This window comes from Ammospiza nelsoni, chromosome 30 (genome assembly GCF_027579445.1).
Source record: "Ammospiza nelsoni isolate bAmmNel1 chromosome 30, bAmmNel1.pri, whole genome shotgun sequence".
Lineage (NCBI taxonomy): Eukaryota > Metazoa > Chordata > Aves > Passeriformes > Passerellidae > Ammospiza > Ammospiza nelsoni.
In genome coordinates, this window is record NC_080662.1 from 105,984 (window position 1) to 156,979 (window position 50,996).

The 50,996-nt window shown below is 46.8% G+C and overlaps 3 long non-coding RNA genes across 3 annotated transcripts; all 3 read right to left on the reverse strand.

The window, feature by feature from the left end:
- Positions 1-10,647: 10,647 nt before the first annotated feature.
- On the reverse strand, positions 10,648-14,217 carry LOC132085489 (uncharacterized). Its single transcript, XR_009420230.1, has 5 exons — positions 13,971-14,217; positions 13,283-13,346; positions 12,510-12,585; positions 11,625-12,392; positions 10,648-11,030 (listed from the first exon to the last, which is right to left on the reverse strand). It is a non-coding gene; the product is annotated as an uncharacterized LOC132085489 (long non-coding RNA).
- Positions 14,218-16,546: 2,329 nt separating this feature from the next.
- LOC132085436 (uncharacterized) lies at positions 16,547-17,611 on the reverse strand. The gene is made up of 2 exons (XR_009420216.1): positions 17,262-17,611; positions 16,547-17,113 (listed from the first exon to the last, which is right to left on the reverse strand). It is a non-coding gene; the product is annotated as an uncharacterized LOC132085436 (long non-coding RNA).
- Positions 17,612-30,908: 13,297 nt separating this feature from the next.
- Positions 30,909-34,477, reverse strand: LOC132085492 (uncharacterized). Its single transcript, XR_009420232.1, has 4 exons — positions 34,232-34,477; positions 33,544-33,607; positions 31,886-32,846; positions 30,909-31,291 (listed from the first exon to the last, which is right to left on the reverse strand). It is a non-coding gene; the product is annotated as an uncharacterized LOC132085492 (long non-coding RNA).
- Positions 34,478-50,996: the final 16,519 nt, after the last annotated feature.

Below are 50,996 nucleotides of genomic sequence, written 5' to 3' on the forward strand. Positions count from 1 at the left end.
TTACGCCAAGTCCTAATCCACCAAAATGGATCCAGGTGGGGGCATAGCTGTCCATACAGCCCAGACCAAGACCTGACAAGACATCAGATGCGATGCTTCCAAAGACAGAAGAGAGTCTGACGCCTGTCTGAGCTCCCCAGTCAAAAGTTCTGTGGCCTGGGTGCCAGGCCAGGGAATGCAGAGATCACAGATGCTAACAATGATGCCAAGATTAATGACAGGCACCCCTAAGGTAAAAGACATGGGATACACAAACAACACACAATTCACAACAGACAAGTGACACGAGACACACCGGGACTGCTCTGCCCTGCTGCACACCTCAGCACTGTGATCAAAAGTGAGACTTGGCTTCTATGGGGCCTAAGGGGCCACTTCATTAACACCACCCCACCTCCAAACTGGACTCAAAACTCCCTCCCTGTAATCCCCAAACCAGCACCGTGCTTTCAGCCCCTCTGTGGGTCACGGCCCTCTACTTATCTCTCATACAGCTGGGGATGCTGGTCCCTGTCAGGTGCAAAGAAAGGCCACCTCATCAGATGGGAAGGTCCTGCTGGCACCGGGCTGGTGTCTCTCAGACAGCTAGATTAAAGAGAACCAAACATCAGTGCCTGATCTTGGCACCGCATCGGCCAAAACCCCACCGCTCTGCTACTCACCGCGCTCCTAAGAAGGCCCGGCACCTCCTGACCCTGACCCTCTGCCACACGTGGAATGCGTCTGCACCTGAAAGAAAGTTAGAACACATGTCAAACATCACCAGGATAACTCACAAGCTGCAAACACCATATGTCAATCTAGGAACAACATCTAGAGCCCAAGTACAGCCCACATTACAAATTTCAACTCCCCACGGTTTCTCCTACTGCAGCAGGCCATGCGGCAGGGCAGAACAGCTCCGGCAAAAAATGTGTGCACACACCCGTGACACAGAAAGTGACAAACAGGGGGGACATGAAACACGACACATCATGCTTGTGGTGAGGGCCTCGAGGGGAAAAGGCAAAAGGGACCCCAAAGACACACCAGGGAGCACGGCACACCGGACAACAGGACACAGATCGGACCTGTTCTGCACTGCCCGCCTGAAAGCTGCCATCAAAAGTAGAGCCTCTCCCTTTAGCTGTCCTAAGAGGCCTTTGGAGAAGATTGCTTTCCCCTCTGCTCATTTTTGAATCTGTCCCAAGAACTCCCAATCTGCTACTCCGCCATCTCCAGACCGTGGCCCCCGACTTATCTTTTGGATGATCGGTGAATGGAATCCACGCTGCACCTGAAATGAGTCTGCCTCGGAGGTCTCTGTGACGGCCTGTGAGCCTCTCGGTCAGCTGCAATAAAGAAAACCAAAACCAAAGTATGAGTCCAGAGTTATGTGGGCCAAATCCCTGCAAGTCAGCTACTTGCCCTCTCCTGAGTGTGCCTGGCTCCTTCAGGCTCCAGCTTCATCCTGATTCCAAGGCTGTGGCCTTTATTAGCAGTGGCACCTGGGTTACAGAAAGACAAAGTTAAATGGCATTCCTCTGAGTGCAGTGGATCACCTTGTATGCTGTAAGCCATGGGAATGCCTCTGCTAGGCTTCTGAACAGCCTTGTGTGGGGGGGCCCTCAAATAAACACCCTTTCTCACCCTGCTGCTTGCAAACCCGCTCCCAAGAAATCCTAAACTGGATACCTGATCACCCTCCCTCTCCCAGGCACCATCCTCAACTCACCTGAAGCCTCAATCTCAAACATCATCCTTGACACTGGGCAGATCCCTCTTGTGACACGACGAATCTGCTGAAAAATTGTTGTGCTTGAGAGCTGAGCAATAACAGCCAATTCTCTCCACTGCTCACCTTGACTGCTGGCATCCAGATTGACTTCCTGAAAAGAAAGACAAAGAACAGAGCTGTAACACACTCACCATACACACTTCTGCTGCAGAGACAAATGGGGCCTCACCGGCTCGGGGCAATCCCCTCGCCCGGGATGGGGCCCTCTGGCACACATTTAATCCATCTGAATCTGAAAAAAAACTTAGGACAAGAGTCACACTGTTGCAGGATAACTGATGAGCTCCAGATGCCCTGTGCCCATCCACAGATCCCATCTAGTGTCCGACTACACCCCACATTACACATTCCAAGTCTCCAAGACTTCTCCTATCGCACCAGGCTGTGCAGCACGGCAGAGCAGCCCCATCCCAAATGTGTGCAGACACCCGTGACACAGGACAGACAGGACAGACAACAACAGGGGACACAACAGGAAAAGAAATCTCTTGGCAAGGAAAATGGCTGCAAGGACTGAGAGAATGCAAAAGGAGATGAGTGAGCTGAGACCGATGGTGAGCTGATGAGGCTCAGAAAACCCTGGGGGACGAAGATGATAACTGAATGATTAATTCCAAGAACAGCAAAGATGGATGCCTAGGAATCCTACGGTCAGAATGCTGTACCTAACCTCATATTATTACAAGTCCTAATCCACCACAATGGATCCAGGTGGGGCATAGCTGTCCATACAGCTCAGAACTAGACCTGACAAGAAATCTGACTGGATGCTTCCAAAGAGGTAACTTTTGACTGGGGAGCTCAGACAGGTATCAGAAACTCATATATGGCCTGGGTGCCGGGCCAGGGAATGCAGAGATCAGAGATGCTAACAATGATGCCAGGGGTACTGACAGGGCCCTCCAAAGGTAAAAGACATTGGATACACAAACAACACATAATGCACAACAGACAAGTGACACGAGACACACCGGGACTGCTCTGCCCTGCACACCTCAACACTGTGATCAAAAGTGAGACTTGGCTTTTATGAGGCCTAAGCGGCCACCTCATGAACATCCCCCACCTCCAAAGCCGAATCAAAAACTCCACCCAGTATTTCCCGAAACAGCACCATGACTTCATCCCCACTGTGGGTCACAGCCCTCTACTTATCTCTCAGACATCTGGGGATGCTGGTCCCTGTCAGGTGCAAAGAAAGGCCACCTCGTCAGCTGGGAAGGTCCTGCTGGCACCGGGCTGGTGTCTCTGAGACAGCTAGAGTAAAGAGAACCAAACATCAGTACCTGATCTTGGCACCGCATTGGCCAAAACCCCACCGCTCTGCTACTCACCGCGCTCCTAAGAAGGCCCGGCACCTCCTAACCCTGACCCTCTGCCACACGTGGAATGCATCTGCACCTGAAAGAAAGTTAGAACATATGTCAAACACCACCAGGGTTACTCACAAGCTGCAAACACCTTATGTCAATCTAGGAATAGCATCTAGAGCCCAAGTACAGCCCACATAACAAATTCCCCCTACCTATGGTTCGTCTTATTGCAGCAGGCCATGCGGCAGGGCAGAACAGCTCCGGCAAAAAATGTGTGCACACACCCGTGACACAGAAAGTGACAAACAGGGGGGACATGAAACACGACACATCATGCTTGTGGTGAGGGTCTCGAGGGGAGAAGGCAAAAGGGACCCCAAAGACACACTAGGGAACACAGCACACCGGACAACAGGATACAGACCGGAGCTGTTCTGCACTGCCCGCCTGAAAGCTGCCATCAAAAGTAGAGCCTCTCCCTTTAGCTGTCCTAAGAGGCCTTTGGAGAAGATTGCTTTCCCCACTGCCAATTTTTAAATCTGGCCAAAGAACTGCCAACCTGATACTCTCTCATCATCTCATCTCCAGACCGCGGTCCCCGACTTATCTTTTAGATGATCGGTGAGGGGAATCCACGCTGCACCTGAAATGAGTCTGCCTCGGAGGGCTCTGTGATGGCCTGTGAGCCTCTCGGTCAGCTGCAATAAAGAAAACCAAAATCAAAGAGTGAGTCCAGAGTTATGTGGGCCAAATCCCACCAAGGCAGCTACTTGCCCTCTCCTGAGTGTGCCTGGCTCCTTCAGGCTCCAGCTTCATCCTGATTCCAAGGCTGTGGCCTTCATTAGCAGTGGCACCTGGGTTACAGAAAGACAAAGTTAAATGGCATTCCTCTGAGTGCAGTGGATCACCTTGTATGCTGTAAGCCATGGGAATGCCTCTGCTAGGCTTCTGAGACACCTTGGGAGGGGCTCTCAAATAAACAAATAAAGACCCTTTCTCACCCTGCTGCCTGCAAACCCCCTCTCAAGAACTCCTAACTGGATGCCTGCTCACCCTCCCTCTCCCAGTAACCATCCTCAACTCACCTGAAGCCTCAATCTCAAACATCATCCTTGACACTGGGCAGATCCCTCTTGTGACACGGTGAATCTGCTGCGAAATTGTTGTGCTTGAGAGCTGAGCAATAACAACCAATTCTCTCCACTGCTCACCTTGACTGCTGGCATCCAGATTTACTTCCTAAAAGAAAGACAAAGAACAGCAGTGTAACAGAGTCAGTTGAGAGGTGTAACAGAGTCTGCTGCAGAGGCAAATGGGGCCTCACCTACTCAGGAGAATCCCCACACCTGGCATGGGGCCCTCTGGCACACATTTAATCCATCTGAACCTGAAAAAAAAGTTAGGACAAGAGTCACACTGTGGCAGGATAACTGATGAGCTCCAGATATGATGTGCCCATCTACAAATCCCATCTAGAGTCCAACTACACCCCACATTACAACCTCCAAGTCCCTGGGACTTCTCCTATCGCACCAGGCTGTGCAGCACGGCAGAGCAGCTCGGGCACAAATGTGTGCTGAGAGCCATGACACAGGATAGGACAGACAACGGGGACACAACAGGAACAGAAATCTCTTGGCAAGGAAAACGGCTGCAAGGACTGAGAGAATGCAAAAGGAGATGAGTGAGCTGAGACCGATGGTGAGCTGATGAGGCTCAGAGAACCCTGGAGGAAGAAGATGATTACTGAATGATTTATTCCAAGAACAGCAAAGACTGATGCCTAGGAATCCTGCAGTCAAAATCCTCTACCTAACCTCGTAATATTACAAGTCCTAATCCACCATAATGGATCCAGGTGGGGCACAGCTGTCCGTACAGCTCAGAACAAGACCTGAAAAGACGTCTGACTGGATGCTTCCAAAGAGAGAAGAGAGTCTGATGCTTGTCTGAGCTCCCTAGTCAAAAGTTCTGTGGCCTGGGCGCCAGGCCAAGGAGTGCAGAGATCACAGAGGCTAACAATGATGCCAGGGTTTCTCACAGGCCCCCCTAAGTGAAAGATATGGCATACACAAACAACACATAATGCACAATAGACAAGTGACACGATGCACACCGGGACTGCTCTGCCCTGCTGCACACCTCAGCACTGCAATCAAAAGTGAGACTTGGCTTTTATGGGGCCTAAGGGGCCACTTCATGAACACACCACACCCCCCCCCCCCCCCCCCCCCAAAACTGGACTCAAAACCCCCTCCCAGGAATTCCCAAACCAGCACCCTGCTTTCATCCCCTCTGTGGGTCACAGCCCTCTACTTATCTCTCAGACATCTGGGGATGCTGGTCCCTGTCAGGTGCAAAGAAAGGCCACCTCGTCAGCTGGGAAGGTCCTGCTGGCACCGGGCTGGTGTCTCTCAGACAGCTAGAGTAAAGAGAACCAAACATCAGTCCCTGATCTTGGCACCGCATCGGCCAAAACCCCACCACTCAGCTACTCACCGCACTCCTAAGAAGGCCCGACACCTCCTAACTCTGACCCCCTGCCACACATGGAATGCGTCTGCACCTGAAAGAAAGTTACAACATATGCCAAACACCACCAGGATAACTCACAAGCTGCAAACACCTTATGTCAATCTAGGAATAGCATCTAGAGCCCAAGTACAGCCAGCATTACAAATTCCAACGCCCCACGGTTTCTCCTACTGCAGCAGGCCATGCGGCAGGGCAGAACAGCTCCGGCAAAAAATGTGTGCACACACCCGTGACACAGAACGTGGCAAACAGGGGGGACATGAAACACGACACATCATGCTTGTGGTGAGGGTCTCGAGGGGAGAAGGCAAAAGGGACCCCAAAGACACACTAGGGAACACAGAACACTGGACAACACAACACAGACCGGAGCTGTTCTGCACTGCCCGCCTGAAAGCTGCCATCAAAAGGAGAGCCTCTCCCTTTAGCTGTCCTAAGAGGCCCTTGGAGAAGATTGCTTTTCCGGCTGCCAATTTTCAAATCTGCCCCAAGAACTCCCAACCCACTATTCTCTCATCTCCAGGCCAAGGCCCTCGACTTATCTTTTGGATGATCGGTGATGGGAATCCACGCTGCACCTGAAATGAGTCTGCCTCGGAGGGCCTCGTGATGGCCTGTGAGCCTCTCGGTGAGCTACAATAAAGAAAACCAAAACCAAAGTATGAGTCCAGAGTTATGTGGGCCAAATCCCTGCAAGGCAGCTACTTGCTCTCTCCTGAGTGTGCCTGGCTCCTTCAGGCTCCAGCTTCATCATGATTCCAAGGCCTTCATTAGGAGTGGCACCTGGGTTAGAGAAAGGCAAAGTTAAATGGCATTCCCCTGAGTGCAGTGGATGACCTTGTGTGCTGTAAGACATGGGAATGCCTCTGCTAGGCTTCTGAGAAGCCTTGTGTGGGGGAGGCCTCAAATAAACAAATAAAGACCCTTTCTCACCCTGCTGCCTGCAAACTCCCTCCCAAGAACTCCTAACTGCTCACCCTCCCTCTCCCAATCACAATCCTCAACTCACCTGAAGCCTCAATCTCAAACATCATCTTGGACCTTGGGCGGATCCCTCTTGTGACATGATCAATCTGCTGAATAAAATGTTGTGCTTGACACAGCTTGGAATTTCAGGGAGTTGCACTCCTCAATTAAAAAAAAACAAAACAAAACAAAAAAAACCCAACAAAACCAATCCCAAAAACAAACAAAGAAAAAAACCAAACAAACAAAACCCACACAAACAATAAATCCCAAAACACCTAACTCCCCACAGAAACAAAAAAACCACAGAAAACATCAAAAAATCCAAAACCCCCACAAAAACCAACTAAAAACCCCAAAATGAAAACCAAAAAAAACCAAAAATTCCACCAAAAGAAATCCAACCAAAAAAACAACCAGAGCAAAACTACAAATTACAAAAGCACCTTACCACTCCTAAACACAAAACCCAAAATCACAAACCTAAATACTCCCTGTATTCCATGCTGTTTTCTTCACAGAATCTTCCAAGCCTCTGTGCTTTAGATGCCCAGAAACACCTGCTGAAAAGATGCTGAGACGGGCTGAAAAAGCCTCTTCACTGAAATGAGGAGAGCTCTTAACCCAGCACATCCCAGAGAGGGAATGAAGCCCCCCAGCCACGGCTGGGGTTAATATACCCCTGATTGTGCCCGCCTCTCGTTCCCATGCCACCCAGGAAAAGGGAGGGGGCGAATCCCACCAAGCCCTCAGAGCAGCTACAGCTGTTTGGCTCCTCTGACTCACATTCAAGGGCAGTAAAGGGCTTGTTATAGAAGAAAACTTTTCAGAAAAGTAACAGTGCTTTCTTTTTTTGCAACAACTACTTGGAGCAGAAGAACAGAAAACTGGCAAGATATAAAACTTTGTGGTAAGGTTACATAGCTAGATCAATTGGGTAATTGGGTAATTTGCTGTTACCTTACATAATTATTCTGTGTTTAACAAAAGCCATCTAATAAATTCACACCCAAAACTCCAGCAGCCCAGCTGGCCCTACCAAATCTCTATGTTTATGCATACAGTAAACAAAACCAAAATCCCAGTAATACCTATCAGAAGTCTGTGAAAGAAACCTCTTGAAATTGATCCTACCTCAAATACAAAACAACCCATGCAAAGTTAGCTTGACTCAATAAACAATTTACACAGAGCTAATAACACCAAGAAATAAAACAGCACACCATATACCACCAAAGAATATAATAGTGAAGAAAAAAGAAACCACTTTTTTTTTTTTTTTTAAAGCTTTTGCCAGGACTCCAACAACAACTTCTTCTCCTTCTGAAATGTCCCTTCTCCTTCCCAAATTCCTTACAACTTCTGAGTTTACATCCAAGCAAAAAGCAAAATTCGTGCACTTGTGCGTTCGATGCTCCTGCCAGATTCTCTGTTTCCCTCCACATCTTCTTACACTTTCAGTCTTCACTCTGTCCTGCCGTGATGAGTTTGACGGACGAATTGGTAAACGTTAAGAGAGGATTTCCCTGCCTCCCTCCCCAGAGCTGGTTTCCTTAGTGCATTTCACTCAATCCCAGGCCGGCAACGATGCACGCTCACCTCAAGCGTGCAAGGCTCACAGCTGCTCGGCTAAACTCGGCTCTAATCGGCTAAACTCGGCCATTGTCATCTGCATTCGGCTGGACTCGACCCTTCGGCACGGATCGCCTCGCTTCGGCCGAACTCGGAGCCGCTCTCTGCGCTCGGCGCGCCTCGGCTCGCTTCGGCCGAACTCGGAGCCGATCAGTGCGCCCGGCGCGGCTCGGCTCGCTTCGGCCGAACTCGGAGCCGATCAGTGCGCCCGGCGCGGCTCGGCTCGCTTCGGCCGAACTCGGAGCCGCTCTCTGCGCTCGGCGCGCCTCGGCTCGCTTCGGCCGAACTCGGAGCCGCTCTCTGCGCTCGGCGCGGCTCGGCTCGCTTCGGCCGAACTCGGAGCCGCTCTCTGTGCGCCCGGCGCGGCTCGGCTCGCTTCGGCCGAACTCGGAGCCGCTCTCTGCGCCCGGCGCGGCTCGGCTCGCTTCGGCCGAACTCGGAGCCGCTCTCTGCGCCCGGCGCGGCTCGGCTCGCTTCGGCCGAACTCGGAGCCGATCAGTGCGCCCGGCGCGGCTCGGCTCTCTTCGGCCGAACTCGGAGCCGCTCTCTGCGCTCGGCGCGCCTCGGCTCGCTTCGGCCGAACTCGGAGCCGCTCTCTGTGCGCCCGGCGCGGCTCGGCTCGCTTCGGCCGAACTCGGAGCCGCTCTCTGCGCCCGGCGCGGCTCGGCTCGCTTCGGCCGAACTCGGAGCCACTCTCTGCGCGGCCCGGCTCGCCTCGGCCGAACTCGGAGCCGATCAGTGCGCTCGGCGCGCCTCGGCTCTCTTCGGCCGAACTCGGAGCCGCTCTCTGCCCTCGGCGCGGCTCGGCTCGCTTCGGCCCAACTCGGAGCCGATCTCTCCGCGTTCGGCTGAGCTCGCCTCGGCTCGGCTCCCTGACGGCGGGCAAGCGGCGCCGCCTCACGTTAAACTCGCCCGGCTCGGGGCTCTCCTGCTGCCGCGTCCCGCGGGCGGCCCGGCCATCGCACGGACACGATCGGGAGCGCGGCGTGGCACAGGAGCTCATTGGGCAGTGACCGCACTCGCGCTAATTAGCGCGCACGAGAGCAGCGGGCTCGGTTCGGCTGAGCTCGGCTCCGTTCAGGCAGCCTCGCAAGCCTGGCCTCGGTTCGCTCGAGGCCGTCAGGTTCCGCCGGTCTCGCCTTGGTTCGGCCGAAGGAGGCGTCGTTCGCTCGTGTTTTTACAAATATCTTTCTATATTGACTGTATATTTCTATATTTAATTTTATACTTCTATAATACTTCCATTATTCCAAATAAAAACCCCGTCTCTAACCAAATAAATAAAAAAACCCTTCTTTTAAAGGATACTGAAATATTTTTTATTTATACTTTGTATAATTATACATTCATATTTTAATTTATCGTTTCTTTGGATGTATTACATTAATAATGATATATATATAAAATTTTAAAATAGATTTAAATCATTATTTAAATTATGTATAATATCTACTGCTACAACTAATTTTTTCTGATATTTTAAATTTTTATATTTATCTGTATGTATTTATTATATATTTCTAAACTTAGATTTCTACCTTTATATTATTTGCATTTATAATTTTTACAATCAAAACACTGCCTATTGACCAATAAAGAAAACCCGCTTTATTTAAGTATTTTAAAAATATTTTCATGTTTATAATTTTCATATTTATATTTATAATTTGTTCAATATTACATGAGAACACACCTGCTCCTGCACCGCAGTGGGGCCCCCTCTCCTGGGGACCTTGGGGTGCCCCAACGGCATCAGAGCCCCGAGTCTTCACCCCCTTCTCCTCTATTTAGAAACTACACTGGAACTTTTTTCTGGAAATAAAGACATTACCTAAATCCTCTCCCCGTGTCCTAGACAGATGGATATTCAGTTATTAGTTGGCTGGGCAGCAGTTTCTTAAATAGAATGATAAACAAGATGTGAACATTTCAGCTACAAGCAAATAGGCAAATCTGAACAAGGTACTGGTGGGCGACCACTGAAGTTATTTTGAAGGAATTTTTTAAACAATAAAATATTGATACCACAAAAATAAAGCAAAAAGCTAACTACTGGCTAAGAAAAAATTAACTTTTGACAGCAACAACATTCCAACCACACAGGCTTTTTCCCGATGTCATACCTTATAACTACCTCTCTTGGGAATTCTCATCATGTATCCCAAAAGGAATAAATACCTCAGAGCGTCCTAAAGCAAAAAGTAGCACACGTGAGCTCCTCACACTCCCGGGAGGCCTGCACAGCGTGCACTGAGTCTGCAACAAATTCTGCTCAGTGAGAGTCTGCAAACAAAGGTTCAATTGATGAATTGAACTGATTGTAAAGGGAGGTTTTCTAAGCACAGAAGCACAACAAAGAACAAGCAAAAACAATTCTTAAAAAAAACCTGCAAGTTTTATTTAGCATATATGCGACTGCTTTCCACCCTGTGGCTTCTCACTTTGATTCGCGTCTGTAGGTTCAGGAAGATGACAATGCACACTCTGCCCTCCCTGAGCCCCCCACAGCAGCTGAGCGCTGCTCCGTGCGCTCAGATCGTCAGGAACTGGATTGCCCGCATGGACTGGAACTGCTCTGCTGCAGATTCAGGAGAGAGAGGCTGGCTGAGGCGTCGTCCCAATTCCATTTCTGTGTGACGAGAAGCGGTTTGTTCCCAACGGGTGCAACAATCCCCAGCTCGCTTCCGTGGTGAGTACCGATGGCACACAAATGGCAGCCTGAGGAAATCGTGTTCTGGGCTCTAAGTGGTCGGGACAGGGTCTGATTTTTTGTTTTGCATCTGTATGATGATTAGTACGACAGGGCCCTGATCGATGACATGGCAGCACAGAATTAAAAACTCCTCAATAGGATTACATCGACTTCTAGGAAAAGACAAAAGCCTAGGACCCTTCTGAAATCTATTTTTAATGCGAAGCACACGGATTGTCACTATGCTGTGCCTTCCAGCTTTTCAAAGCAGCTTACCTCTGAAGACCAGAAAACATTTATTTCTACAGAAACAATGGGCAACCCCCAGGCTAATCTCAGCACTACTGTTTAATAGGGGATCTGCCAGCGTGCCAGTCCAGCTTCAAGTGTGCTTTATTTCAGTCTAACATCCCCTCAAAATTCTTCTCACATCTCCCAACCCTGACATCTTATTTTTCCCTAAAGCTTCTCATCATTAGCAATTTCCAAGTAACATGGTATTTTTACAACATTCAAAAATGTCATGCTGGACTGTGCTAGAGAGTAATTTGCAAATATAAGCTTAGCAAAGTTTGAATTGACTTGTCCAGAGAAAAAACCTACAAGTGAACACCTACACCTGCCTACAAAGAGCTAACAAGCCCCTGGCAGCTGCCAGCATCAAAGCACAGCGGATGTTTCTAATACAGGGTAAGGATAACAATATCACCTTTTGTTCTCTCCAGCTTGTTTTCCCTGCAGTCATATTTTGCTTCTTATGATTTTTTTAGTCTCTGCATCTTCTTGGACAGCACCGAGCCCGACGACAAGGATACGAGAGTCTTTCCCTGCCGTAGGGAGAGAACCAGGAAAACAGTTAAAATAAGAACAGGGTAGTTTGAAATTCATACTTCCAATGAGAAGCAGCGCCTAACAAACAGAACAAAAGTAAACAAAGCATGGTACCTCCCTGGGGACAGAAGACTTACAAACTCTCCAGGATTTACAATTCTAGCGACCAACCCCTTCAGGACGGCAGCCAAGTGTCCCATGAGGTGGTGCTGCACCAAAGAACGATCTGAGAGGTTCCAAAGAGTGAAATGCACAATATTTTGCAAAGCCGTAAAATCTTGCAAAATAACAAAAATACAATAGATGTAAACTACAGGGTAAGAGTACAAGTGTTCACTTTAAGAGCTGGAACCATCCAGGTGAGCACCTGATAACTGGATCCTCACCAGAGTTTGAACCCTTCAGGACACAGAAGGGTTTTCCCCAGAAATTTCACAGACTGAGTTTTGATACAAGTATACTTGCCAGACCCTCAGAAACATCACCCATTCTCCAGGTGTCTGGAGAGAACTGCAAATGGCTCTCACGTAGTTTGAGCTAGCTCTGTAAGGTCTCAGGGTGAATTTCACCAGATGCAACCAAACTGGGCAACTCCCAGTGGGACAGAAGGAACCCAAAGCTTGGGTTCGCAGAGCTGCAGCAAATACTGAGGAAACAAACATAACAGCGTAAAAAATAATAAACCATCCTTTTTTTTTCTCTTGCTTTTGTTTTTTTCTTATTCAGATCAGCATAGCAATTAAAGAGAAGGTGAAAAACTCACCATTACTGAACATTTCATCATCTGTAGGCTGAGCATCCTTAGCACAGAGGACTCCAAAGTTAAAATTCACCGATCCCTGGGAAATAAAACCAAATATTGTATGAGAAACAATCAAACAGCAGACGTAAAAATTTGTTTCCTCTAAGGACTTTCGGGTACGTATGTACCTTTGCATACATCCAACACATTGGAACATACACTTTATACCATCTCCTAATAAGTAAAAATTTACCTTTAAACTTTGATAGTACAGCATAAAATTATGAACTTAAATTGGTGATCTGTTATTATTAAGTTGGTGCCTAAAGTTATTTCTGCTGTCAGGTTAAAAAAAACATTAATTTTTTTTACTGGAATGAGCAATTGATTTCAAAGTCATCACAAGCCCACCAAAACACAAAGCAGTATTCACTGGATGGGTCTGTGAGCTAGAAGTAGTTAGGCTTGTACTTCCCTCTTGCTATTCCAGAACCAATAAATCCTGTCAACAAAACCAGGATCTATAGCCCACTGCTGTGAAAGATTCTACGAGGATGATGGTTTGATTTGTGTTTAGAAGTTTTGATTTGAAATGGCCAGTTCAATGGATAAAGACAGTTTAGGTAGTATTACATTGCTATTATTATTATTTCTATTATTATTTTTACTATTACTACTGCTATTGTTATCATCTGCTACTGGAAGAAACAAACCAGTAGTACCTATACTTAATTACTTTTATTTCCAGGAAATAATAAAGAAAAAGAACCAAACCAAAAAAAGTCACTTCCTACCTTTTATATCAAGGGATGAAAAATTTCTCTTGGGCTCTTCTCCAATTTATCAAGACTCATAGCACTGAAAGGCAAACAAAACAGTGCTTTATAGAAGGGCAAGTGCACATTTCAAGGCTGAACCACCAACTGATTGCAGTGACAGCAGTTACAACATGAATCCTTCCCAGAGCCTCTGTTAAATGGAATGTTCTGTGGAACTGCCGTTTCTTTCCCAAAACACTAACTTCCAACACTTCCTAATCATATTTTGTATTTTAAAACAAAAGAAGTTAGTGAGACTCTGTGCGGAGGTCAGGTTTAAATTTATTTCCTTCTAAAGCACAGAGCTCTGTTCCATCACCCTTCACTTCGGCTCTACACTGAATCGTGGTGAGCATTTGAGGAGTGCTCAATAATCAATTCTATTTCTCTCTTTTTCTAGCTCTCTCTATTCCTAAATCATTCCAGACAAGTCAAATGAAAAATGAAAAAAACAAGTTCAGCATCAAAGTCACACTTTTTCCCGTTGTCTGGTCAAGAACAGGCTCTAAATCCACTTACTGCTGCCTTCAACGATTCAGACTTGCAAAAGCATTCTTACATATTTTACAGGTTTATCATAAAACCCACAGAACGCAAGCTCTGAATTACAGGAAAAGGTACACAGGCAAATATCTAAAGGGATCACTTATTAGTAAATACATACCTTGGTAGAGATCGCACTGAGAACCTTTCTGAGGGACTCTAAGGGACGCATGTTTTCTGAGCACCCTATAAACAAGAAAAGCTAGGATATAGTACAGGACATCCCCACTTTTTCTACATATTCAAATAGTATTTTTAATAAAAACAATTCAGTTAAAAAAGAAGGAAGAAAACCAAGCTAATTTTACTCAGCTGTATTTACTGCCGATTTAGAGAAAAATCCCGGGCAGCGTCGGCCGTTGCGGCACACGTCGCGCCGGCAGCAGGGCCTGCCGGGAGTTGGAGTCTCGGGCTGGTAGCCACTCATGTGCCGCGATAGCCGTTGCGTCACACGCCGCGCCGGCAGCAGAGCCTGCCGGGAGTTGGAGTCTCGGGCTGACAGCCACGGCTCCGTCCCCCGCCACCGGGAGCTGCAGTCCCTCCCGGGCATCAAACGGGTCCTTCGCCCCAGGGCGGGGAAGGACCTGAGGCAGGACCGCTCCTCCCGAATGCCCTCTCTTTTCCCCTCCAACTCTTTTTCTTTTTTTAACGCTGTTTTTCACCCCTTTCCCTTCCCTTCCCTTCTGCTCTCCTGCTTTCTTTCCTTTCCTTTCCTTTCCTTTTTTTCCCCTTCCCTTTCCCTTTCTTTTTCTTGTATTTGTAATCTTGGTTTTCCTTCCTAGCTTTAGAATCAAAAAGCAGCAGTAGTAACTTTCAGGCTACCTGGGAGTAAAAAAAACCCCAAAACTATAATGATTGAAAGAAAACTATTTATTCCCTGGGAGCCTGAAATTTTCTACTGCTGCACATGACACAGAGCTTTTTATTCCTTCTTATATACAGTTGATATTTTATACTCGCTTTATACACCGCCCCCTGCCGTCTGCACCGGCGCTCTGCAGGCAGAGTGCTGCGGCGTCGTTCGGTTCTGTTTAAATAAACTCGGCTAAATTAGGCTTGGTGCGGCTTAGGTCTAAAATCGTTTCGGTTCGGCTTTTCGTCTAAATTCGGCTTTTCCGGCTCTTCGGCTGAACTCGGCCCGGTTGGGCTAAAGTCGGTCATATTCGGCTCTTTGTCTAAATGCGGCCAATGTCGGCTACAGTCGGCTATCGGTTACACTCGGCTATCATCGGCTCTTCGTCTCAAGTCGGCTGTGTTCGGCTACACTCGGCTCTTCGTCTCAAGTCGGCTGTGTTCGGCTACACTCGGCTCTTCGGGGAAACTCGGCTATTTTCGGCCACACTCGGCTCTTCGGGGAAACTCGGCTGTTTTCGGCTACACTCGGCTCTTCGGGGAAACTCGGCTGTTTTCGCCCACACTCGGCTCTTCGGCTCTTCGGAACTATTCGGCCCGGCTCGGCTCCCTCAGGGCGGGAAAGCGGCTGTCAGAGGACCCCGGCACAGCGAGGCGTTTCCCCACATGCCTGTCACAAACCCGCCGAAATACGCCCGCCCGCGGCGCCGCTGAGACCACAGCATGTGTCGGGTACACTTGAAACGTCACAGAAAATACCACCGGGGCCGCGCCGGGGTCGGTATTCCATGCAGGCAGTCCAGTGACACCCACCCCGGTCCTCCACTTCCCCGCCCTTTTCGCCGCCCTGTTGAGAAGGTCAACCAAAAGTCCGCGACATCCGCGACGCGCCACTCCCAAGGTGGCGGCCTCTCGGCGCAGGGCTGCAGTACCGCGCTCTGCCCACAAGGCGGCAGCACTGCCGCCCGCCCCAGCCGGGGGCGCAGCGCGCCTCGGGGCTGCGGGCAGGCAAGGTGGCAAAAAAGAACAGGGGCGACCCCCGCCAAAAACTGCTCTGAAATAAATGCCAAAAACCTGCCTCTTACCCCACCAGAATCAAACAAGGCCCCTTGCTTTAAAGCCATGTTTAAATAAATTTTTTATTTCCATTTTTCGTATTTATATTCACATGCATAGCTATAGTGGACATTGATGTAGCATGTAATTTATATAACATTATTCTATTTCTATTATTTATATTTACTTATGTTTTGTGCTTTTATAAATATCTTTCCACATTGATTGCATATTTCTATGTCTAAAATTACATTTCTATCATGCTTTCACTATTTAAAATACAAATCCCATCCTAACTAAATAAATACAAAAAAGCTCTATTCTTTTAAACTACATTGAAATATTTTTATATTTATAGCGCTCATGACTATATTCACATTTATATTTGCAGTTTATACTTAAGTATTATAATAATCATTATGTATAACATGTATCCTATTCAAATAAGAGATAAATTATTTTCCTAATTATGTACCATATCTACTGCTACAACTTCTTTTTCCTTACATTTTTAATTTTTATATTAACCTTCAGCTATTTATGATCTATTTCTATTCTTAGATTTCTACCTTTATATTATTTGTATTTATAATGTTTATACTAAAACACCTGCTTTTGCCAAATAAAAAAAAAATCCCCTTTATTTTAAACTACTTAAAAAAACCTAGAGTATATCCATCTGGTATAACATATAACAAATGATAGATATGATAGATGTAAAATTGATATAAATATTGTAGTGTATTATAGGAAATAAATAAAAATCAATATGATCCATAACACAAGTAATACTGTATAAATGTTATATTTATGTTATTTTATATTTCAAATAATTTAACATTTCTTTATATATTTGCATATACTTGACAAACATTTCTATATTTATACTTGGGTTGCGATTTTTTTCTGGGTGTTTTCTGGGTCTTTTCTTGCCCTTCTTCGAATTTTTTTCTGGGTTATTTCTTGTCCATCTTGGGGGTTTTTTCTGGGTTTTTTCTTGCCCATCTTCAGACTTTTTTCTGGTTTTTTTCTTGCCCATCTCAGAGGTTTTTTTTTGGGTTTTTTTCTGGGTTTTTTTCTTGCCCATCTTGGGTGATTTTCTGGGGTTTTTCTACGTTTTTTTCTTGCCCATCTGGGATTATTTTCTGGGGTTTTTTTCTCGTTGCTTTCTTGCCCATCCTGGGCTTTTTCTGGGCTTTTTTCTTGTCCATCATGTGGTTTTTTTCTGGTTTTTTCCTGCTCATCTTCGTCTGGTTTTCTGGGTTTTAAGCCAAAATCGGTACATATCATGTCAGTTCATGCAATACAACCCGGCTGGGGATTTTTTATTCTAAATTTAACAAGGAGTCGCAAAACCTGGAAAGCAAAAGTCACACACACAAGGTTAAATCCAGTCAGCATGCACTCACACACGCAGAAACGAGCAGACACAGACAGACACAGCCACGTGCTCTCACACACGCTCACACAATCTTTCCACTTAAATGCTCACTGCGGCCCTTACTCGAGATGCTGAAGAACGTGCTGTGACACATCTTCTGGCTGCCGCTCCTTGAGGTAAAATGGCAGATCCTGGGGAAATCAGCAGCCTCGGGGACCTGTGAGACGACAGGAAGGGTCAACGAGTGGCTATCTGACAGCTAGGACTTGTCTCCTCTCTGGACTGATAAATTTTCTACCCAAAATCCAATAGAAGACAGATGTATAGGTACATAGAACATAAGCCACCATAGGCAGATACAATACAAGCCAGGACTTGCAAAAATTCTCTGGAAGATGAATTCTTGCGCCCTATTCCCTTTCAGAAGAAGGAACCTACACAACTACTGCAGTCATCTGAGGAGGTGCATCTGAAAAAAAAGTTAGGACAACAGTCAGACGGTTCAATGAGAACTGAAGAGCTCCAGATATCCTGTGTCCATCTACAAATCCCATCTAGAGTCCAACTACACCCCACACTGCACATTGCAAATCCCCGGGCCCTCTCCTATTGCACCAGGCTATGCGGCAGGGCAGAGCAGCTCGGGCACAAATGTGTGCTGACAGCCGTGACACAGGATGGACAGGACAGGACAGACAACGGGGACACAACACAGACAGAAAATTCTAGGCAAGGAAAATGGCTGCAAGGACTGAGAGAATGCAAAAGGAGATGACCGAGTTCAAACTGATGGTGAGCTGATGAGGCTCAGAGAACCCCGAAGGAAGAAGATGATAACTGAATGATTTCTTCTAAGAACTGCAAAGATGGATGCCTAGGAATCCTACGGTCAGAATCCTCTACCTAACCTCATATTACGCCAAGTCCTAATCCACCAAAATGGATCCAGGTGGGGGCATAGCTGTCCATACAGCCCAGACCAAGACCTGACAAGACATCAGATGCGATGCTTCCAAAGACAGAAGAGAGTCTGACGCCTGTCTGAGCTCCCCAGTCAAAAGTTCTGTGGCCTGGGTGCCAGGCCAGGGAATGCAGAGATCACAGATGCTAACAATGATGCCAAGATTAATGACAGGCACCCCTAAGGTAAAAGACATGGGATACACAAACAACACACAATTCACAACAGACAAGTGACACGAGACACACCGGGACTGCTCTGCCCTGCTGCACACCTCAGCACTGTGATCAAAAGTGAGACTTGGCTTCTATGGGGCCTAAGGGGCCACTTCATTAACACCACCCCACCTCCAAACTGGACTCAAAACTCCCTCCCTGTAATCCCCAAACCAGCACCGTGCTTTCAGCCCCTCTGTGGGTCACGGCCCTCTACTTATCTCTCATACAGCTGGGGATGCTGGTCCCTGTCAGGTGCAAAGAAAGGCCACCTCATCAGATGGGAAGGTCCTGCTGGCACCGGGCTGGTGTCTCTCAGACAGCTAGATTAAAGAGAACCAAACATCAGTGCCTGATCTTGGCACCGCATCGGCCAAAACCCCACCGCTCTGCTACTCACCGCGCTCCTAAGAAGGCCCGGCACCTCCTGACCCTGACCCTCTGCCACACGTGGAATGCGTCTGCACCTGAAAGAAAGTTAGAACACATGTCAAACATCACCAGGATAACTCACAAGCTGCAAACACCATATGTCAATCTAGGAACAACATCTAGAGCCCAAGTACAGCCCACATTACAAATTTCAACTCCCCACGGTTTCTCCTACTGCAGCAGGCCATGCGGCAGGGCAGAACAGCTCCGGCAAAAAATGTGTGCACACACCCGTGACACAGAAAGTGACAAACAGGGGGGACATGAAACACGACACATCATGCTTGTGGTGAGGGCCTCGAGGGGAAAAGGCAAAAGGGACCCCAAAGACACACCAGGGAGCACGGCACACCGGACAACAGGACACAGATCGGACCTGTTCTGCACTGCCCGCCTGAAAGCTGCCATCAAAAGTAGAGCCTCTCCCTTTAGCTGTCCTAAGAGGCCTTTGGAGAAGATTGCTTTCCCCTCTGCTCATTTTTGAATCTGTCCCAAGAACTCCCAATCTGCTACTCCGCCATCTCCAGACCGTGGCCCCCGACTTATCTTTTGGATGATCGGTGAATGGAATCCACGCTGCACCTGAAATGAGTCTGCCTCGGAGGTCTCTGTGACGGCCTGTGAGCCTCTCGGTCAGCTGCAATAAAGAAAACCAAAACCAAAGAGTGAGTCCAGAGTTATGTGGGCCAAATCCCTGCAAGTCAGCTACTTGCCCTCTCCTGAGTGTGCCTGGCTCCTTCAGGCTCCAGCTTCATCCTGATTCCAAGGCTGTGGCCTTTATTAGCAGTGGCACCTGGGTTACAGAAAGACAAAGTTAAATGGCATTCCTCTGAGTGCAGTGGATCACCTTGTATGCTGTAAGCCATGGGAATGCCTCTGCTAGGCTTCTGAACAGCCTTGTGTGGGGGGGCCCTCAAATAAACACCCTTTCTCACCCTGCTGCTTGCAAACCCGCTCCCAAGAAATCCTAAACTGGATACCTGATCACCCTCCCTCTCCCAGGCACCATCCTCAACTCACCTGAAGCCTCAATCTCAAACATCATCCTTGACACTGGGCAGATCCCTCTTGTGACACGACGAATCTGCTGAAAAATTGTTGTGCTTGAGAGCTGAGCAATAACAGCCAATTCTCTCCACTGCTCACCTTGACTGCTGGCATCCAGATTGACTTCCTGAAAAGAAAGACAAAGAACAGAGCTGTAACACACTCACCATACACACTTCTGCTGCAGAGACAAATGGGGCCTCACCGGCTCGGGGCAATCCCCTCGCCCGGGATGGGGCCCTCTGGCACACATTTAATCCATCTGAATCTGAAAAAAAACTTAGGACAAGAGTCACACTGTTGCAGGATAACTGATGAGCTCCAGATGCCCTGTGCCCATCCACAGATCCCATCTAGTGTCCGACTACACCCCACATTACACATTCCAAGTCTCCAAGACTTCTCCTATCGCACCAGGCTGTGCAGCACGGCAGAGCAGCCCCATCCCAAATGTGTGCAGACACCCGTGACACAGGACAGACAGGACAGACAACAACAGGGGACACAACAGGAAAAGAAATCTCTTGGCAAGGAAAATGGCTGCAAGGACTGAGAGAATGCAAAAGGAGATGAGTGAGCTGAGACCGATGGTGAGCTGATGAGGCTCAGAAAACCCTGGGGGACGAAGATGATAACTGAATGATTAATTCCAAGAACAGCAAAGATGGATGCCTAGGAATCCTACGGTCAGAATGCTGTACCTAACCTCATATTATTACAAGTCCTAATCCACCACAATGGATCCAGGTGGGGCATAGCTGTCCATACAGCTCAGAACTAGACCTGACAAGAAATCTGACTGGATGCTTCCAAAGAGGTAACTTTTGACTGGGGAGCTCAGACAGGTATCAGAAACTCATATATGGCCTGGGTGCCGGGCCAGGGAATGCAGAGATCAGAGATGCTAACAATGATGCCAGGGGTACTGACAGGGCCCTCCAAAGGTAAAAGACATTGGATACACAAACAACACATAATGCACAACAGACAAGTGACACGAGACACACCGGGACTGCTCTGCCCTGCACACCTCAACACTGTGATCAAAAGTGAGACTTGGCTTTTATGAGGCCTAAGCGGCCACCTCATGAACATCCCCCACCTCCAAAGCCGAATCAAAAACTCCACCCAGTATTTCCCGAAACAGCACCATGACTTCATCCCCACTGTGGGTCACAGCCCTCTACTTATCTCTCAGACATCTGGGGATGCTGGTCCCTGTCAGGTGCAAAGAAAGGCCACCTCGTCAGCTGGGAAGGTCCTGCTGGCACCGGGCTGGTGTCTCTGAGACAGCTAGAGTAAAGAGAACCAAACATCAGTACCTGATCTTGGCACCGCATTGGCCAAAACCCCACCGCTCTGCTACTCACCGCGCTCCTAAGAAGGCCCGGCACCTCCTAACCCTGACCCTCTGCCACACGTGGAATGCATCTGCACCTGAAAGAAAGTTAGAACATATGTCAAACACCACCAGGGTTACTCACAAGCTGCAAACACCTTATGTCAATCTAGGAATAGCATCTAGAGCCCAAGTACAGCCCACATAACAAATTCCCCCTACCTATGGTTCGTCTTATTGCAGCAGGCCATGCGGCAGGGCAGAACAGCTCCGGCAAAAAATGTGTGCACACACCCGTGACACAGAAAGTGACAAACAGGGGGGACATGAAACACGACACATCATGCTTGTGGTGAGGGTCTCGAGGGGAGAAGGCAAAAGGGACCCCAAAGACACACTAGGGAACACAGCACACCGGACAACAGGATACAGACCGGAGCTGTTCTGCACTGCCCGCCTGAAAGCTGCCATCAAAAGTAGAGCCTCTCCCTTTAGCTGTCCTAAGAGGCCTTTGGAGAAGATTGCTTTCCCCACTGCCAATTTTTAAATCTGGCCAAAGAACTGCCAACCTGATACTCTCTCATCATCTCATCTCCAGACCGCGGCCCCCGACTTATCTTTTAGATGATCGGTGAGGGGAATCCACGCTGCACCTGAAATGAGTCTGCCTCGGAGGGCTCTGTGATGGCCTGTGAGCCTCTCGGTCAGCTGCAATAAAGAAAACCAAAATCAAAGAGTGAGTCCAGAGTTATGTGGGCCAAATCCCACCAAGGCAGCTACTTGCCCTCTCCTGAGTGTGCCTGGCTCCTTCAGGCTCCAGCTTCATCCTGATTCCAAGGCTGTGGCCTTTATTAGCAGTGGCACCTGGGTTACAGAAAGGCAAAGTTAAATGGCATTCCTCTGAGTGCAGTGGATCACCTTGTGTGTTCTAAGACATGGCAATGCCTCTGCTAGGCTTCTGAACAGCCTTGTGTGGGGGGGCCCTCAAATAAACACCCTTTCTCACCCTGCTGCTTGCAAACCCCCTCCTAAGAACTCCTAAACTGGATACCTGATCACCCTCCCTCTCCCAGGCACCATCCTCAACTCACCTGAAGCCTCAATCTCAAACATCATCCTTGACACTGGGCAGATCCCTCTTGTGACACGATGAATCTGCTGAAAAATTGTTGTGCTTGAGAGCTGAGCAATAACAGCCAGTTCTGTCCACTGCTCACCTTGACTGCTGGCATCCAGATTGACATCCTGAAAAGAAAGACAAAGAACAGAGCTGTAACACACTCACCATACACACTTCTGCTGCAGAGACAAATGGGGCCTCACCGGCTCGGGGCAATCCCCTCGCCCGGGATGGGGCCCTCTGGCACACATTTAATCCATCTGAATCTGAAAAAAAAGTTAGGACAAGAGTCACACTGTGGCAGGATAACTGATGAGCTCCAGATGTCCTGTGTCCATCTACAAATCCCATCTAGAGTCCAACTACACCCCACATTACAAACTCCAAGTCTCCAAGACTTCTCCTATCGCACCAGGCTGTGCAGCACGGCAGAGCAGCCCCATCCCAAAAGTGTGCAGACACCCGTGACACAGGACAGGACGTGACAAACAATAGGCACAAGACACAGACAGAAATCTCTTGGCAAGGAAAATGGCTGCAAGGACTGAGAGAATGCAAAAGGAGATGACCGAGCTGAGACCGATGGTGAGCTGATGAGGCTCAGAGAACTCTGAAGGAAGAAGATGATAACTGAATGATTAATTCCAAGAACAGCAAAGACGGATGCCTAGGAATCCTACAGTCAAAATCCTCTACCTAACCTCGTAATATTACAAGTCCTAATCCACCATAATGGATCCAGGTGGGGCACAGCTGTCCATACAGCTCAGAACAAGACCTGAAAAGACGTCTGACTGGATGCTTCCAAAGAGAGAAGAGAGTCTGATGCCTGTCTGAGCTCGCGAGTCAAAAGCTCTGTGGCCCGGGTGCCAGACCAGGGAATGCAGAGATTACAGATGCTAACAATGATGCCAGGGGTACTGACAGGGCCCTCAAAGGCCTAAGGTAGAAGACAGGAGATACACAAAACAACACACAATGCACAACAGACAAGTGACACGATGCACACGGGGACTGCTCTGCCCTGCACACCTCAGCACTGTGATCAAAAGTGAGACTTGGCTTTCATGGGGCCTCACGAGCCGTTTAATGAACACCCCCCGCTCCAAACTGGACTCAAAAACCCCTCCCAGGAATTCCCAAACAAGCACCATGCCTTCATCCCCACTGTGGGTCGCAGCCCTCTACTTATCTCTCAGACATCTGGGGATGCCAGTCTGTGTCAGGTGCAAAGAAAGGCCACCTCGTCAGCTGGGAAGGTCCTGCTGGCACCGGGCTGGTGTCTCTCAGACAGCTAGATTAAAGAGAACCAAACATCAGGGCCTGATCTTGGCACCGCATCGGCCAAAACCCCACCGCTCTGCTACTCACCGCGCTCCTAAGAAGGCCCGGCACCTCCTGACCCTGACCCTCTGCCACACGTGGAATGCATCTGCACCTGAAAGAAAGTTAGAACATATGTCAAACACCACCAGGGTAACTCACAAGCTGCAAACATCTTATGTCAATCTAGGAACAACATCTAGAGCCCAAGTACAGCCCACATTACAAATTCCCCCTCCCTATGGTTCGTCCTACTGCAGGAGGCCATGCGGCAGGGCAGAACAGCTCCGGCAAAAAATGTGTGCACACACCCGTGACACAGAAAGTGACAAACAGGGGGGACATGAAACACGACACACCATGCTTGTGGTGAGGGCCTCGAGGGGAAAAGGCAAAAGGGACCCCAAAGACACACTAGGGAACACAGCACACCAGAAAACACGACAGACCGGAGCTGTTCTGCACTGCCCGCCTGAAAGCTGCCATCAAAAGTAGAGCCTCTCCCTTTAGCTGTCCTAAGAGGCCTTTGGAGAAGATTGCTTTCCTCTCTGCTCATTTTTGAATCTGTCCCAAAAACTCCCAACCTGCTACTCCACCATCTCCAGGCTGTGGCCCCCGACTTATCTTTTGGATGATCGGTGAATGGAATCCACGCTGCACCTGAAATGAGTCTGCCTTGGAGGGCTCTGTGATGGCCTGTGAGCCTCTCGGTCAGCTGCAATCAAGAAAACCAAAATCAAAGAGTGAGTCCAGAGTTATGTGGGCCAAATCCCTGCAAGTCAGCTACTTGCCCTCTCCTGAGTGTGCCTGGCTCCTTCAGGCTCCAGCTTCATCCTGATTCCAAGGCTGTGGCCTTCATTAGCAGTGGCACCTGGGTTACAGAAAGACAAAGTTAAATGGCATTCCTCTGAGTGCAGTGGATCACCTTGTATGCTGTAAGCCATGGGAATGCCTCTGCTAGGCTTCTGAGACACCTTGGGAGGGGCTCTCAAATAAACAAATAAAGACCCTTTCTCACCCTGCTGCCTGCAAACCCCCTCTCAAGAACTCCTAACTGGATGCCTGCTCACCCTCCCTCTCCCAGTAACCATCCTGAACTCACCTGAAGCCTCAATCTCAAACATCATCCTTGACACTGGGCAGATCCCTCTTGTGACACGGTGAATCTGCTGCGAAATTGTTGTGCTTGAGAGCTGAGCAATAACAACCAATTCTCTCCACTGCTCACCTTGACTGCTGGCATCCAGATTTACTTCCTAAAAGAAAGACAAAGAACAGCAGTGTAACAGAGTCAGTTGAGAGGTGTAACAGAGTCTGCTGCAGAGGCAAATGGGGCCTCACCTACTCAGGAGAATCCCCACACCTGGCATGGGGCCCTCTGGCACACATTTAATCCATCTGAACCTGAAAAAAAAGTTAGGACAAGAGTCACACTGTGGCAGGATAACTGATGAGCTCCAGATATGATGTGCCCATCTACAAATCCCATCTAGAGTCCAACTACACCCCACATTACAACCTCCAAGTCCCTGGGACTTCTCCTATCGCACCAGGCTGTGCAGCACGGCAGAGCAGCTCGGGCACAAATGTGTGCTGAGAGCCATGACACAGGATAGGACAGACAACGGGGACACAACAGGAACAGAAATCTCTTGGCAAGGAAAACGGCTGCAAGGACTGAGAGAATGCAAAAGGAGATGAGTGAGCTGAGACCGATGGTGAGCTGATGAGGCTCAGAAAACCCTGGAGGAAGAAGATGATTACTGAATGATTTATTCCAAGAACAGCAAAGACTGATGCCTAGGAATCCTGCAGTCAAAATCCTCTACCTAACCTCGTAATATTACAAGTCCTAATCCACCATAATGGATCCAGGTGGGGCACAGCTGTCCGTACAGCTCAGAACAAGACCTGAAAAGACGTCTGACTGGATGCTTCCAAAGAGAGAAGAGAGTCTGATGCTTGTCTGAGCTCCCTAGTCAAAAGTTCTGTGGCCTGGGCGCCAGGCCAAGGAGTGCAGAGATCACAGAGGCTAACAATGATGCCAGGGTTTCTCACAGGCCCCCCTAAGTGAAAGATATGGCATACACAAACAACACATAATGCACAATAGACAAGTGACACGATGCACACCGGGACTGCTCTGCCCTGCTGCACACCTCAGCACTGCAATCAAAAGTGAGACTTGGCTTTTATGGGGCCTAAGGGGCCACTTCATGAACACACCACACCCCCCCCCCCCCCCCCCCCAAAACTGGACTCAAAACCCCCTCCCAGGAATTCCCAAACCAGCACCCTGCTTTCATCCCCTCTGTGGGTCACAGCCCTCTACTTATCTCTCAGACATCTGGGGATGCTGGTCCCTGTCAGGTGCAAAGAAAGGCCACCTCGTCAGCTGGGAAGGTCCTGCTGGCACCGGGCTGGTGTCTCTCAGACAGCTAGAATAAAGAGAACCAAACATCAGTCCCTGATCTTGGCACCGCATCGGCCAAAACCCCACCACTCAGCTACTCACCGCACTCCTAAGAAGGCCCGACACCTCCTAACTCTGACCCCCTGCCACACATGGAATGCGTCTGCACCTGAAAGAAAGTTACAACATATGCCAAACACCACCAGGATAACTCACAAGCTGCAAACACCTTATGTCAATCTAGGAATAGCATCTAGAGCCCAAGTACAGCCAGCATTACAAATTCCAACGCCCCACGGTTTCTCCTACTGCAGCAGGCCATGCGGCAGGGCAGAACAGCTCCGGCAAAAAATGTGTGCACACACCCGTGACACAGAACGTGGCAAACAGGGGGGACATGAAACACGACACATCATGCTTGTGGTGAGGGTCTCGAGGGGAGAAGGCAAAAGGGACCCCAAAGACACACTAGGGAACACAGAACACTGGACAACACAACACAGACCGGAGCTGTTCTGCACTGCCCGCCTGAAAGCTGCCATCAAAAGGAGAGCCTCTCCCTTTAGCTGTCCTAAGAGGCCCTTGGAGAAGATTGCTTTTCCGGCTGCCAATTTTCAAATCTGCCCCAAGAACTCCCAACCCACTATTCTCTCATCTCCAGGCCAAGGCCCTCGACTTATCTTTTGGATGATCGGTGATGGGAATCCACGCTGCACCTGAAATGAGTCTGCCTCGGAGGGCCTCGTGATGGCCTGTGAGCCTCTCGGTGAGCTACAATAAAGAAAACCAAAACCAAAGTATGAGTCCAGAGTTATGTGGGCCAAATCCCTGCAAGGCAGCTACTTGCTCTCTCCTGAGTGTGCCTGGCTCCTTCAGGCTCCAGCTTCATCATGATTCCAAGGCCTTCATTAGGAGTGGCACCTGGGTTTGAGAAAGGCAAAGTTAAATGGCATTCCCCTGAGTGCAGTGGATGACCTTGTGTGCTGTAAGACATGGGAATGCCTCTGCTAGGCTTCTGAGAAGCCTTGTGTGGGGGAGGCCTCAAATAAACAAATAAAGACCCTTTCTCACCCTGCTGCCTGCAAACTCCCTCCCAAGAACTCCTAACTGCTCACCCTCCCTCTCCCAATCACAATCCTCAACTCACCTGAAGCCTCAATCTCAAACATCATCTTGGACCTTGGGCGGATCCCTCTTGTGACATGATCAATCTGCTGAATAAAATGTTGTGCTTGACACAGCTTGGAATTTCAGGGAGTTGCACTCCTCAATTAAAAAAAAACAAAACAAAACAAAAAAAACCCAACAAAACCAATCCCAAAAACAAACAAAGAAAAAAACCAAACAAACAAAACCCACACAAACAATAAATCCCAAAACACCTAACTCCCCACAGAAACAAAAAAACCACAGAAAACATCAAAAAATCCAAAACCCCCACAAAAACCAACTAAAAACCCCAAAATGAAAACCAAAAAAAACCAAAAATTCCACCAAAAGAAATCCAACCAAAAAAACAACCAGAGCAAAACTACAAATTACAAAAGCACCTTACCACTCCTAAACACAAAACCCAAAATCACAAACCTAAATACTCCCTGTATTCCATGCTGTTTTCTTCACAGAATCTTCCAAGCCTCTGTGCTTTAGATGCCCAGAAACACCTGCTGAAAAGATGCTGAGACGGGCTGAAAAAGCCTCTTCACTGAAATGAGGAGAGCTCTTAACCCAGCACATCCCAGAGAGGGAATGAAGCCCCCCAGCCACGGCTGGGGTTAATATACCCCTGATTGTGCCCGCCTCTCGTTCCCATGCCACCCAGGAAAAGGGAGGGGGCGAATCCCACCAAGCCCTCAGAGCAGCTACAGCTGTTTGGCTCCTCTGACTCACATTCAAGGGCAGTAAAGGGCTTGTTATAGAAGAAAACTTTTCAGAAAAGTAACAGTGCTTTCTTTTTTTGCAACAACTACTTGGAGCAGAAGAACAGAAAACTGGCAAGATATAAAACTTTGTGGTAAGGTTACATAGCTAGATCAATTGGGTAATTGGGTAATTTGCTGTTACCTTACATAATTATTCTGTGTTTAACAAAAGCCATCTAATAAATTCACACCCAAAACTCCAGCAGCCCAGCTGGCCCTACCAAATCTCTATGTTTATGCATACAGTAAACAAAACCAAAATCCCAGTAATACCTATCAGAAGTCTGTGAAAGAAACCTCTTGAAATTGATCCTACCTCAAATACAAAACAACCCATGCAAAGTTAGCTTGACTCAATAAACAATTTACACAGAGCTAATAACACCAAGAAATAAAACAGCACACCATATACCACCAAAGAATATAATAGTGAAGAAAAAAGAAACCACTTTTTTTTTTTTTTTTAAAGCTTTTGCCAGGACTCCAACAACAACTTCTTCTCCTTCTGAAATGTCCCTTCTCCTTCCCAAATTCCTTACAACTTCTGAGTTTACATCCAAGCAAAAAGCAAAATTCGTGCACTTGTGCGTTCGATGCTCCTGCCAGATTCTCTGTTTCCCTCCACATCTTCTTACACTTTCAGTCTTCACTCTGTCCTGCCGTGATGAGTTTGACGGACGAATTGGTAAACGTTAAGAGAGGATTTCCCTGCCTCCCTCCCCAGAGCTGGTTTCCTTAGTGCATTTCACTCAATCCCAGGCCGGCAACGATGCACGCTCACCTCAAGCGTGCAAGGCTCACAGCTGCTCGGCTAAACTCGGCTCTAATCGGCTAAACTCGGCCATTGTCATCTGCATTCGGCTGGACTCGACCCTTCGGCACGGATCGCCTCGCTTCGGCCGAACTCGGAGCCGCTCTCTGCGCTCGGCGCGCCTCGGCTCGCTTCGGCCGAACTCGGAGCCGATCAGTGCGCCCGGCGCGGCTCGGCTCGCTTCGGCCGAACTCGGAGCCGATCAGTGCGCCCGGCGCGGCTCGGCTCGCTTCGGCCGAACTCGGAGCCGCTCTCTGCGCTCGGCGCGGCTCGGCTCGCTTCGGCCGAACTCGGAGCCGCTCTCTGCGCTCGGCGCGGCTCGGCTCGCTTCGGCCGAACTCGGAGCCGATCAGTGCGCCCGGCGCGGCTCGGCTCGCTTCGGCCGAACTCGGAGCCGCTCTCTGCGCCCGGCGCGGCTCGGCTCGCTTCGGCCGAACTCGGAGCCGCTCTCTGTGCGCCCGGCGCGGCTCGGCTCGCTTCGGCCGAACTCGGAGCCGCTCTCTGCGCCCGGCGCGGCTCGGCTCTCTTCGGCCGAACTCGGAGCCACTCTCTGCCCTCGGCGCGGCTCGGCTCGCTTCGGCCCAACTCGGAGCCGATCTCTCCGCGTTCGGCTGAGCTCGCCTCGGCTCGGCTCCCTGACGGCGGGCAAGCGGCGCCGCCTCACGTTAAACTCGCCCGGCTCGGGGCTCTCCTGCTGCCGCGTCCCGCGGGCGGCCCGGCCATCGCACGGACACGATCGGGAGCGCGGCGTGGCACAGGAGCTCATTGGGCAGTGACCGCACTCGCGCTAATTAGCGCGCACGAGAGCAGCGGGCTCGGTTCGGCTGAGCTCGGCTCCGTTCAGGCAGCCTCGCAAGCCTGGCCTCGGTTCGCTCGAGGCCGTCAGGTTCCGCCGGTCTCGCCTTGGTTCGGCCGAAGGAGGCGTCGTTCGCTCGTGTTTTTACAAATATCTTTCTATATTGACTGTGTATTTCTATATTTAATTTTATACTTCTATAATACTTCCATTATTCCAAATAAAAACCCCGTCTCTAACCAAATAAATAAAAAAACCCTTCTTTTAAAGGATACTGAAATATTTTTTATTTATACTTTGTATAATTATACATTCATATTTTAATTTATCGTTTCTTTGGATGTATTACATTAATAATGATATATATATAAAATTTTAAAATAGATTTAAATCATTATTTAAATTATGTATAATATCTACTGCTACAACTAATTTTTTCTGATATTTTAAATTTTTATATTTATCTGTATGTATTTATTATATATTTCTAAACTTAGATTTCTACCTTTATATTATTTGCATTTATAATTTTTACAATCAAAACACTGCCTATTGACCAATAAAGAAAACCCGCTTTATTTAAGTATTTTAAAAATATTTTCATGTTTATAATTTTCATATTTATATTTATAATTTGTTCAATATTACATGAGAACACACCTGCTCCTGCACCGCAGTGGGGCCCCCTCTCCTGGGGACCTTGGGGTGCCCCAACGGCATCAGAGCCCCGAGTCTTCACCCCCTTTTCCTCTATTTAGAAACTACACTGGAACTTTTTTCTGGAAATAAAGACATTACCTAAATCCTCTCCCCGTGTCCTAGACAGATGGATATTCAGTTATTAGTTGGCTGGGCAGCAGTTTCTTAAATAGAATGATAAACAAGATGTGAACATTTCAGCTACAAGCAAATAGGCAAATCTGAACAAGGTACTGGTGGGCGACCACTGAAGTTATTTTGAAGGAATTTTTTAAACAATAAAATATTGATACCACAAAAATAAAGCAAAAAGCTAACTACTGGCTAAGAAAAAATTAACTTTTGACAGCAACAACATTCCAACCACACAGGCTTTTTCCCGATGTCATACCTTATAACTACCTCTCTTGGGAATTCTCATCATGTATCCCAAAAGGAATAAATACCTCAGAGCGTCCTAAAGCAAAAAGTAGCACACGTGAGCTCCTCACACTCCCGGGAGGCCTGCACAGCGTGCACTGAGTCTGCAACAAATTCTGCTCAGTGAGAGTCTGCAAACAAAGGTTCAATTGATGAATTGAACTGATTGTAAAGGGAGGTTTTCTAAGCACAGAAGCACAACAAAGAACAAGCAAAAACAATTCTTAAAAAAAACCTGCAAGTTTTATTTAGCATATATGCGACTGCTTTCCACCCTGTGGCTTCTCACTTTGATTCGCGTCTGTAGGTTCAGGAAGATGACAATGCACACTCTGCCCTCCCTGAGCCCCCCACAGCAGCTGAGCGCTGCTCCGTGCGCTCAGATCGTCAGGAACTGGATTGCCCGCATGGACTGGAACTGCTCTGCTGCAGATTCAGGAGAGAGAGGCTGGCTGAGGCGTCGTCCCAATTCCATTTCTGTGTGACGAGAAGCGGTTTGTTCCCAACGGGTGCAACAATCCCCAGCTCGCTTCCGTGGTGAGTACCGATGGCACACAAATGGCAGCCTGAGGAAATCGTGTTCTGGGCTCTAAGTGGTCGGGACAGGGTCTGATTTTTTGTTTTGCATCTGTATGATGATTAGTACGACAGGGCCCTGATCGATGACATGGCAGCACAGAATTAAAAACTCCTCAATAGGATTACATCGACTTCTAGGAAAAGACAAAAGCCTAGGACCCTTCTGAAATCTATTTTTAATGCGAAGCACACGGATTGTCACTATGCTGTGCCTTCCAGCTTTTCAAAGCAGCTTACCTCTGAAGACCAGAAAACATTTATTTCTACAGAAACAATGGGCAACCCCCAGGCTAATCTCAGCACTACTGTTTAATAGGGGATCTGCCAGCGTGCCAGTCCAGCTTCAAGTGTGCTTTATTTCAGTCTAACATCCCCTCAAAATTCTTCTCACATCTCCCAACCCTGACATCTTATTTTTCCCTAAAGCTTCTCATCATTAGCAATTTCCAAGTAACATGGTATTTTTACAACATTCAAAAATGTCATGCTGGACTGTGCTAGAGAGTAATTTGCAAATATAAGCTTAGCAAAGTTTGAATTGACTTGTCCAGAGAAAAAACCTACAAGTGAACACCTACACCTGCCTACAAAGAGCTAACAAGCCCCTGGCAGCTGCCAGCATCAAAGCACAGCGGATGTTTCTAATACAGGGTAAGGATAACAATATCACCTTTTGTTCTCTCCAGCTTGTTTTCCCTGCAGTCATATTTTGCTTCTTATGATTTTTTTAGTCTCTGCATCTTCTTGGACAGCACCGAGCCCGACGACAAGGATACGAGAGTCTTTCCCTGCCGTAGGGAGAGAACCAGGAAAACAGTTAAAATAAGAACAGGGTAGTTTGAAATTCATACTTCCAATGAGAAGCAGCGCCTAACAAACAGAACAAAAGTAAACAAAGCATGGTACCTCCCTGGGGACAGAAGACTTACAAACTCTCCAGGATTTACAATTCTAGCGACCAACCCCTTCAGGACGGCAGCCAAGTGTCCCATGAGGTGGTGCTGCACCAAAGAACGATCTGAGAGGTTCCAAAGAGTGAAATGCACAATATTTTGCAAAGCCGTAAAATCTTGCAAAATAACAAAAATACAATAGATGTAAACTACAGGGTAAGAGTACAAGTGTTCACTTTAAGAGCTGGAACCATCCAGGTGAGCACCTGATAACTGGATCCTCACCAGAGTTTGAACCCTTCAGGACACAGAAGGGTTTTCCCCAGAAATTTCACAGACTGAGTTTTGATACAAGTATACTTGCCAGACCCTCAGAAACATCACCCATTCTCCAGGTGTCTGGAGAGAACTGCAAATGGCTCTCACGTAGTTTGAGCTAGCTCTGTAAGGTCTCAGGGTGAATTTCACCAGATGCAACCAAACTGGGCAACTCCCAGTGGGACAGAAGGAACCCAAAGCTTGGGTTCGCAGAGCTGCAGCAAATACTGAGGAAACAAACATAACAGCGTAAAAAATAATAAACCATCCTTTTTTTTTCTCTTGCTTTTGTTTTTTTCTTATTCAGATCAGCATAGCAATTAAAGAGAAGGTGAAAAACTCACCATTACTGAACATTTCATCATCTGTAGGCTGAGCATCCTTAGCACAGAGGACTCCAAAGTTAAAATTCACCGATCCCTGGGAAATAAAACCAAATATTGTATGAGAAACAATCAAACAGCAGACGTAAAAATTTGTTTCCTCTAAGGACTTTCGGGTACGTATGTACCTTTGCATACATCCAACACATTGGAACATACACTTTATACCATCTCCTAATAAGTAAAAATTTACCTTTAAACTTTGATAGTACAGCATAAAATTATGAACTTAAATTGGTGATCTGTTATTATTAAGTTGGTGCCTAAAGTTATTTCTGCTGTCAGGTTCAAAAAAACATTAATTTTTTTTACTGGAATGAGCAATTGATTTCAAAGTCATCACAAGCCCACCAAAACACAAAGCAGTATTCACTGGATGGGTCTGTGAGCTAGAAGTAGTTAGGCTTGTACTTCCCTCTTGCTATTCCAGAACCAATAAATCCTGTCAACAAAACCAGGATCTATAGCCCACTGCTGTGAAAGATTCTACGAGGATGATGGTTTGATTTGTGTTTAGAAGTTTTGATTTGAAATGGCCAGTTCAATGGATAAAGACAGTTTAGGTAGTATTACATTGCTATTATTATTATTTCTATTATTATTTTTACTATTACTACTGCTATTGTTATCATCTGCTACTGGAAGAAACAAACCAGTAGTACCTATACTTAATTACTTTTATTTCCAGGAAATAATAAAGAAAAAGAACCAAACCAAAAAAAGTCACTTCCTACCTTTTATATCAAGGGATGAAAAATTTCTCTTGGGCTCTTCTCCAATTTATCAAGACTCATAGCACTGAAAGGCAAACAAAACAGTGCTTTATAGAAGGGCAAGTGCACATTTCAAGGCTGAACCACCAACTGATTGCAGTGACAGCAGTTACAACATGAATCCTTCCCAGAGCCTCTGTTAAATGGAATGTTCTGTGGAACTGCCGTTTCTTTCCCAAAACACTAACTTCCAACACTTCCTAATCATATTTTGTATTTTAAAACAAAAGAAGTTAGTGAGACTCTGTGCGGAGGTCAGGTTTAAATTTATTTCCTTCTAAAGCACAGAGCTCTGTTCCATCACCCTTCACTTCGGCTCTACACTGAATCGTGGTGAGCATTTGAGGAGTGCTCAATAATCAATTCTATTTCTCTCTTTTTCTAGCTCTCTCTATTCCTAAATCATTCCAGACAAGTCAAATGAAAAATGAAAAAAACAAGTTCAGCATCAAAGTCACACTTTTTCCCGTTGTCTGGTCAAGAACAGGCTCTAAATCCACTTACTGCTGCCTTCAACGATTCAGACTTGCAAAAGCATTCTTACATATTTTACAGGTTTATCATAAAACCCACAGAACGCAAGCTCTGAATTACAGGAAAAGGTACACAGGCAAATATCTAAAGGGATCACTTATTAGTAAATACATACCTTGGTAGAGATCGCACTGAGAACCTTTCTGAGGGACTCTAAGGGACGCATGTTTTCTGAGCACCCTATAAACAAGAAAAGCTAGGATATAGTACAGGACATCCCCACTTTTTCTACATATTCAAATAGTATTTTTAATAAAAACAATTCAGTTAAAAAAGAAGGAAGAAAACCAAGCTAATTTTACTCAGCTGTATTTACTGCCGATTTAGAGAAAAATCCCGGGCAGCGTCGGCCGTTGCGGCACACGTCGCGCCGGCAGCAGGGCCTGCCGGGAGTTGGAGTCTCGGGCTGGTAGCCACTCATGTGCCGCGATAGCCGTTGCGTCACACGCCGCGCCGGCAGCAGAGCCTGCCGGGAGTTGGAGTCTCGGGCTGACAGCCACGGCTCCGTCCCCCGCCACCGGGAGCTGCAGTCCCTCCCGGGCATCAAACGGGTCCTTCGCCCCAGGGCGGGGAAGGACCTGAGGCAGGACCGCTCCTCCCGAATGCCCTCTCTTTTCCCCTCCAACTCTTTTTCTTTTTTTAACGCTGTTTTTCACCCCTTTCCCTTCCCTTCCCTTCTGCTCTCCTGCTTTCTTTCCTTTCCTTTCCTTTTTTTCCCCTTCCCTTTCCCTTTCTTTTTCTTGTATTTGTAATCTTGGTTTTCCTTCCTAGCTTTAGAATCAAAAAGCAGCAGTAGTAACTTTCAGGCTACCTGGGAGTAAAAAAAACCCCAAAACTATAATGATTGAAAGAAAACTATTTATTCCCTGGGAGCCTGAAATTTTCTACTGCTGCACATGACACAGAGCTTTTTATTCCTTCTTATATACAGTTGATATTTTATACTCGCTTTATACACCGCCCCCTGCCGTCTGCACCGGCGCTCTGTAGGCAGAGTGCTGCGGCGTCGTTCGGTTCTGTTTAAATAAACTCGGCTAAATTAGGCTTGGTGCGGCTTAGGTCTAAAATCGTTTCGGTTCGGCTTTTCGTCTAAATTCGGCTTTTCCGGCTCTTCGGCTGAACTCGGCCCGGTTGGGCTAAAGTCGGTCATATTCGGCTCTTTGTCTAAATGCGGCCAATGTCGGCTACAGTCGGCTATCGGTTACACTCGGCTATCATCGGCTCTTCGTCTCAAGTCGGCTGTGTTCGGCTACACTCGGCTCTTCGTCTCAAGTCGGCTGTGTTCGGCTACACTCGGCTCTTCGGGGAAACTCGGCTATTTTCGGCCACACTCGGCTCTTCGGGGAAACTCGGCTGTTTTCGGCTACACTCGGCTCTTCGGGGAAACTCGGCTGTTTTCGCCCACACTCGGCTCTTCGGCTCTTCGGAACTATTCGGCCCGGCTCGGCTCCCTCAGGGCGGGAAAGCGGCTGTCAGAGGACCCCGGCACAGCGAGGCGTTTCCCCACATGCCTGTCACAAACCCGCCGAAATACGCCCGCCCGCGGCGCCGCTGAGACCACAGCATGTGTCGGGTACACTTGAAACGTCACAGAAAATACCACCGGGGCCGCGCCGGGGTCGGTATTTCATGCAGGCAGTCCAGTGACACCCACCCCGGTCCTCCGCTTCCCCGCCCTTTTCGCCGCCCTGTTGAGAAGGTCAACCAAAAGTCCGCGACATCCGCGACGCGCCACTCCCAAGGTGGCGGCCTCTCGGCGCAGGGCTGCAGTACCGCGCTCTGCCCACAAGGCGGCAGCACTGCCGCCCGCCCCAGCCGGGGGCGCAGCGCGCCTCGGGGCTGCGGGCAGCGAAGACGGCAAAAAAGAACAGGGGCGATCCCCGCCGAAAACTGCTCTGAAATAAATGCCCCAAAACAACCGGGAAGAGGAAAAAAAAAACTTCTGCCTCTAATCTAATAGAACAAAACAAAACAAAACCTCAACAATTTCTTTAAAAAAAAATTAAATATTTAAAAAAATATTTTTTTCATATTAATATTCACATTTCTATTTACAATGTATATTGATGTACACTGTCCATTTATACATTTGTTTTTATGAATACATTTCTATTCCATATTGCATATATCCCTAAAACTTAAATTTATTTTTATATGTTTATACATATTTTTACATAGTAAGTATATATTTCTGTTAGGATTTTTACTTCTGTAACACTCACAGTACTCAAAATAAAACCCCTGCCTCTACCCCATACATGGCAAATAAAACCCCCTTTCATCTCAACTGTATTTAATTTTTTTAAAAAAACATTTTTCAAATTTATATTTAAAATGTTTACTGATGTATGATCGATTTTGCATTTATATTTAGCGATTTATTTATAAATTTATATTCTATGTTACATGTGTTCCTATTACTTATATTTTTATATACTTTTATTCATATCTTTATATATTTATTATATCTTTCTGTGTTAGGATTTTTACATCTGTAACACTTACATTATTTAAAATAAAACCCCTGCCTCTACGCACATTAAAGCCAAAAAGAACCTCAGTCTTCTCAACTGTATTTAAATATTTTTTAAAATTCTGTTTTTCAGGTTCATATTCACTTTTACATTTAAAATGTATACTAATGTATACTCTTATTTGTATTCTCCATTACATCTCTTCCTATTATTTATATTTACTTAAATTTTGTGTTTATATATATATATTTATATCTTGATTTTATATCTCAATATTTAGAAATATATAACAATAATATCTACATTCATATTATTTAAAAAAAAAACCCTGCCTCTAACCCAATAATAAAAAAGACCCCAACCCTTTCTTTTAAAAAATATTTAAATATGTTTTATCCTTATGTCTGATTTTTATATTCATATTTGTATTTATAATGTATATTAATGTCTATTGCTTACTTATACATTTATCTTTACCAATGTCAAGTTATAAATAAATTTATATTCTATATTACATCTGATGCGAGTAGATATTTATATATTTTTATACATATTTTTATGCATTGATTAAATATTTCTGCGTCAAGATTTTTACTTCTCTAACACTTATAATATTCAAAATAAAACCCCTGCCTCTACTTAAATAAAAGCCAAAACATTCCCTTTCTTTTAAACTATATTTACATATTTTTATATTTATATTCCCATATAATGTTATTTATATTCTATACTACAACTCTTCCTATTACTTACATATATTTATATATAAATTTATATTCATACTTTAGCAATTTCTCTTTATATATTTATTATATATTTCTATCTTAAGATCCACATTTCTATATTACTTATATTATTTAAAATAAAACTCCTGCCTCTAACCAAATAAAAACCAAGGACACCCCTTTATTTGAACCAGATTTAAAATTTAGAAAGTAAATTTATTTTTCAAAATTTAATGATATTTATATGGATATTTTTATTTATTTTATTCATAGATATTATATATATTAGAGAGAATACCTTCTAATATAATAATAGATATATATTTTCTGTATCATATTTTTTTACTTATATTTATTTAAATTAAATAAATATATACAAATATATATATAAAAAAAAAACTGATAAGAGACTAAGAACTTTTTCAACAGATAACCACAGTACTAATTTCAGACTTAGAACAATATTTAGGCATAATCACTACCACAAAATTAACCCAAATTAGAAAAATTACCAGAAAACCAACAAAACAAGCTAAACTCATTTCTGAGCACCATAGTCCTTCCTCACTCACAATATGCAATTAATTCTCTCCTGCCATTTACATCCCCAGCATCATCCCATACTGAGCATTCCTGGCACCAGAAGTCACTCGGAGCCAATTAACATCCAACTTTCCCTTCCTCAGGACTGTGTGCTTTCTGTGTCTTTATGCACACAAGGAGCAGCTGTCAGACCCACCTCTCAGCAGCCTAACAAGCACTCAGATGTTCTCTCCAGGTTCAGGGGTTGCTCACAGTGAGGCAGCTTTCAATCCAGTCAGGATTGCCTCGCTTCTTCCCTGGCAGTAGCCTTGCACAATTACCTCAGCTGGAAGTCAGACCCCACTCCCTGAATTCTCATCTCTGCCTTTAAGTAATGCGTTGTGTGGAAGACTGTGCAGCAGTTTCTGAAAGAAAGTGATTTCAGGAGAAATGGGAAATTCATGGTCTCCAGTTTCTCAGTTAGTTGGTGAGTGTCAGGGGTCATCTAATAACAGCACCATCAACAGTTTCAGCACTACCTCTGTGCAACCAACACTTGTTAGAACATGAAGTGCAGTGCTGTCATGGCTAAAGTGAAGAGAAGTGCTGTCATGGCTAAACGCTTTCAGGGATCAGGGAAATGGGGAGGAAGCAGGAAGGCAGGAGATCAGGAGTTTCACAGTGCCTCTCACCATAGCTCTGTGCCAAGTACTTGACACTGGCAGGGGTCTGTGCACAAATCACAAACAGGGCAGGGCTGCTGGGAACTGCCTTGAGCCGTTTGATTTTCCAGCATCAGCCTCATTCCATGGTTACGGCAATGGGAAGATGCCACCAGCTCACATCCCAGGCAGCAGACCAAGAACTCAATGTCACAACTCACTTTATCAGTTTTTTGCCCAATCACACAAAGCAAAAGCACATTGACAGTAGCTCTATCCAACCACTGTAAGCACAGGTACCTTTGGTTAAACAATGCTTGCTTATTTCAAATACAATACCTGCTTGTGAGCCTTAAACACAATGCACAGAGCTCCAGTATTAAGCCTAGAACTTCCTAATATCTTGCTAGATAAACTTTCTGTAGCTTAGGGAGTCATTCTAGGCAAGTGTTAATACACAGACCATTGTTCTATTTGTCCTTGCTTTTCCACAGTTTAAATAGTTTTTCTGCTGACCAATCTCATGGCTGCTGCTCAGCTCTGATCACAGTTCTGCTGTCTCTGAGGCCTGCCTTTTGCAGCTTTCCCAAACCCCTCTGATTTTACACATTCCCACAGTACTCAGTGCTGGATGAACCCTAGTGCAGAAACAGAGGAAGCAGGATTTAGTGAGTCTACTCACCCAAAGTACTGGGAAAGAAACTCCCTATCAGATGAGTTCTGCAGATCACAGACAGGAGGAAATGTAGTTACAATGGGTTACGCCTGAGAACTGTGCTCACATGCAGTTTCCCGGGGGGTTTTTGGCCCTGCTAGCAAACGTCACCCTTGGAAGCACATGAGCAGAAACAGATGGGTCCCCCAGTGAGCGCCTTGCTAAGATAACCCTCACAAAAAAACCATTCCATCCCCTGTGGTAAATTATAACTGCTGAACTGCCAGCTGATGGCATTGCTGCCCCAGGGCTCTGTGTTTGTAACTCTGCACACGTTGGGAGCGAGAGCAGCTGAGCTGACACCTTTCTATGGGGAAGAGCCTTCAGTTTGCACGTCCTTTTCAACCATTTCAAGCAAAGACACCGGCCCAGGGTTACAAGGAATAACAGCTGTGGAACTTCTCCTTGAAAATGCTACAGCTGAAATAAAGCTGCCAAGGTGTGCTGATATGGGCCATTCTTGTTTCTCACACAGAACCTGTCACAAAACTAAATGCTGCAACAGGAGCAGACAGCATGCCAAGCAGGCACTGCTGATCTGAAATGCATCCAAAATAACTAAACCTCCTGAGCCTGGAAATCCTGGCTTGAAATTCCATTACAATAAACTTTCCAGCACTGGCACTCTGGGATTTGGAAAGTAGAGTCTGTTCTCTCGGTCTTGTTAATTCCTTGATTTATCCTCACTTTTGTGTTCAGCCCCAAATAAGTCAGATTCTACTCAATTACAGTCTGAACTGGACAATATTTCCCTACTCAGCTGAGTGGTGTTCCATCACAGTGAAATAAAAAAAAGGCTACAAAGATGCAGCACAGGTCTTTTCTTTCTTTAGCTTGCTATGCCTACTTTTTTATTACTACTCCATTTTCCTAGAAACCTACTTAGACTGGGAGAATACTACCAGTTACCTGCCTATCTGTGAAAGTTATCACAAAAACCAGAAGAAATAATCCAGATTAGGACCAAAAACAGCCCCCCCAAAAATTGCCACATCTGCAGAAAAGAATTCCACCAATAAGCCTGTTCTGGTGCAGATATAGCAGGCAGAATTTTTTCCCAAGCAAAATACCGCTGGACCTTGACTAATCCTTCACATTGAAATGAAGTTGTACTTTTGTACCTGGGAAAATCACTGCCAGTCTCAGTCACAGGTGCATTGACAGAATCCTAAAAGATGCTGAGAACCAGTCCTAAATTCATTTATGACTTCAGTTCTGTTATCAGAAGGATAGCATCAGTTTTCTTTGTCCCTATCTAGTTTTCTTCCTCGATTTTCAATTTCCCAGAAGGGAAGCCCCAGACTCCCGCATTTGTCCTTTCCTTACTGGAAGCCTCCTCAGGGAAGATGAGGTATTATCAGATGTCATTTCTTCCCTTGTCCTGGGGACCCTCAAACACCACCACAGTCTGATTACTTGTTTAGAGACAAAACCATTTGAATTAGTGCTAGGAACCTTGTCCCACCTCTATTGGACCTCTATTTCTGCTTCTCTTGTATTTTTATTTCACCAGACTGCAACTTGTTCAGATTTGTTTGTCAGCAAACGTGGCATGTCAAAAAATTGTTCAACTGAGAAGCTCCATCTCAAAGTGCTTAGGCTATCAGATAACCCAGGCAATGTTTTAACTCACACCCTGATAGTTAAAACTATTAAACTTGCATCCCACCTAGCATGTTGACACAGCATTACCAGGAAACAAAGTTTATTTTGTCTATACATGCAAAAATCATGAGGTGAAAGACGTGGCAGAGCATTTTGACTGATACAGCAAAGTTCTTACAACATAAAGTAGTGTGTGTGGTTTTCCTGGTTGGGTTTTTTTTTTTGTTTGTTTTTGTTGTTGCTGTATCTTTATTTTTTTTAATAATACACAAAGTTCAGTCATTTGAGAAAATCATCAAAGAGTAATTGCCACACCAGCGCTATTTAGCATGTTCCTTTCTCCTTTTTTCCCTGACTGAAACCCACATCAAGTAATTACATGCAATTAAACATATTCTTTCCAATGCTTTTGCCTTGTTTTCTTTTTTCATTTCACTACAATTACTGTGAATTCTCTTTTACTCATCAACTTGCACTTTTCAAGCAAATTTTCATGCATTTTATGCATCAAAAGGGCCAATACCTCAAAGAGGAGGATCTTTGTAGCCTGCCCTGATGGAGGGCCATTTCATCCAAATCTCATCATTTTCATCCAAATCTGTTCTGCGCCTCATCAAGGCTCTGATAATGGGCTCTACACAGCAGAAATAGTCAAATTGCAGTTTGAACCAGAGAAATGTTTTTTATTTGCTGCAAAGTAGCAATTACACGAATCTTCAGCTACACAAGGGAACCTCTCAAACAACAGTGCTGTAAATCAAGCAGTTTGTTCACTTGAGATAGGAACCTAATAAGAGAAAAATAGTCTCCAAAAGAATTCATCCCATCATTGAATTTTTAGGCTGTTTGAGATACAGACTGTGTCTGGATGCCTAAGGGGGTCTTAAGAGCTACACAGGCAGTGGTATGGTGCAAATAACAAACACATGTGAGTCAGCACTGACAGACAGAAAGGGTAGGATCCCTGTCCTTTATCAAATCACTATGGACAGGATCTTCCTTGTCTCAAATACTTTAGGAGCACAAACACTCTTCAGCCTCCATTAAATAACATGGTATTGACTCCTCTCTATGCCAAGGATTGAAGAAACATGCTACAGCCTCACCTAGAGGAGTTATAACAACTCCCAGTCCTATGCACAGGTGACCTGTCCAATTACTAACTAAAACAGATTAATAACAGAAATATAGTCAGAGACCAACAGAACTAATAAACCTTCTTCTATAGAACATCATACTTGTTTCTCATCCTCTCCATGAACCAGTCGCCACCAAAAACATATTGGGAAACCAGAGAGCCTGAAGGAAACCATTCCTCCATGCACTCCATGTTCTTAGCACTCAAAGCTCCAGGGAATTTTCCTTGAGCAGGTAAGGATATGGTGACAATGCACTTTGAGACTATTACTGCATGATGCTCCCAGGCAATCCATTCAAACAGACTGATTCACCTCAGCCCAGCTGAGCACACCACAGGAGCAGAATAACTCTGCTAGAGCTGGTTTCTGTATGGAACAGGCTGATGAGCTCCAGCCACTGTGCTGTGCCCAGTGATTCCAGCTCACCTCTCTGAATTTCTGCTGAAATGGGAGGGCAGGTTGCCAACACAGGCTGGGATTAGACAGAAGGCAGCACTGGAATCAGCTGGGGGCTCAGGACTCAGGAGCTCCCCACCTGAGAGCTCACATGTGTTTTGTTCTGCTGAAAATCCAATTTTGTCACTGGTCTGGAAAGAGGAGTGTTCTTGAATCATTTTCATCTGAGAAGCAGTTGAAAATATGTATATAAATATATAGTATTCATAGAAATATATCTTATATAGAATATATACTTTATAGATAATATTATATCTATTGTTATATATAATTATATATTTTATATATTATATATTATTAATATATATTATATCTAATTCTATATATCTAGAGCTATATCTAGAGCTATATCTAGAGCTATGTGTTAAACCATCCATTTTTGCCTGAACATCAGTTCCCTGTCTGAAGTTAAAATTATGAACAGTGAACATGTTATGGACAGTGGAAGCTGAAAGCCAAACTAATTTACAGATGGATCCTGAAAACTCAGCAGAGTTAGACTACTGAAGTCAAAAGGCTCCAATATTTTATTTTCTATTTTAACCTAAAAAGGATAGTCTGGTGACATTTCAGGTTCAAATTGAGGTTGGGACAACAATTACAATTGAAGAAGTAAAATGCCACAAGTTCTGTACATGACTGGAATCAACTTAGTCCACACAGCTATGAAGGGGGTGATACCAGCAGTAATCAATTCCTAATGTTATTTCCTGTGAGTACAATGAATTGTATAAACATAAATGCTCAAGAGTTAAGTTTATGTTTGGATTCTTCAAAACACAAACTTTTAGGGATTATAAAAACGCCTGGCTTTTCCTTCTTCCTCAGAGAATTCTCACCTGGTATTTTGCTTTGACAATTTATGCTTCTATTCTGAATCTGAAAATAATCATCAGTAACTCAAACGGGCATAGGAAAATACATTATTTTTTGCCAGTCAACCCATGATACCACTGCACAGTTTTGTGAGGGAAAGTTTCATTTGCCTTCCAGCCATCAGGCACTGGCAAGCATTCAAGCAAGCACATCCATTCAGATGAAGGACCGGCTTGTTGCATGACTGAGCAGCCAAATTCAATTCATACTTGGAGTGAAACTAATTAATATTTGTAAATAGAATATATACTTTATATATAGTATTATATAGATTATATAGAATTATATATTGTATGTATTATATATTATGAATATATATTATACATAATTCTATATAACATAGAGCCATACCTAGAACCGTATCCGGAAGCATACTTAATACATATCTAGTACATATACAGAACATAACATTCTGGAGCGTACCTAGAACTGTATCTAGAACGGAACCCAGAACACATCTAGAACACAATCTACAAAGATTCGTAGAGTCTAGAACATGTCTAGAACGCACCTAGAACGCAAATCTAGAGCCCAATACAAAGCAATATAGAACGCAATTTAGAGTGTAGAACGTGCCTAGAACACAATCTAGCGCCCACCTAGAACAGAATCTAGAACATAGCTATAACACAATCCAGAACGCGCTCTAGAACACACCTAGAACGCAATCCAGAAAGCGCTCTAGAACACACCTAGAACGCAATCTAGAACTCACCTAGAACGCAATCTAGGACGCACCTAGAACGCAATCCAGAACGTGCTCTAGAACACACCTAGAACGCAATCTAGAACGTACCTAGAACGCGCTCTAGAACGCGCCTGGAACACAATCTAGAACGTACCTAGAACGCGCTCCAGGACAAACTTAGAGTGTAACCCAGAACATGCCTAGAACGCAGTCTAGAACGCAGTCTAGAACGCACCTATAACGTAATCTAGACCACACCCAGACCATATTCAGTGTACGGAACTACATCTAGAACATACCTAGAACGCACCTAGAACTAGACCTAGAACTAGACCTAGAACTGTATCTAGAACCTACCTAGGGCCTTTTACGACAGTCGCGCTTTACGGCCGGTTTTACGACAGTCGCGCTTTACGGCACCTTTTACGACAGTTGCGCTTTACGGCGCCTTTTACGACAGTCGCGCTTTACGACCGGTTTTACGACAGTCGCGCTTTACGGCACCTTTTACGACAGTCGCGCTTTACGGCACCTTTTACGACAGTCGCGCTTTACGGCCGGTTTTACGACAGTCGCGCTTTACGGCACCTTTTACGACAGTCGCGCTTTACGGCACCTTTTACGACAGTCGCGCTTTACGGCGCCTTTTACGACAGTCGCGCTTTACGGCCGGTTTTACGACAGTCGTGCTTTACGGCACCTTTTACGACAGTCGCGCTTTACGGCACCTTTTACGACAGTCGCGCTTTACGGCCGGTTTTACGACAGTCGCGCTTTACGGCACCTTTTACGACAGTCGTGCTTTACGGCCGGTTTTACGACAGTCGCGCTTTACGGCACCTTTTACGACAGTCGCGCTTTACGGCACCTTTTACGACAGTCGCGCTTTACGGCACCTTTTACGACAGTCGCGCTTTACGGCACCTTTTACGACAGTCGTGCTTTACGGCCGGTTTTACGACAGTCGCGCTTTACGGCACCTTTTACGACAGTCGCGCTTTACGGCCGGTTTTACGACAGTCGCGCTTTACGGCACCTTTTACGACAGTCGCGCTTTACGGCACCTTTTACGACAGTCGCGCTTTACGGCACCTTTTACGACAGTCGCGCTTTACGGCACCTTTTACGACAGTCGCGCTTTACGGCACCTTTTACGACAGTCGCGCTTTACGACACCTTTTACGACAGTCGCGCTTTACGGCACCTTTTACGACAGTCGCGCTTTACGACACCTTTTACGACAGTCGCGCTTTACGGCACCTTTTACGACAGTCGCGCTTTACGGCACCTTTTACGACAGTCGCGCTTTACGGCACCTTTTACGACAGTCGCGCTTTACGGCACCTTTTACGACAGTCGTGCTTTACGGCACCTTTTACGACAGTCGCGCTTTACGGCCGGTTTTACGACAGTCGCGCTTTACGGCACCTTTTACGACAGTCGCGCTTTACGGCGCCTTTTACGACAGTCGCGCTTTACGGCCGGTTTTACGACAGTCGCGCTTTACGGCACCTTTTACGACAGTCGTGCTTTACGGCCGGTTTTACGACAGTCGCGCTTTACGGCACCTTTTACGACAGTCGCGCTTTACGGCACCTTTTACGACAGTCGCGCTTTACGGCACCTTTTACGACAGTCGCGCTTTACGGCACCTTTTACGACAGTCGTGCTTTACGGCCGGTTTTACGACAGTCGCGCTTTACGGCACCTTTTACGACAGTCGCGCTTTACGGCCGGTTTTACGACAGTCGCGCTTTACGGCACCTTTTACGACAGTCGCGCTTTACGGCACCTTTTACGACAGTCGCGCTTTACGGCACCTTTTACGACAGTCGCGCTTTACGGCACCTTTTACGACAGTCGCGCTTTACGGCACCTTTTACGACAGTCGCGCTTTACGACACCTTTTACGACAGTCGCGCTTTACGGCACCTTTTACGACAGTCGCGCTTTACGACACCTTTTACGACAGTCGCGCTTTACGGCACCTTTTACGACAGTCGCGCTTTACGGCACCTTTTACGACAGTCGCGCTTTACGGCACCTTTTACGACAGTCGCGCTTTACGGCACCTTTTACGACAGTCGTGCTTTACGGCACCTTTTACGACAGTCGCGCTTTACGGCCGGTTTTACGACAGTCGCGCTTTACGGCACCTTTTACGACAGTTGCGCTTTACGGCGCCTTTTACGACAGTCGCGCTTTACGACCGGTTTTACGACAGTCGCGCTTTACGGCACCTTTTACGACAGTCGCGCTTTACGGCACCTTTTACGACAGTCGCGCTTTACGGCCGGTTTTACGACAGTCGCGCTTTACGGCACCTTTTACGACAGTCGCGCTTTACGGCACCTTTTACGGCAGTCGCGCTTTACGGCACCTTTTACGACAGTCGCGCTTTACGGCGCCTTTTACGACAGTCGCGCTTTACGGCACCTTTTACGACAGTCGCGCTTTACGGCACCTTTTACGACAGTCGCGCTTTACGGCACCTTTTACGACAGTCGCGCTTTACGGCACCTTTTACGACAGTCGCGCTTTACGGCACCTTTTACGACAGTCGTGCTTTACGGCACCTTTTACGACAGTCGCGCTTTACGGCCGGTTTTACGACAGTCGCGCTTTACGGCACCTTTTACGACAGTCGTGCTTTACGGCCGGTTTTACGACAGTCGCGCTTTACGGCACCTTTTACGACAGTCGCGCTTTACGGCACCTTTTACGACAGTCGCGCTTTACGGCGCCTTTTACGACAGTCGCGCTTTACGGCCGGTTTTACGACAGTCGTGCTTTACGGCACCTTTTACGACAGTCGCGCTTTACGGCACCTTTTACGACAGTCGCGCTTTACGGCCGGTTTTACGACAGTCGCGCTTTACGGCGCCTTTTACGACAGTCGCGCTTTACGACCGGTTTTACGACAGTCGCGCTTTACGGCACCTTTTACGACAGTCGCGCTTTACGGCACCTTTTACGACAGTCGCGCTTTACGGCACCTTTTACGACAGTCGCGCTTTACGGCACCTTTTACGACAGTCGCGCTTTACGGCCGGTTTTACGACAGTCGCGCTTTACGGCACCTTTTACGACAGTCGCGCTTTACGGCACCTTTTACGACAGTCGCGCTTTACGGCACCTTTTACGACAGTCGCGCTTTACGGCACCTTTTACGACAGTCGCGCTTTACGGCACCTTTTACGACAGTCGCGCTTTACGGCCGGTTTTACGACAGTCGCGCTTTACGGCACCTTTTACGACAGTCGTGCTTTACGGCCGGTTTTACGACAGTCGCGCTTTACGGCACCTTTTACGACAGTCGCGCTTTACGGCACCTTTTACGACAGTCGCGCTTTACGGCGCCTTTTACGACAGTCGCGCTTTACGGCCGGTTTTACGACAGTCGCGCTTTACGGCCGGTTTTACGACAGTCGTGCTTTACGGCACCTTTTACGACAGTCGCGCTTTACGGCACCTTTTACGACAGTCGTGCTTTACGGCCGGTTTTACGACAGTCGCGCTTTACGGCACCTTTTACGACAGTCGCGCTTTACGGCCGGTTTTACGACAGTCGCGCTTTACGGCACCTTTTACGACAGTCGCGCTTTACGGCCGGTTTTACGACAGTCGCGCTTTACGGCACCTTTTACGACAGTTGCGCTTTACGGCGCCTTTTACGACAGTCGCGCTTTACGACCGGTTTTACGACAGTCGCGCTTTACGGCACCTTTTACGACAGTCGCGCTTTACGGCACCTTTTACGACAGTCGCGCTTTACGGCCGGTTTTACGACAGTCGCGCTTTACGGCACCTTTTACGACAGTTGCGCTTTACGGCGCCTTTTACGACAGTCGCGCTTTACGACCGGTTTTACGACAGTCGCGCTTTACGGCACCTTTTACGACAGTCGCGCTTTACGGCACCTTTTACGACAGTCGCGCTTTACGGCCGGTTTTACGACAGTCGCGCTTTACGGCACCTTTTACGACAGTCGCGCTTTACGGCACCTTTTACGACAGTCGCGCTTTACGGCACCTTTTACGACAGTCGCGCTTTACGGCGCCTTTTACGACAGTCGCGCTTTACGGCCGGTTTTACGACAGTCGTGCTTTACGGCACCTTTTACGACAGTCGCGCTTTACGGCACCTTTTACGACAGTCGCGCTTTACGGCCGGTTTTACGACAGTCGCGCTTTACGGCCGGTTTTACGACAGTCGCGCTTTACGGCACCTTTTACGACAGTTGCGCTTTACGGCGCCTTTTACGACAGTCGCGCTTTACGACCGGTTTTACGACAGTCGCGCTTTACGGCACCTTTTACGACAGTCGCGCTTTACGGCACCTTTTACGACAGTCGCGCTTTACGGCCGGTTTTACGACAGTCGCGCTTTACGGCACCTTTTACGACAGTTGCGCTTTACGGCACCTTTTACGACAGTTGCGCTTTACGGCGCCTTTTACGACAGTCGCGCTTTACGACCGGTTTTACGACAGTCGCGCTTTACGGCACCTTTTACGACAGTCGCGCTTTACGGCACCTTTTACGACAGTCGCGCTTTACGGCCGGTTTTACGACAGTCGCGCTTTACGGCACCTTTTACGACAGTTGCGCTTTACGGCGCCTTTTACGACAGTCGCGCTTTACGACCGGTTTTACGACAGTCGCGCTTTACGGCACCTTTTACGACAGTCGCGCTTTACGGCACCTTTTACGACAGTCGCGCTTTACGGCCGGTTTTACGACAGTCGCGCTTTACGGCACCTTTTACGACAGTTGCGCTTTACGGCGCCTTTTACGACAGTCGCGCTTTACGACCGGTTTTACGACAGTCGCGCTTTACGGCACCTTTTACGACAGTCGCGCTTTACGGCCGGTTTTACGACAGTCGCGCTTTACGGCACCTTTTACGACAGTCGCGCTTTACGGCACCTTTTACGACAGTCGCGCTTTACGGCACCTTTTACGACAGTCGCGCTTTACGGCGCCTTTTACGACAGTCGCGCTTTACGGCCGGTTTTACGACAGTCGTGCTTTACGGCACCTTTTACGACAGTCGCGCTTTACGGCACCTTTTACGACAGTCGCGCTTTACGGCCGGTTTTACGACAGTCGCGCTTTACGGCACCTTTTACGACAGTCGTGCTTTACGGCCGGTTTTACGACAGTCGCGCTTTACGGCACCTTTTACGACAGTCGCGCTTTACGGCACCTTTTACGACAGTCGCGCTTTACGGCGCCTTTTACGACAGTCGCGCTTTACGGCCGGTTTTACGACAGTCGTGCTTTACGGCACCTTTTACGACAGTCGCGCTTTACGGCACCTTTTACGACAGTCGCGCTTTACGGCACCTTTTACGACAGTCGTGCTTTACGGCCGGTTTTACGACAGTCGCGCTTTACGGCACCTTTTACGACAGTCGCGCTTTACGGCCGGTTTTACGACAGTCGCGCTTTACGGCACCTTTTACGACAGTCGCGCTTTACGGCCGGTTTTACGACAGTCGCGCTTTACGGCACCTTTTACGACAGTCGCGCTTTACGGCACCTTTTACGACAGTCGCGCTTTACGGCCGGTTTTACGACAGTCGCGCTTTACGGCACCTTTTACGACAGTCGCGCTTTACGGCGCCTTTTACGACAGTCGCGCTTTACGGCACCTTTTACGACAGTCGCGCTTTACGGCCGGTTTTACGACAGTCGCGCTTTACGGCACCTTTTACGACAGTCGTGCTTTACGGCCGGTTTTACGACAGTCGCGCTTTACGGCACCTTTCACGACAGTCGCGCTTTACGGCACCTTTTACGACAGTCGCGCTTTACGGCACCTTTTACGACAGTCGTGCTTTACGGCCGGTTTTACGACAGTCGCGCTTTACGGCACCTTTTACGACAGTCGCGCTTTACGGCACCTTTTACGACAGTCGCGCTTTACGGCACCTTTTACGACAGTCGCGCTTTACGGCACCTTTTACGACAGTCGCGCTTTACGGCACCTTTTTACGACAGTCGCGCTTTACGGCCGGTTTTACGACAGTCGCGCTTTACGGCACCTTTTACGACAGTCGTGCTTTACGGCACCTTTTACGACAGTCGCGCTTTACGGCACCTTTTACGACAGTCGTGCTTTACGGCACCTTTTACGACAGTCGCGCTTTACGGGCGGTTTTACGACAGTCGCGCTTTACGGCACCTTTTACGACAGTCGCGCTTTACGGCCGGTTTTACGACAGTCGCGCTTTACGGCACCTTTTACGACAGTCGCGCTTTACGGCACCTTTTACGACAGTCGCGCTTTACGGCACCTTTTACGACAGTCGCGCTTTACGGCACCTTTTACGACAGTCGCGCTTTACGGCCGGTTTTACGACAGTCGCGCTTTACGGCACCTTTTACGACAGTCGCGCTTTACGGCCGGTTTTACGACAGTCGCGCTTTACGGCACCTTTTACGACAGTCGCGCTTTACGACTGTCTTTACGACAGTCGCGCTTTACGGCACCTTTTACAACAGTCGCGCTTTGCGGCCGGTTTTACGTCAGTTTTTTCTTGCCCATCTTGGCGTTTTTACTTGCCAGTCTTGGGGTGTTTGTTCCAGATTTCTTCTTGCCCATCTTGGGGGGTTTTTTTTGTGTTTTTTTCTGGGTTTTTTCTTGCCCATCTTGCGGATTTTTTCTGAGGTTTTTTCTGGAGTATTCTTGCCTATCCTTGGGTTTTTTTCCGTTTTTTTTTTTTTTTTTTTTTTTTCCCTTGGTTTTTTAAGGGTTTTTTCTGGTCCATCTTGGTTTTTTTTCCTGGGAGTTTTCTCACCCATCTTGGGGTTTTTTCCTTGGTTTTCTGTGGGTGTTTTCTGCGTTTTTTCTTGCCCTTCTTGGGGGTTTTTCTGTGATTTTTCTGGGTTTTTTGTGGATCTTCTCCTTGCCCATCTTGTGGTTTTTTTTGGGGGTTTTTTTTTCCTTGCCCATCTTGGGATTTTTTTCCCTTTTTTTTCCGTTTTTTTTTCTGGTTTTTCCTGGGTTTTTT